This window comes from Littorina saxatilis, linkage group LG14 (genome assembly GCF_037325665.1).
Source record: "Littorina saxatilis isolate snail1 linkage group LG14, US_GU_Lsax_2.0, whole genome shotgun sequence".
Classification (NCBI taxonomy): domain Eukaryota; kingdom Metazoa; phylum Mollusca; class Gastropoda; order Littorinimorpha; family Littorinidae; genus Littorina; species Littorina saxatilis.
Window position 1 is genome coordinate 2,231,732 of NC_090258.1, and position 72,089 is coordinate 2,303,820.

The window sequence follows — 72,089 nt, forward strand, 5'->3', positions numbered from 1 at the left end:
AGTGAAGGAGAGAGACAGAGACACAGAGAGTGAAGGAGAGAGACACAGACACAGAGAGTGAAGGAGAGAGACACAGACACAGAGAGTGAAGGAGAGAGAGACAGAGACACAGAGAGTGAAGGAGAGAGAGAGAAACAGAGAGGGAGAGAGAGAGAGAGAGAAACAGAGAGGGAGGGAGAGAGAGAGAAACAGAGAGGGAGGGAGAGAGAGAGAAACAGAGAGGGAGGGTCGGAGAGAGAGAAACAGAGAGTGAGGGAGAGAGAGAGAAACAGAGAGTGAGCGAGAGAGAGAGAGAGAAACAGAGAGTGGGGGGCTGGAGAGATTGAAACTGAGAAGTGAGTGAGGGAGAGAGACAGTGAGAGACAGGGAGAGACGGAGAGGCAGACAGGCAGACAGATAGAGTAACTCACTAACTGAATCAACTTTAAAAGTTCCGTAATAGTTTTTTGTTTGTTAGGCAACCAATTTTACGAGAAAGGGAGAGTGAGAGTCAAAGACAGACAGACAAACAGAGAGAGTGAGAGACATACACACACACATAGACTAGATAGAGAGAGACACACAAAAAGACAGACAGGGACATACAAACAGACAGAAAGACAGGGACATACAGACAGACAGGGACAGACACAGAAAGACGAGGCGATGCTAGAAAATATTAACATTCCACCACAATAAATGTACCTTTACGTCAGGGACAATCAATGATATCAGCACTTAGAATCGAATATTGTCAACAGAAAAGCCTGATCACTTACCTTTATCCCCCGCAAAGGAGCGCACGTCAAGTTTGCCACCACCACACACCGGCAGCAGCTTGAGTCAATAGTATGGAAAGCCGTTTGGCTCAGAACCATTACACGTGTAAAAAATGATAAATACACGTGTAATAAATGATTAATACACGTGTATTTATTATTTATTGCACGTGTAAAAAAAAGATTAATACACGTGTAATAAATAATTCATACACGTGTAATAAATAATTCATCCACGCCTCATCATCCAGGGAGCTGTTCGCCATCATGTCCTCTCTCCTGGGCTCCTCCCCCGCTGCCCCCTTACCCACTGCTCACCCACCACAGGATATCCCGGAGTTATTCTCGGAGTTCTTCAAGGACAAAATTGACAAGCTTCGGAAAACACTCGATCAGCAGCCCTTCGTCCCGTCCCCACCCTCCCCTTCCTTCTCCGGCTTCCCCCTCACGTGCTTTCAGCCTGTCACTCAAAACCACGTCAAGCGACTCATCACCAAGACGGCCATCAAGACCTGCGAGCTAGATCCCCTGCCAGGCTTTCTCTTCACCAAGTGTCTGGACAAGCTCCTGCCGTCTATCACAGATATCATCAACATATCCCTGGCCACAGGCGTCGTTCCCGACTGCTTCAAGTCTGCCGTTGTCCGCCCACTCATCAAGAAGCCCGGCCTTGACGTCAACGAGTTGAAGAACTACCGTCCTGTGTCCAACCTGCCCTTCCTCTCCAAGCTTCTGGAGCGTATCATTCTGGAGCAGTTGAGCGCCCACCTGTCTCGGAACTCGCTGATGCCAGTGTACCAGTCAGCGTACCGCCCTCACCACAGCACCGAGACGGCGCTCCTGCGAATCACCACGGACCTCCTGAACGCAACAGATAGCGGTCTCGTCTCTGCCCTTGTGCTGCTGGACCTTTCCGCGGCCTTCGACACGATCGACCACCAGCTACTCGTCGATCGCCTCAGTTCCACGTTCGGCATTCACGACACCGCCCTCTCTTGGTTTAGGAACTACCTCCAGAACCGCTCTCAGACTGTCACCACTGATTCGTTCTCTTCTCAGCCTGTCCCTGTCCGCTTCGGCGTCCCACAAGGATCTGTCCTCGGCCCTGTCCTTTTCACCCTGTACACCCAACCCCTCTCCCTGGTCATCGAACGCCACGGCCTGAACTACAACTCCTTTGCCGATGACACGCAGCTCCAGAACAGCGCCAAGCCGGAGCACGTTGACGATCTCCTTGGATCCATCTCCAGTTGTTTCACTGACATCAAGAACTGGATGACTGAGAACAAGCTGAAGCTGAACAGTGAGAAGACGGAGGCCCTTCTCGTTGGAACACGACAGAAGATTGCTTCCCTCACTGTGACCGACCTCCAGCTGGATGACGCGACTGTTCCATTCTCCCCTGCTGTCAAGAGCCTTGGCGTCTTTCTCGACTCCACTCTCTCCATGCAGACACACATCTCCTTCATCATCAAGACCTGCTTTTTTCACCTACGACGCATCGCCTCCATCCGTCGCTACCTCACCCACGACGCCTGTGTCAAGCTGGTTGTCTCCCTCATCTTCAGTCGTCTGGACTACTGCAACTCCCTTCTGGCTGGCCTCCCCGCCTCATCCATTCATGGCCTACAACGAGTCCAGAACGCCGCTGCCAGGCTGACGTTGAGGAAGACGAAGCGAGACCACATCACCCCCCTACTTCGCTCCTTGCACTGGCTCCCTGTCAACACCCGAATCTCCTACAAACTGTCCACTCTGGTCTACAAGTGTCTCAACGACTCTGCTCCCGAGTACCTTCAATCCTCCCTGGACCTGTACACCCAGCCCTCCGACCGTCCCCTTCGTTCTGCTGCTGACCCTCTCCGCCTCCACATCCCTCGCTCGAAACTCGCATCTGCTGGTCAGCGTGCATTTCCCTCCGCGGGCCCCTCCGTCTGGAACTCCCTGCCGCTTGAGCTTCGCCAGAGCCCCTCTCTTGACGCGTTCAAGAGTAGGTTGAAGACTCAGTTCTTCCCGTAGCTGGCTGCGACTTTCATGCTCGACGTGATGTGTTGTGCCCCTAAAGACATTCTTGTGCTGTGCTCTATGAGAGGTGTTTTCTTTGTGCTTAATATTATTTTGTTTCGACCTAGCTATTGATGTGTACATTGTTGTTAAACAGTTGTTTGTTGTATGTTTATCAGGGTTTGCTAGTGTGTGATAGGGTTCGTGTCCGTCTGTAGATGTCAGTTTCTTTGTTAGTCCTGTGTTGACAACTCTTCGACAAGCGCTTAGAACTGTACCCACGGAATACGCGCTATATAAGCTTCATATTGATTGATTGAGTGTAAAAAAAAAGAAAAGATTAATACACGTGTAATACATGATTAATACACGTGTAATAAATAATTCATACACGTGTAAGAATACACGTGTATTTATTATTTATTACACGTGTAATGGTTATGAGCCAAACGGCTTTCCATACACGAGGAGAGATACGCGCGTGGAGGATTTTGAACAAAACGACGACAGAAGAAAACTACGCTCATTCACATCCCATGCACCGCCACCAAGAGAGAGGGATTCCGAGCCATTCGAATGTCCGCGACTCGCTAGCTATGGCTCTGTCAGCTTTCTATCTCTGGCTCCCCTTTTCTGCTCCGCGCTGTTGGAAGTCCGCTGTTTTATCGCCGAATCTGATCAGGCCAAAAATATAATGAAATGTTGGTTTCCGCTGACAAGGCCAAATTTTCAGTTGATGCAGGCGAATTTTTTGTTAATAGCCGAAAAGCGTGCGAGCTGCATGTGTCCTCTCGATGCCGCTTTTAGGGGATGATAAGCATGCTGGGTATTTTCGTGTTTCTATAACCCACTACACTCTGACATTGACTACAAGATCATTTCCGTGCGCACTTGGTCTTGTGCTCGCGTGTACACACGGAGGGGGATAAGCCATTAGCAGGTCTGCACATAAGTTGACCTGGGAGATCAGAAAAATCTCCACCCTTCTTCTGCGTTCGTGGGCTCAAACTCCCACGTTCACTTTTTACATTTAGTCAAGTTATGACCAAATGTTTTAACATAGAGGGGGAATCGAGACGAGGGTCGTGGTGTATGTGTGTGTGTGTGTGTGTGTGTGTGTGTGTGTGTGTGTGTGTGTGTGTGTGTGTGTGTGTGTGTGTGTGTGTGTGTGTGTGTGTGTGTGTGTGTGTGTGTGTGTGTGTGTGTGTGTGTGTAGAGCGATTCAGAGTAAACTACTGGACCGATCTTTATGAAATTTTACATGAGAGTTCCTGGGTATGATATCCCCAGACGTGTTTTTCATTTTTTCGATAAATGTCTTTTATGACGTCATATCCGGCTTTTTGTAAAAGTTGAGGCGGCACTGTCACACCTTCATTTTTCAATCAAATTGATTGAAATTTTGGCCAAGCAATCTTAGACGAAGGCCAGATTTCGGTATTGCATTTGAGCATGTAGGCTTAAAAATTAATTAATGACTTTGGTCATTAAAAATCTGAAAATTGTAATTAAAATTATTTTTTTATAAAACGATCCAAAATTACTTTTATTTTATTCTTCATCATGTTCTGATTCCAAAATCATATAAATATGTTATATTCGGATTAAAAACAAGCTCTGAAAATTAAAAATATAAAAATTATGATTAAAATTAAATTTCCGAAATCGTTTTAAAAACAATTTCATCTTATTCCTTGTCGGTTCCTGATTCCAAAAACATATACATATGATATGTTTGGATTAAAAACACACTCAGAAAGTTAAAACGAAGAGAGGTCCAGTAAAGCGTGCTATGCAGCACAGCGCAACCGCTACCGCGCTAAAACATGTACAGGCTCGTCACTTTCACTGCCTTTTGCACTTATAGCGGCGGACTACGGTCATTGTGAAAAAATGCAGTCCGTTCAGTTTCATTCTGTAAGTTCCACAGCTTGACTAAATGTAGTAATTTCGCCTTGGGCGACTTGGTTTTTTTGCACGAGTGAATTTTTACGTTTATGACCATTTTAACCTCGCTATTCAGGCAGCCATACGCCGCTTTCGGAGGAAGGATGCTGGGTATTTTCGTGTTTCTATAACCCATCGAACTCTGACAATAATTATAGGATCTTTTCAGTGCGCACTTGGTCTTGTGCTTGGGTGTACACACGAAGGGGGATAAAGCACTAGCAGGTCTGCACATAAGTTGACCTGGGAGATGGGAAAAATCTCCACCTTAACCCACCAGGCGCGGCCTTCCGCTTTGGAGACCGGCGTTTTACCACCAAGCCATTGCGCCCGTCATCTCCACCCTCAACCTACCAGGTGCGGATTCGAAACCACGACCTTTCGCTTGGGATGCTGGCGTCGTATCCACTAGACCATTGCGCCCGTCACCTCTACACAATTGGAGTGCAATATAGCTTTCATCGTAGGCATAAAATACTTCTGTTCCCGTGTGTGCAGGAACGCATTTGAAAAGAAAACAACACACCTAGTTCCTACCTTTACCAAGCAAGAGAGAAACAGGGATAGGAAGATCATTCCATCATCCACCAAAAGAAGGTATGGGAATTGGAATTTCGAGGCTTTGAATGAGAGCCTTTCTCTCTCACGCACACACACCCACACATATAAATACACACACACATACATACACACACACACATACATACACACACACATACATGCACACACACGCATACATGCACACACACGCATGCACGCACACACACACAAACACAAACACACACACACACTCAGACACACACACACACACACACACACACACACACACACACACACGCGCGCGCGCGCGCGTCTGAAGGACTTCTATCTCTCGCTTGCTTCCCTCATCCTCCCAGTTGGGAGTCGGGTGTTTTATCGCTATATATCTCATTCACCTCCCCCCCCCCCCCCTCCTTCAACCTAGCAGCGACCCCACAAAATAGATCTATCCCGAGGCTCTCGCGGCACGCAAAGCACGTGCGCCCGTCTGCGCACGCATCTCTTTCATTACTCTTCTTGGGGGTTGGGAGGGCTGTTCTTTGTATTAGTTGAAGTGAATAAAACACCTATCGAACTCAATCATTGAACGTGTGTGTGTGTGTGTGTGTGTGTGTGTGTGTGTGTGTGTGTGTGTGTGTGCGTGTGTGGATGTGTGTGTGTGTATGGTTGCTTAGCAACGACATGGTGATACATTAACGCCATAAAGACCTACCTACAAAAAACATTACTTCTGATGATTTAAAATCATGTTTAAGTGTTCAACTGTTTATATGCGCCACAAGCCAGAGGTTTTGCATATTCAAGGGGAATAAACCGGCTTGGGTAGGCTAAGTGTTTTCATAGTAAACTTATTTGATGTCTACCTACCTCCCTTGTGCTTTCTTTTGAAAACGGCCACATAACAGTAACATATTGACAGAGTCGGTGAGTGTCGCTGAGTACAGTAATCCTTTGTTTTTACATTTAGTCAAGTTATGACTAAATGTTTTAACATCGAGGGGGGAATCGAGACGAGGGTCGTGGTGTATGTGTGTGTGTATGTGTGTGTGTATGTGTGTGTGTGTGTGTGTGTGTGTGTGTGTGTGTGTGTGTGTGTGTGTGTGTGTGTGCGTGCGTGTAGAGCGATTCAGACCAAACTACTGGACCGATCTTTAAGAAATTTGACATGAAAGTTCCTGGGTATGATATCCCCATACGTTTTTTTCATTTTTTTGATAAATGTCTTTGATGACGTCATATCCGGCTTTTCGTGAAAGTTGAGGCGGCACTGTCACGCCCTCATTTTTCAACCAAATTGGTTGAAATTTTGGTCAAGTATTGTTCGACGAAGCCCGGACTTCGGTATTGCATTTCAGCGTGGTGGCTTAAAAATTAATTGATGACTTTGGTCATTAAAAATCTGAAAATTGTAAAAAAATATTTCTTTTATAAAACGATCCAAATTTACGTTCATCTTATTCTCCATCATTTGCTGATTCCAAAAACATATAAATATGTTATATTTGGATTAAAGGCAGAGTAAGCCTCCCGTAAACCATCACAGATACGGTCAGGCTTTTACACACAGTACAAACACCATTTCATTTAAACACTCACCAATTGAGAACATCCTAGGTGCCCTCCGTAAAGAGCGAACAATTTTCAAAGAATTTATTTTTGCGTGGTTTATCTTACCCCTGAGCCATCGTGAACCCGTGTGATCCAGTTTTCCCTTTTGACAATGCAGTCGTCATAGTTAGTCATTTGAATGCGACTCGACGTGAGCTTATCTACAATAGCACGTTTTTTGTATGCACGAAACAACGGCTGTGGTTCACAAGAACTCTAGCGATGGCTTTTGACTGTTGAGAGGAACGGCGATTTGCACTGATAAACCGGCCGTCGTCTGCTACGACCCTTGCGTGACCCTGCTTCCGGGCTTTTCTTTTTTTAAACTTTCACAACTTCGAATTGTTCTGATCTTGTCTTGATGAAAAACGAATTCTTTTATGATTAAAGAATGTTTGTGTAACAAGCTGTCAATTTATTATTTAGATTTTAAAAGTTAGGTCTAGCGCAAAAACGAGGCGCCGTTGTTGTTAACGGAACAAGTCTACGAAAATAAATTCTTTGAAAATGTCTCACGCTCGACAGAAAGCAGCCAGGATGTTCCCGTTCGGTGAGCGTTCAAATGGAAGTATGCTTGTACTGTATTTAGACGCTCGGGGAGCTCTGTGATGGTTTACGGGAGGCTTACTGTGCCTTTAAAAACAAGCTCTGAAAATTAAATATATAAAAATTATTATCAAAATTAAATTGTCGAAATCAATTTAAAAACACTTTCATCTTATTCCTTGTCAGTTCCTGATTCCAAAAACATATAGATATGATATGTTTGGATTAAAAACACGCTCAGAAAGTTAAAACGAAGAGAGGTACAGAAAAGCGTGCTATCGTTCTCAGCGCAACTACTACCCCGCTCTTCTTGTCAATTTCACTGCCTTTGCCGTGAGCGGTGGACTGACGATGTTACGAGTATACGGTCTTGCTGCGTTGCATTGCGTTTAGTTTCATTCTGTGAGTTCGACAGCTACTTGACAAAATGTTGTATTTTTGCCTTACGCGACTTGTTTAATATTGACCACAGGAGCTTGTATCAAATCGCCGGTCGATCATTATCTACAGTCCACTACTACGACATACTACTAAGTACTATATACTACAAGGAATATAACGCAGAGTGCTCCGCACTGCCGACTCGCTCCGTTTCAAGCTTTCTACATCACTTTCTGCACCCCCTTCCCGAACGCACGAACATCACACACAAACAAAAATGATTAAGCTTTCACTTCATGCAACAAACTCGAAATAACCATTCACCAACTTCGAGAAGTTTGTCAAGAACGGGGTCGGTGTCCACACCACTCCATGAGAGGAACCTGGAGCCTCGACGAATCGAAAGTGGAACTCGCGCTGATGTTTTCCGCTTTTCGTACGCTCTCAAGGGTGTACAACATTCTAGCGGCCTGTAATTAGTCCAATATAACTGATGAGGGACACAGGAGCCCCCAAACACGTGAAATGATAGACAAAACATTCTTTTTGCGCTTAATATTTTGACTCAGCCGTTTCCTTCGGACGAATACAGAAGGTCATTTCCGCCTGCAATCGGCAGTCAAAAAGCGCGTGACGTTTCGATTGGTTAAAACGAATAATAGAAAGCTTTTTTTTGATTGGTTGTAAATAAATCGAAAGGAAAAATTATTAACAAGTTATCATCGAAGCAAGGATGAAGTTATTAACATGGTAAGTACTTATGTTAATGATTATGATGTGAGTGTGTGTGTGATCGAGTGTGAGTGTGTGTGTGTGTGTGTGTGTGTGTGTGTGTGTGTGTGTGTGTGTGTGTGTGAATGTGTGTGTGACAGAGACAGCATAACAAATGTGCTGTTTTGGACCCCTCCCCTTTTTTTTGACCAGCAATGGGAAAAAATGCCATCTTCAGAAGGTGTAAATGTACAGTTATTGTAATATGTGAGTGTATGTTTAAGTGGGGTGGGCCGGGGGTCTTTTTCAGAATGGCTGTTCTGATTTATTATCAAAGTGTCGCGCCACGGAATAACTAGCTAATCAAATGCCCGTAAATTGCAAACCCAATCATCAAATACGAAGGGAGCGAGAGCGAAAAGATTGGTGTAGAGGAGACAGTGTCACCAAACGGAGCGTCGGAGATTGGGGTGGAAACATTTCTGCACTTTTTCCCTCCCGTTTGAGAACTGTTCGTGGAAATCGTGGGTTAGGTGAGCGAGACAAGTCATTCCTATCCCAGTTGGTAAGGAGGAAAGATGTCGGCAGCTTAGCACCAGCGACACGCGACAACTCTGCAATGTACTGCAGGTGAGGTTAAATTAGTGAGTTTAGTTTATCCCTACCCTCGTCAACCAATGATATTATAAAATGTTTTACTGGGAACAGGAGAAGAACAATATGGTTATTGAACGTTTTCCGTAAGTTTTTCAAGGTAAAATCATGTATCATTGAGGCCGGTAAATTTAACACTGTATGTCCCTCGGAACTGCAAAGTAAGTTGTACATTTTCTTTTCCTCTTAAATATGCTGCATGGAATGGGTGGAAAATGGCAGGCGGGTATTTGTTTTGCTGTCGTATGCATGGACGTCTTTTGTGTGTGTGAATGAACAAAAGAAAGAGTGGCTATCTAGTGAGTTCAGTGATCCGAAAGATTGCTGGTTCAACATATTCCGTGCTTCTGCACTGAGTTAATATTGCTGACAGCACGCGTTCGTAGCTGGGTATCATTGTTATGAAAGACCTTGCACTGCGGGTGTAGAATTCGTGCTGTGGTATTAAAGACTGTTGGTGTGACCACTGGTCAGTGAAAGAGTGCAGCCCTTAGCTGTTCTTTTGTTATTTTGTGCGGAAGGAAAAGCAAGTTTCCTACGATAGTGACATGCATTGTCCGTGGGTTGTTTAGTGCAAAAGTTCATGAACCAAGTTCTTTTATCAGAATGGATTTTAACAGTAATTGACGAGCGTTGATATGCTTAAATTGTGCAGTGGTTCAGTGGTTTGATAAGTCAGTTATATGTATTCTGATAATCAAATAATTCTAAATAATAATATGTTTAGAAAGGTCAACTTTTATGTTGTATAATGCATAACAATTACTGTGGTGGATATATTTTTGTCGACTTGTGTGTTGGCATTTATGATAATTTTTCCACCAACTTTCGAGTTGAAGCTGTGACAATTTATTGGTAGATTGTAGGGTCACTGTTGTGATGATCAGCGAGAGGAAAATTGTATAAAGTGTTTGAAACATTTAATTATTATAATATTTTTCTCTTTATATTTTATTGATAGAATTGACGCTGGAATTTATGCAATGGCATGGATAGGAATCCATAACTCAGGTTATAACTTGCCATTGTGGCGTTTGATGTTGTGATGATGTTGATGGTTTTCATGCTGATCTACGGTTTCCCCTCTGCCCGCATGGCACTCGGGAAATCGTAGGGTCGGAAAGTCTTGACACACTTTTCCGATATAGGTAATGGTCGCACCAGTATACGCTACCACTACTGCTGCTACTACTGCCATGGGGTCCATCACAAGAGGACAACTGTTGATCTCAACCCGTGGACATCTTAGGAGGAGTTACAGGCCGATGGATCCGGGTTTCTCCTGCTTTCGCCTTCTATAACTTTCCGCAGGATCGTCAGGCGGAGACCTCCACACTGGACGTCAGTGATCAACGTCTGTGGGGGCTGTTCTTCGTCAGCGAGGCGCTGCGAAACGTTCTTGGGAGGAGTTACAGGCCGATGGATCCGGGTTTCTCCTGCCTTCACCTTCTACAACTTTCCGCAGGATCGTCAGGCGGAGACCTCCACACTGGACGTCAGTGAGCAACGTCTGTGGGGGCTGTTCTTCGTCAGCGAGGCGCTGCGTAACGTCGTCTGCTTCCATTCGTCGCAGACAATAACGGGACTTTTCTCCGTCACACAGGCTAAGTCATTACTTACATATCTTGGGTGTTGTGTGGAAGGGGGGTCGCCGTTCTGCAGTGTAATGACACACTGAAACAGTTCTATTGATATGCGCGATTGTTTTTTTTTCTTTATATATTAACCGGTATTTCATGTGGCCAACGTACTGTATGTTCATCGAACAATTCTACATACTAAGTTTGTGTGGCTCTTCGTTTTTCAGAAACCACCAGGCCACTGGAGTGTGATTTGATTGATTGTTTTGTAAACTGTTTGTGTGTTACATGTTGAATTTAATCTTATAAATAGATGAACTGGTTTTTTGCTTCATTCTTTTATTTTCTCTCCCTTTTGCTCTCCTGTCTATCTGAACCCTAAAGCGTTTACGTTTGGAGATTTTATTGCAATTCATGAGTGAGGTGCGAATCATGTGAGAGCGTGTGGGTACTTGTGTGTGAAGCGCTGTACGAGTGAATTGTTTTATTTTCTCTAAGCCCGCGGTTTGCGCCCGCGACACAAAGTACAAGGAGTGTTTTTCTTCACATTCTGACTGAATGTGCAGTAGAGAGAATCATGAAGGACTGAAAGAATAGATATACAAACAAGTACACACAAAAAAATCAGGTATTTTTACATTTAGTAAAGTTTTGATTTTTATTGTCATGAGTTATCCTTTTAATATAAGTCTCCGTTTGGATTAAATAATCTTAATTTGTGATGTTTCATTTTTTAATTATATGAAAGAGGCTATTTCATTTTTCAAATAATGAAGATTTCTATGTCTAAGTGTTATATAATTACACATTAACATGCTTCCATTTGAAACTTAGAGGTCGTCATCGTGGATTGACGCCCGACCAAAGCTAATTGAAGCCTGACAGAGGGATTATGTTGTAATTCAATCTGACGACGATCTCTTTCCTGCTTTAATGCGATGGTAAACAGACAGAATTGGTTCTGTTCTGTTCACACACTACTTTCAGTCCACCTACCTGCAACTGCAAGGGTCAAGTCCCAAGAAATATGTCTCTGTATTCCTATCTTATCACTTTGCTCCTGTTTTGTTTTCTTTCACATACATTTTCCCTTATTTTTTGACGGGTTTCTGGACAGCTAACTCAAAACAAATTCTTTTCATCACAAAAGCGATGTTTGGAATTGACTGACGTAGTCAGGAAGAATTCATGCATCAACTTACATCACTTTGCATACCTTATGGTCTCGGTATTTCGCTGGCCTTCATATTTCCTTGTAAAATGACCCTCGATCAAAGCTAACCGAGACTATAGTTGAGACTGTATCAATGCGCCTTGCCAGCAGGTAGCTAATGGCTTTTTTAGCAAGTGGTTATCGACAATTAGTGACAGGTAATTTTGAATTAGTTGGAGCATTCTGACCAATCACAGTATCTGTTTCATTAAAATGCCAACTTGATTGAATTACAATATTTTTTAATACTTTACCACAAAGTTAATTATATTTGTTCCAATTAAAACACAAAACCAATTCATCCAACCATCTATTAAGACAAGACACATGTAATGTTGTTTCTGTAGCTGAATTTAATTTTTGCTTCAGCAAAGGAAATGAATTTAAGAATATTTTGAATAACAAACTAACAAAATAAAACATTTATTGTCAAAGCAAGGCAGATAATCCTTTCACACAATGTAACTTTACCACAAACGACTTGCATATTTCCTAACATTCTAGACGATTCATTACATTTTGCTGTTTGCACTGTCAATTACCATGAAGGCATAACAACATCCAGGTAACATTTAACATTCTTGAAATAAGCACATTACTTGTATGGTACTAATTAAATTCATGCTTGCAAAAGTAACCATCAGAAATCATAAGGACATTAATGAAATTACAGACCATAAAATAATGCAGCATAGTCCCCACACTGTAGAGACCTTATAATGTTATTTCAACATAACAATAACCATAACAACAAGAAGAGCAAACGCTCGATCGAGTCACTTTCGCAGTTCTGAATATTATATGAGGCATCAGATGGACAGGAAGAAATTGCTATTCACAACACAATGAGTCACGTTCACATAAAATTTGAGCCCGGTCACTTTTATAGTTTCCGAGAAAAGCCCAACGTTAAGTTGTGTGTTGCCGAACAGAAAAGGCTAGTGTCAGGAATGAATTATCTACAATACCGACTGTCAGTCAGAAGGCCACTATTTCATTTATACGCATTCGTTATTCTCCTCCGATTCATTCCAACAATAAAAGAAAATACGTGGAGCTCAATATGTTTATATAGCTCACTGGTAAAGCATGTACATATATCAACGTTCAGGATTCACACACACACATATACACAATGAATCAGGAATGAATTATCTACAATACCGACTGTCAGTCAGAAGGCCACTATTTCATTTATACGCATTCGTTATTCTCCTCCGATTCATTCCAACAATAAAAGAAAATACGTGGAGCTCAATATGTTTATATAGCTCACTGGTAAAGCATGTACATATATCAAACGTTCAGGATTCACACACACATATACACAATACGCCCAGGGTTCTAGATGAGTAAATTAATGTGTTACCCCATCACCAGAACAGCGTAGTGTAGTTCATCTCTGTTTCTCCATCACCCAGCCGGCGCGGCGACTCCTGGCGTGGTCCGTAAAGTCCGGTTAGTAGATCACGTCGCTCTGCTTCGTGCATCTTCATCTCTTCATGCGTCTGCTTGAATGGTCAAACAAGCTCTCGCGAATTCCGTCTTCTGTCTCTGGGAAGACTCCTGTGAAAGTAATTCTTGAGTCATTATTTCCATAGGCATAACACACACAGCAATTCACTCATCATTCACCCTGGGCTGTAATTACATTCTACATTCAACCACACGCACGAATTCTTAAATAACTACTGCCAATACTAATATCTATTCCATCCTTGTCCGAGTTATTTATCCACAACATAAACATATCCATAAACAACAACTATTCAGAATACCCAGATTAAGAACTAGTACAATGAACACTTAAGTTAACATAGCAGCGAATATTAAGAATGCTTATTCATAAACATACTAGTGTTCCTTAGCGAAAACATATCATGAAAAATAGTTTACCTGAGCACGCGAGCAAAGAATCTTCCCCGACTTGCCTCTTACATGTTCAATGGGCAAGTGAAGCTAACAGCTTAGGTGACTGGCGACAAGTCTAACAGCTCACCTTACAAAAAATGGACATTCAGGTTTTTCACCTGTTGCACGTGAGTGCGTGGAGACTCGGCTCTACAGGTAACAGTACAGGCCCCATAATCATGGTCCAACAGGCATGCGAATCAATAATAATGTTTTTCGCGATACGAGTCTACTTCTGTCAATTAATGCATACTAATAACAGCATCATTTCATCATTAATTAAGTACTCATATTACATACATGTTCATACATAAAACCCATAAATGTCATATCTGACAGCTAGTTATCTCCCTTGTTTTTCTGATAACGTTCGTAAAAGGCTACAGATGTAAATACTTTGATGTAAAGAATAATCCTACAAAGTTTCAATCACATCCGATGAACTTTGTCAAAGATATAAAATGTCTAATTTTTCCTTTGACGCTGACCTGTGACCTTGAAAAAGGTCAAAGGTCAACGAAACCATCGTTAAAGTGTAGAGGTCATTGGAGGTCACGACTAAACAAAATATGAACCCGATCGCTTTGATAGTTTCCGAGAAAAGTCCAACGTTAAGGCTGGAGCACACTTTGGAAAGTACGTTGGAGTAGCCTCCCTTCTACGTTGGAGTAGCCTCCCTTCCCGGATTTAGAACGCGTTTCGTGTCGTAACAGATTATCCACTTACTAGCCATATCCGTATGCAAAATAATGAAATAAACATTAGGAAATGGCAGACGTTTACAAATATCGACATTCTCTATCAGTGCAATAAAAAACAATCGTTAGAACTTGCATTTACGACATGTCGTGCGTGAGAACGTGTCAGTAAACAAGCACTTTTTGCCTTGCTGAAGAACCCCACGAGTCAAGCTAAAACAGACGACAAGTAATGGAAAGCAGTCTGCGGATAAACATAACAAACTACTGATGAAAAAGTGTGTTCATCCCTGCTCTGGATAAAAGACATCGGACTGATGACAACGTGGCAGCGTTCACGCGAAAGGATTTTTTTCCAGATTATCGCTTCTACATTTTATTGCACGTACTTGGGGCAGATCTGAATTTCTGAAAGATGACAAATCGGTCTTGTGTGCTGAGAACCACATGTTCTTTGCCGACAGAAATCACGATGGGACAAGATGTAGATTGTGTTGAAGAGATGTTTGCAGATTATCGCATCTACATTTTATTGCTCAGATCAATGCACGTAGTTGGGGTAGATCTGAATTTCGCAATGGAAGACGACAAATCCGTCTTGTGAGTTAAGAACCACACGTTCTTTGGCAGCAGAAATCACTATGGGACAAGATGAGGATTGTGTTGAGGGGCTAATACTGACTGACTTTAGATGAAGAGTTCCTAGACTGCCTGGTTTTTGTAGAGAGGCATCATGATGATATCCTGGGTTTTTTTTTACGTTCTTGGTGACAACGCGCCAGAATCGCACGAAGATCGAACTCTCGAAGAAAACAAGTTTATCGCTGAACATCGGAAATGTGAAATGCTCTTCCTGTCTGACCAGTCTCCCCGTTAAATCCACAGGCTACATTATTTATCAGGTAACTTACCAAACCGGAGTGTGTGTGTGTGTGTGTGTGTGTGTGTGTGTGTGTGTGTGTGTGTGTGTGTACACCGGATTACCACCATCAACGCACCCTTTTGGACTTTTCTACTATGCCTGCTGTGACATTCACGAGGATTATTGTGATTCTTGGACAATCGTGTGCCTATGCTGGACTTGCAGGAAGACAAACGGTGCCGGAACGGTATACGTGCTGCCAAGTGTGCACGTCCAGAGCTCAGTGTGAACCGAGAGTGAGTGTGTCATTGTGTGGAAGTTTTGCTTGATTGATTTATTCATGATTTAATTTGCTTTTTGGTTCAATAGTAAAATCTGTGTACGTTATACTTTGTATTTTGTGGTGTGATTCGCCCGAGTGCGAGACCCCCATCCCCGAACGCCTCTGTGGGTGGAATTGTATATATATATACTTGTGTAACGTGAGTGTGTAGATGAGAATGTGAAAGTTGCTTTGGACCCAGATACACACAGCAGACACCAACGCAACAGCTAAGTTTCAGCCTGACAAAGAAATTCGAGTGACACAGCTAATGGCTGTACTTGTTATTTCTCTATTAAAACAAATGTTTCAAGATCTTTAGGCCAAAACAAATAAATTGTCTGTTTCTATTAACATGGCTAAAAAAAATAGGGTAGGTAGGTAGGTGTTTTTGTTGTTGTTGTTGCCAGGATAGAATTCTTGAAAATAACTAAATGACACAAAGAGACAAGACTCGCTATAGATAGATTTATATAAAAAAAAATGTGACAAAGGATATAAAATGATTGTTTTACCTGGTCTGGAATCTTCAGTAGTAATTGCATAAAAAAAGTCTGATAATTATATCAATTATCATGTTAACTTTTTCTTAAAATGGGTGCGTTAAATCCTAGTCTGTTTGTTTTTAATGGACTAAGCAATCCTTGGACTGACAGAAAAGATGTATTTTAAAAATGTCCAGTTGCTTTTACTTATTTTTCTAATTGGAAGAGAATACAAATAATTAAATTATGCACTCTTTTCTGTTCAAATGGGTAGAGGGCGGGGGTAGTAAAAGGATCACAGTTCAAGATTTTGCGCGACAAGAGGTGTGTTTCTTTTATAAAGAGCAAAAACTCAACTTGGTATCTAACACTATTTCTGAACACTGTAACCACTTTAGCACTTTTTTTCTTTTTTTTTCTGTCTTCCAAACTTCTAATTCAGCTTCAAAAATGATAAAAAAAAGAGGGTTTTTTTCTTCTGAAATCTACAGTTAAATCACTATTTTGGATATTCTATTTTGCTTCCCTATTTATCTTCTTAAGTTTTTGATCATCTGATTACCTTGCTTTTCTATTTGGAAGATAATATGCACTCTTTTCTGAAAAATGGGAAGGGGGTGGGGGTAGTAAAAGCATCACAGTATAAAATTTTGTGCGACAAGAGGTGTGTTTCTTTTAACTTTGATGAAGAGGGATAACTCAACTTGGTATCTAACACTAGTTCTGAACACTGTAACCACTTTAGCACTTTTAATTTATTTGTTCTGTCTTCCAAGCTTTAAATTCAGCTAATAAAATGAGTAAAACAGTGTGTGTTTTCTGAATTCACCAGTTAAATCACTCTGTTGGATGTTATTGTTTGCTTCCCTATTTCTGTTCTGAAGTTTTTGATCACCTGACTACCTTGCTTTTCTATTTGGAAGATAATATGCACTCTTTTCTGAAAAATGGGTAGGGGGTGGGGGTAGTAAAAGCATCACAGTTCAAGATTTTGCGCAACAAGATGTGTGTTTCTTTTAACTGTGATGAAGAGGGATAACTCAACTTGGTACCAAACACTATTTCTGAACACTGTAACCACTTTAGCACTTTCATTTTTTTTCTCTCTGTCTTCCAAGCTTTAAAATTTAGCTAATAAAATGAGTAAAAAAGTGGGGTTTTTTCAGAATTCACCAGTTAAATCACTATGTTGAATGTTCTATTTTGCTTCCCTATTTCTGTTCTTCAGTTTTTGATCATCTGACTACCCTGCTTTTCTATTTGGTAGATAATATGCACTCTTTTCTGAAAAAATGGGTAGGGGGTGGGGGAAATAAAAGTATCACAGTTCAAGATTTTGGCCGACAAGAGGTGTATTTCTTTTAACAGTAGTAAAGAGGGATAACTCAACTTGGTATCTAACACTATTTCTGAACACTGTAATCACTTTAACACTTTTAATTTATGTTTGTTTGTGTTCCAAGTTTTAAATTAAGCTTCAAAAATGGGTAAAAAAATAGTTTTCTCATAATTCACAAGTTAAATCATTATGTTGGATGTTCTATTTTGCTTCCCTCTTTCTCTTCTTAAGTTTTTGATCATCTGACTACCCTGCTTTTCTATTTGGAAGATAATATGCACTCTTTTCTGAAAAATGGTAAGGGGGTGGGGGTAGTAAAAGCAACACAGTTCAAAATTTTGCGCGTTAAGAGGTTGTTTTTTTTTTAAATTGGTAAAGAGGGATAACTCAACTTGGTATCTAACACTATTTCTGAACACTGTAATCACTTTAACACTTTTAATTTATGTTTGTCTGTGTTCCAAGTTTCAAATTAAGCTTCAAAAATGGGTTAAAAAAATGTTTTTTTAATAATTCACAAGTTAAATCATTATGTTGGATGTTCTATTTTGCTTCCCTCTTTCTCTTCTTTAAGTTTTTGATCATCTGACTACCCTGCTTTTCTATTTGAAAGATAATATGCACTCTTTTCTGAAAAATGGGTAGGGGGTGGGGGTAGTAAAAGCATCACAGTTCAAGATTTTGCGCGACAAGAGGTGTGTTTCTTTTTACTGTGATGAAGAGGGATAACTCAACTTGGTACCAAATACTATTTCTGAACACTGTAACCACTTTAGCACTTTCATTTTTTTTCTCTCTGTCTTCCAAGCTTTAAAATTCAGCTAATAAAATGAGTAAAAAAGTGGGTTTTTTCAGAATTCACCAGTTAAATCACTATGTTGGATGTTCTATTTTGCTTCCCTATTTCTGTTCTTCAGTTTTTGATCATCTGACTACCCTGCTTTTCTATTTGGTAGATAATATGCACTCTTTTCTGAAAAAATGGGTAGGGGGTGGGGGAAGTAAAAGTATCACAGTTCAAGATTTTGGCCGACAAGAGGTGTATTTCTTTTAACAGTGGTAAAGAGGGATAACTCAACTTGGTATCTAACACTATTTCTGAACACTGTAATCACTTTAACACTTTTAATTTATGTTTGTTTGTGTTCCAAGTTTTAAATTAAGCTTCAAAAATGGGTAAAAAAAAATAGTTTTCTCATAATTCACAAGTTAAATCATTATGTTGGATGTTCTATTTTGCTTCCCTCTTTCTCTTCTTAAGTTTTTGATCATCTGACTACCCTGCTTTTCTTTTTGGAAGATAATATGCACTCTTTTCTGACAAATGGGAAGGGGGTGGGGGTAGTAAAAGCATCACAGTTCAAAATTGTGCACGTTAAGAGGTGTATTTTGTTTTAATTGGTAAAGAGGGATAACTCAACTTGGTATCTAACACTATTTCTGAACACTGTTATCACTTTAACACTTTTGATTTATGTTTGTCTGTGTTCCAAGTTTCAAATTAAGCTTCAAAAATGGGTAAAAAAAATGTTTTTTTAATAATTCACAAGTTAAATCATTATGTTGGATGTTCTATTTTGCTTCCCTCTTTCTCTTCTTTAAGTTTTTGATCATCTGACTACCCTGCTTTTCTATTTGAAAGATAATATGCACTCTTTTCTGAAAAATGGGTAGGGGGTGGGGGTAGTAAAAGCATCACAGTTCAAGATTTTGCGCGACAAGAGGTGTTTTTTTTATAACTGTGATGAAGAGGGATAACTCAACTTGGTATCAAACACTATTTCTGAACACTGTAACCACTTTAGCACTTTTAATTTTTTTTTTCTGTCTTCAGTTCCAAGCTTTAAATTAAGCTAATAAAATGAGTAAAAAAGTGGGTTTTTTTTAGAATTCACCAGTTAAATCACTATGTTGGATGTTCTATTTTGCTTCCCTATTTCTGTTCTGAATTTTTTGATCATCTGACTACCCTGCTTTTCTATTTGGTAGATAATAATTATGCACTCTTTTCTGAAAAAATGGGTAGGGGGTGGGGGAAGTAAAAGTATCACAATTCAAGATTTTGCGCGACAAGAGGTGTATTTCTTTTAACAGTGGTAAAGAGGGATAACTCAACTTGGTATCTAACACTATTTCTGAACACTGTAATCACTTTAACTCTTTTAATATATGTTTGTCTGTGTTCCAAGTTTCAAATTAAGCTTCACAAATGGGTAAAAAAAATAGTTTTCTCATAATTCACAAGTTAAATCATTATGTTGGATGTTCTATTTTGCTTCCCTCTTTCTCTTCTTAAGTTTTTGATCATCTGACTACCCTGCTTTTCTATTTGGAAGATAATATGCACTCTTTTCTGACAAATGGGAAGGGGGTGGGGGTAGTAAAAGCATCACAGTTCAAAATTTTGCGCGTTAAGAGGTGTATTTTTTTTTAAATTGGTAAAGAGGGATAACTCAACTTGGTATCTAACACTATTTCTGAACACTGTAATCACTTTAACACTTTTAATCAATGTTTGTTGGTGTTCCATGCTTCAAATTGAGCTTCAAAATGGATACAAAAGGATTTTTTTCCGAATTCACAAGTAAAATCACTACGTTTAATGTTCTATTTTGCTTCCCTATTTCTCTTCTTCAGTTTGTGATCATCTGATTGTTATTTTGTTTACATTTTCACAATACAATATTGCAACTTATTCAGTAGTGTTTGCGTGAAAAAATCTGATACCTATGCTTAAACTTCAGTCGTTATCTTAAAATTTTGCGCGTTAAGCCCTTTATATTTTGTATTTTCCTGATAAAGCAAACATTGAACTAACATAAAAAGTAACTTTTAAAACTACCTAATCACTTTGAAATTGGGCCTCCAAAGTGTTCTCCAGCCTTAAGGTGGTGTCTACGGACGGCCGGACGGACGGCCGGCCGGACAGACTAACACTGACCGATTACATAGAGTCACTTTTTCTCAAGTGACTCAATAAAAACACTTTATTGTCCATAGAGGCTCAAATGTCTGATTCACATTGCCGCATGGCGGTCACATGTCCTATCGTTTTGAACTGAGCGTTGACATTGTCCATAAGAACTCAATTCCTTCGGACAGCGCGATATTCGTTAATGTTCCTTTCAAGATACACATTTTCAAAAAGCGACCAAGCACTCTTTCTTTCTTTATTTGGTGTTTAACGTCATTTTCAACCATTCAAGGTTATATCGCGACAGGGAAAGAGGGGAGATGGGATAGAGCCACTTGTCAATTGTTTCTTGTTCACAAAAGCACTAATCAAAAATTTGCTCCAGGGGCTTGCAACGTAGTACAATATATTACCTTACTGGGAGAATGCAAGTTTCCAGTACAAAGGACTTAACATTTCTTACATACTGCTTGACTAAAATCTTTACAAACATTGACTATATTCTATACAAGAAACACTTAACAAGGGTAAAAGGAGAAACAGAATCCCTTAGTCGCCTCTTACGACATCGGGTAAATTCTTCCTCGTCCCAACCAATATGGGACTCCCCCTAACCCGCGGGGGGGGGGGGGGGGGGGGGGGCGGCCCAAGCACTCTTGCATAAGGTGCACTAAAGTTGTGCAATGCAGATCTTGCGTTTGGGTGACACTTTTCTGCAGCACATTAAAGTTAGGAGTATGGGAGACAACTCCAACTGACTTAGTCTTGCGTCTGCTTTTGCTTTCAGTTCAAGACATTTTGACGAAGCGCACTTAGTTATGCCACCAAATAATAAAACTAAAGCCTGCCAAAGTTCAACAAAAGCTGAACACGTTTGGCTATTCTACGTTTGGTTGGCTATTCAACGGCATCTTGTGCGTGCTACATTAGTGTCAAATTAAAACAGGGGGTAACACGACGAGCGTCATTCTTGAAAATGAAACAATTCTGATGTCCTATTGAAATGTCTGAAAGCGGTCAAATGTCCTATTGATGCTGAAGAGCTAGGACATTTGTATCCTTAGCGGATTATGACTTTATTCAGTTATTCTGAATGTTTGTTTCTGCTGCATTTCTGCATAATGTCATCTTTTACGAGAGCAACGTAAAATTGAAATCAAGAATGCTGCAGTAAAACAGTGCTGTTGTTTTACTGCAGAAAACCTGTTTACACTTTTTCTGCAGCATTGTGTACTGCAAGAACTGCCTTGAACTCCAGTGGAGTGCAGTCCAGATCAACATCTGGGTCGTCGTCTAGGGGTTCCTGATCAGACTCCATCCTTTCCAGTGGAAGTCTTCTTCACATAGCTCATTGGTTGTGTCCTCAGCATATGTAGTTTGGAACCTGAAAGACACGAGAAAAATATATACTCGACCTGATAAAGCCTTTTTGAAAACTCAGATTTAATATCCACTTCAATAAACCCTTCATTTTGCCAAAGTTACATGCTTTTCCTATGACATTTCACATGCCTTTTTTGCCTTTTCCAATGTTAAAAGTTAAGTTTTCTGGGGCAAATTAGTGTATGAAACCGCTTTATGTTCTTTAAATTGATGGAATGTGTGCATTTGGTTGCGTGTGATCTGTTTATAAAATGAAATATTGTTAAAAACTGACCATGGGATTGCAGTTTTTGTCGAAGAAACTGAGTGAAAAGAAATTTGAAAGGGGAACGACTCTTGTCGCTAGACAAAGTATGAGAGTTATAGTTGCGTTGGGAATTAGCTTGTGTTGAACGTTTGTGCACGGCAGATTTAGATTCAGAAAACAACCGCACTCATGGATTTTATACGATTCATGTGTTCAAGCCTGCAGTTGTTAATTTAAATGCGGTATGTTTGTATTGTTTGCTACAATCGCAAAAGTAGATCCCACAAAGTCTAGCTCCTAAACCTGTGTGCTGTCGAGGATTCAGGCATGTTGGGTAAGTGATTTTGGTTGCTGGGTAAGTTACCTATAAATAGAGAATAATACATGGCTTGCTGTGTTGTACCAGATTTACAGGAGTTGTTTTTTAAAATATTGAACTGCAAGCGAAAGCACAAATTTGTTGTTGACCATGCCGTTAAAAAAAGCAATTGCAGAAAATAACCTAGTCATGTGTTTGTTGAGATCATGGGAGTTTGGGAAACATAGGTGCTCAGTTTTAACTGGTCGACCACATATTATTCTTGTTTGGCTCTCTGGAACCGGACATCACTAAAGCAGGGCGCAACTCTCAAACACTTGCAAATCCTGGTAGAGTTATTTTCAAACATTGTCAATTGCAAGCTACCTTTCAAGTGTCAGTCCTTGAGCTTTGTGGATGGTCAGTGCGAAGCTAGGAAGTACTGGAAACTGATGCCTCACAGCAATGTCCTTTTGTCGAGGATCAGGCATGGACTACAAACAAAATGAAAGTCACAATCTTATTTATACATCAGGGATGGCCAAATCTTGAAATCTTAACTCGCCAACAAGAAAGTTACTAGCCCGCCAGAAATGCATGTAGTACAGAAAGCTATAAGGCTATTTTCTCAGATTCTTTTTCTCATAACCTCTCACAATTCACATCTATTTTAAGACTCCCTCCTGTTCCAATACCTGGTTTTCTGAGAATGTTGAAGATCTTAGAAGTCAGGTTCCACTTTGAAGATAAAATCAGAGTACATTGTGTAATAATTGACGATATCAAATATTCCATCCATATAAACAATGCGAGATGAATGGTGGTTTCTTGTCCGACCAGCCTGTTTGAGGGAAGCATATTGTTGTTTGTTTCATCTTTATGAACCAAGATGTTTATTTTTTTAATTGTACCCAGTTTATTTTACAGTGGAACCCCCCTTTTTAGACCCCTCAATTTAAAACTTATTCCTCCCTTTTAAGACCAAGATTTCTCTGTTAGTTCATAATCTGTCTATATTTACCCTCCCTTTTAAGACCATGATTTCTCTGTTAGTTCATAATCTGTCTATATTTACCCTCCCTTTCAAGACCAAGATTTCTCTGTTAGTTCATAATCTCTCTATATTTACCCTCCCTCTTTTTTTAAGAGCTTAATGTGTCAGATTTTGAATTGTCTCAAAAAAGCGGGGTGGGGGTGCCCACTGTAAATCTTTCTTTACTTTCTTTATTTGGTGTTTAACGTCGTTTTCAACCATTCAAGGTTATATCGCGACGGCCCACTGTAAATGAAAACTCATGAAAATGATGCCTTTTGATGACAAAATAAAATGTCAACTCAGTAAAAATTGAGGTAAACAAAAAAACACAGGCATACCTGAGAAAGCAGTACGGCTCAACTCCACTGTCATGTTGGTCTTCTCAAAGTGGACAACCACTTTGTCATGGTGGAGGTCCACAACATGGCCAAGACTGCCGTTGACTAACCGGTCGCTTATGTTGCGGATCAGCATAACTGGACAATCTTTTTTGAGCCACAGGATCTTTGGGGCACGGGTGTTCTTCAAAGAACTTACATCTCCTTCATCAGTCGCGTGGAATTCCTGCAGCTGGCCAGACATACCCAGAGGCTTCTGCCTGTTGTATCTAAAAACACAATTATATAACAAAACTCAGATTTTTTAAAAGTAAATAAAAAAAAAACACTGCCTAGCAGACAACTATCATTACTTTATATAGCTATTCTGATGGACACGTGGGGGAATATGGGGGCTGTGATTGGATGGTCTCACACATCCCTTTTCCGATCATCAAAGCATAACGCTAAGGAAGTTGGCCATTTTTGCCAATATCCAAAAGCATATCGGCAATAACAAAGACGCATAGTTCCGGTTTCCTCCACGTGTATAAAGTACACGCATACCTCGCCAGGTTTGTTTCTGTGACTAGTTGACAGACGATGCCATTTGCTTTGTGTGTGTTTTTGTTGTTGCTTACTGTACATGATACATACTACGTGTAAAATCCAGTTCTTTAACAGGCAACAAACCTTGCAAATTTCCAGAAGCTGCAATCTGAAGCGACCTATCTCTGATTCTAGCAGACGATCTCTCCAATGAACACAAAATCAGCAAACTCTCCTGTCACATTTAACGTCCATTGTATAGTGCTATGTTGAAATGAAGTTACCGGTCTGAAACATTTAGGCGTTTCTTCTGAGACTATCCTTGTTCTCTTATCATCTACAGATTTACCGCAGTAACAGAAGTCAGACTTTCGAAAACACATAAGCAAGCATGATACGTCATGACGTCATACGATTCCTAGCATATTGACGAAATGCTAAACATCCGGTTATCTTGAGTTGTCTCGAGCTCCGTAATACATGTCCGCGGGTTTTTCAATGTTCGGTTATTTCCGTGACTTCATGCATTCTGGTAATTGTTGCTGACAAAAACATGATTTTAACACAGAATTTAATGTCAGAATAGCTATATAAACGCTATTGTGTTTTCATCGTAGCAATAGGGTCCGATATTTAGACGAGACAAGTATAATGCTGACGAGTTATAATCAAAATTGATATACATGTTAAAACTGTGATACATACATGTATGTAATAAATATGTTTAAAAACAAAGAATTTACTCTTTCCTGAGTGTGTGATTTTTGTCGCGTGTTTCTTTCAGGCGAGATATTCTTTCGGCTAGCCACTCGTGAAAATAGGAGGCGAGATTGTCTATGAAACGGTTTGGTGGCTAGCTACACAAGAATTAAACTGCACTGGTCGGTAAAAAAACAAGTCGTGGACAGCTAGTTGGATGGGCAGCTGAGTGGCCGCCATGTTTTCTCGCCAAGCGAGCAAGCCTAAAGCTACCCAGCGTTTGAGGCGAGAATTCTAGCGTCACTCGCGGCGAGATGTGCCCAAGAAATGGTACTTCCTCGCCCTACTCGCCAATCTCGCCTTTCCTCGCCTGTAAGAAACAGACGACTGGTGAGGTCAGTCTAAATTTGAAGTTAATTCATGACTGTTTGAATGTTTTAGAGAAAAAATCACTTGTACTTGAACTCAACCACAGAAATAAACTTTTTTTCTCTGGGCAAATTAATTTTGCATTTACATTGCACACATAATTTAGTTGACTTAAAAAGCTACAACTTTCAGCTTCCAGCACAGCTAGTTTATAAAAACAAGCAAACAACAATAAAACGCATTAAAACAAATTCTTCCATGTAACAGTCTTCAATATAATTTAAAAAATTAAATAACAAGCAAACAAACAAACAAAAACAAGTGACTGCAGATGTAACCCCAAAACTAGCCATTACTAGCTGACATGTCTTGATTCTGGAACTAACCACCACTGCAACCCTCCAGTCAGAATCGTATGCTTGTCCATGAAAGTAGGTCAACTAAGCAGGGGGCTGCTAGTGCTAGCCATCTTGAATCTTGATTCTCAAAGAGACGGAGAGGCGGGGCTAACAGTGGGAGGAGCCATAATCATAACGACCGCGTTTTACAAAGTGAAACGATCACTGCAGACGAACAATACGCACGTTTGGAAACCTATTGTGGTACTTGCGTTTACCTGGGGGCATTATAAACCAGGAATGAACTTTATTTTAAGTTAAAGCTTGCTGTTTCTTCAACAACAACAGCCAACATTTCTTTTAGACTAGAGTCATGTTACGAACACTGGTAAATCGTCTAAGTTCTCTTTTAATCTAAACTTCGGGTAAGTTTAAAGCCTGTTCATCAACAAAAGTAAAGTTAAGAAGTGTACATACCTGCTTGTCTAAGAATAATGACGTTGTGTCCAAGCTCGACTAATTCCCGTGCTTCTTCCATCGGACAAGTCGAACGGGCGGTCAAAGAACGCCCATTGCCGGAGCAGACGGTTTTCTGAGCATGCGCTGTAAAACTTTTACTGCGGAACGCTCCGGATGTAACCTTTTGTGGCCTTTGAACCTGGTTAACTGCCGGTAGGTTTCGATCTTCGCAATGTTAAGCTCAAAGAGAATGTTTTGTGTATCATTTCACGGGGTTTGAGGCTGCTGTGTCCCTCATCAGTTATATTGGACTAATTGCAGGCCGCTAGAATGCTGTACACCCTTGAGAGCGTACGAAAAGCGGAAAACATCAGCGCGAGTTCCACTTTCGATTCGTCGAGGCTCCAAGTTCCTCTCATGGAGTGTGGACACCGACCCCGTTCTTGACAAACTTCTCGAAGTTGGTGAATGGTTATTTCGAGTTTGTTGCATGAAGTGAAAGCTTAATCATTTTTGTTTGTGTGTGATGTTCGTGCGTTCGGGAAGGGGGTGCAGAAAGTGATGTAGAAAGCTTGAAACGGAGCGAGTCGGCAGTGCGGAGCACTCTGCGTTATATTCCTTGTAGTATATAGTACTTAGTAGTATGTCGTAGTAGTGGACTGTAGATAATGATCGACCGGCGACTTGATACAAGCTCCTGTGATATTGACAGACAAGCCGCAGCTACTGCATAGGTGAACACACACACACACACACACACACACATACACACACACACACACACGCACGCAAACAGAGGCACATACACACACACACACACACACACACACACACACACACACACACACACACACACGCACGCACGCACGCACGCACGCGGATATGACGTATATAATATAAATAGTAGAAATCAAACCCGCACCCCTCAGCCCCCTTGGATAAACAACATACACTACATAACAAAACTAACAATCGAACAAACAAACAAAAACAATGATTTCAATCATGTTAGCAAAAACGAACATAGAAATTGGGCAGAGCGCTATTTTATGATGCGTTCAATAGACGACAAAAAAAACATACACACAAAATATACTCTATTAAACATGTCGTGTGCACGTACATGACTTTTTCCCCTTTGTTTCTCATATTTCAAAACAGAAAAATACTCCATAACACTACAGTAAATCGAATGAGCCATCGCAGTTCCAGCGAAGCATGTTCACATTTTCGCGGGAATGTAGGTCTAGCATTAAAAATGCGAGCATGCGCACAAGATCTAGGTTAGCCATGCGCATGCGCTAAGACGTTGGTCGTCTGCAACTTCTGCTGTGGGGAAGCAAAGGCGACATGAGTTCTTGCTGACCGAAACAAGAAGTAAGGGTAAGTTTGTGTCTTTTGTACATTCTGTTTGATTGAAATAGTTTTATGAAAACGGTTGACGCCTGATCTAGCAATGGATGGCATCTGGCACGGCGCCGTTTGAATAGAAATTGATAAGATCGCTGCGTTTTTCAGCGGATAACTTCATCAACATCGTTTATGAAGACACATTTTGATGATCGGTTCTGTGTTGCAAAATCTCAAGAATAGATAAATGCATAAACTTTGATGTTTAATACCGTTGACGAGAAGGATGTGATTTGACTGCAGTAGCCTATTCTTTTGACAAAAACAAGTTTGCAAGCGAACTGCTCTGCCCTGATCTGTATGTTGCTTGAAAGTGAAACGTCGACTTCGCAGCTGAGTAGATCTACAGTCTCTGGTCTAACGACACGGAAATTTCGCGAAGTTTTTGTTGGCAATGAATGAAAGGGTAGACAGAGACGGGAAACACGCAGGAACAAGTCACAATTAAAGGCATATGTACGCGCTCCCGTGTTTACAAAGTGTAGTTTGCCCATAATCGATGTCAAACGCACCATAAGACCATATAATGACGATATGTCACCATGCGCGGACCATAATACATGCATTACAGCTTGTTCTAGCCTCTGAAAAAGTGAGGATGTCAACAAAGCCGCGGTGTTAGCTCCCTTGCATCAACGTTACATGTGTTGCCAAATCTATAAATAGGACGATCCAGATCAAAATGAAAATTAACATATCTCAACATTGAAGGGGTCCTAGACCACAATATTTTGCAGGGAACTTAATTTAGCATGTCTCCAGCTGTTGGTAAACCAATACATAGCGTGTATAGTCATCGAGTACATATGCCTTTAAGTTTAAGGGGTCATTGTCTCGAATGAGACTTATTTCAATGTTCATTTGGAATCGTTATTGGCTCACGTAAGTGTAGCCTATGCGATCGTAACTTTGTCTGTCTGTGCGTGCGTGTGTATGTGCGTATGTGCGTGCGTGTGTATGTCTGTGGTAGAAACTCTAACATTTGAAGACGTCACATTACATTGACGTCACATTATGACGTGAGAGGGGTAGACGTCACCCGAAGGAAGTACTGAAAGTCTCGGTCATTATTATTTTGAGCGGGCCGAGACTAGTTGGCAGTCGTGTCCCTGTAAGTAGGCTACATGCAGACAGACAGATCTAGATCTAGTGTCTCGCTTTCTTGCACAGTTTCACCTATATGCTCTTTCTCTCTGTGTGTGTGTATGTGTGTGTGTGTGTGTGTGTGTGTGTGTGTGTGTGTGTGTGTGTATGTGTGTATGTGTGACGGAGTGATTGAGTTTGTGTTACTGTTTGTCGATTTCTTACGTGAGCCTTGATGGCTTCGCCTCTTGTTATTATTTAATATTTATAGTAACCCTTGGCCTGGGTCTACTTTTCAAGATTGTCCCGTAAACTAGAATTCCTTCTCCACTCGGATCAAATTGAACGGGCGTATTGTTTTATTTCATTTAGGAACTCAAACATAAACCACATTCCAGTTTGAGGAAACAGGACACCATAAACATAATTTACAATGAATCCACTACAGTTTGTGAGTATCAAAATCATTTTATTTGTGGTGTGTGTGGCTGTGTGTGTGTGTGTGTGTGTGTGTGTGTGTGTGTGTGTGTGTGTGTTCTTTTTACATTTAGTCAAGTTTTGACTAAATGTGACCAAGGCGAAGTGTCCATTTCAGCTTAACTTTTTGTACAGTTTAAAATTGTAGGTTTTTATGAGATTTTAGGCAAGAGTGTGTGTGTATGTCTTATGTCTGTCTGCTTCACTTATCCTCTTACCTGTCTGTCATCCTGTCCAATCTTATGGGAGTAGGGGTGTCTTGTATTTTAGTGACTTTTGACTATTGTAGGGTGGAAGTTCAAAAAGAATCTATTATTTGCATTATTACTAAAGAGTATACATTATAAATGATACCACCACCATCATTACCCCCCTCTCTCTCTCTCTCTCTCTCTCTCTCTCTCTCTCTCTCTCTCTCTCTCTCTCTCTCTCTCTCTCTCTCTCTCTCTCTCTCTCTTTTTTTTTTATCAGTATTGGAATCTGCATGTGATGTTATGCTCCGGCCATACTTAAGTGAACGGTATGTTATATGTCCGTCTGTCGGTTAGGTCCTAATGTTGTATGTCTTGTATACTTGCCATTTACATATTCATTATACATGTTGAAGGATGAATGAAGATACATTGTAGACGGATGCATGTTATGGATTAAAAGCCCCACGATGATGTGCTTGGCAAATACAAAACAAAAAAAATGTTTTAACATAGAGGGGGAATCGAAACGAGGGTCGTGGTGTATGTGTGTGTGTGCGTGCGTGCGTGCGTGTAGAGCGATTCAGACCAAACTACTGGACCGATCTTTATGAAATTTTCCATGAGAGTTCCTGGGATTGATATCCCCGAACGTGTCATATCCGGTTTTTCGTGAAAGTTGAGGCGGCACTGTCAAATTGGTTGAAATTTTCGTCAAGTAGTCTTCGACGAAGCCCGGACTTCGGTATTGCATTTCAGCTTGGTGGCTTAAAAATTAATTAATGACTTTGGTCATTAAAAATCGGAAAATTGTAAAAAAAATATTTTTTTTATAAAACGATTCAAATTTACGATCATCTTATTCTCCATCATTTTCTGATTCCAAAAACATATAAATATGTTATATTTAGATTAAAAACAAGCTCTGAAAATTAAAAATATAAAAATTATTATCAAAATTAAATTGTCGAAAGCAATTTAAAAACACTTTCATCTTATTCCTTGTCGGTTCCTGATTCCAAAAACAGGAAGGTAAAACGAAGAGAGGTACAGAAAAGCGTGCTAACCTTCTCAGCGCAACTACTAAACCGCTCTTCTTGTCAATTTCACTGCCTTTGCCATGAGCGGTGGACTGACGATGCTACGAGTATACGGTCTTGCTGAAAAATTGCATTGCGTTCAGTTTCATTCTGTGAGTTCGACAGCTACTTGACTAATTGTTGTATTTTCGCCTTACGCGACTTGGTTTTTACTGTGGTAAACCTAACTTAAAATTGTTTTGAACCCTGACAGTGACACGACCATGAGGAAGCCGTAGAAAAGAAACTTGCATCAGGCCTGCATATTCTAACAGGTTGAGGGTCGTTAAAACCAACAACCAATGCAACCATTGTATTCAAAACACGAATTGGAATAGAAATGTACAGTGACGTGAATGTGTCTCTATCTTTGTTTTATGAAGAAAAAAGAAGATTACGACAAGCTCAATCTACCAGAGTCTATTGAAGAGTTCTTCTCAAAGGAGCAGTATGAGACCATGTGTGATTTGGAGAAACTACGCTTCAAAAACATGAGGCTCAATTACCAGATGATGCTACGCTATGGTGAGTTAGTTCTTGTGCAGCGATCTATTTTTCATTGTTCTGAAGCAGCGATCTATTTTTCATTGATCTGAAGCAGCGATCTATTTTTCATTGATCTGAAGAAGTGATCTGTTTTTCCATGGTCTGAAACAGCGATCTATTTTTCATTGACCTGAAGCAGCGATCTATTTATCATTGATGTGAAGCAGCGATCTATTTTTCATTGGTCTGAAGCAGCGATCTAATTTTCATTGATCTGAAGCAGCGATCTACTTTTTATTGATCTGAAGCAGCGATCTATTTTTCATTGGTCTGAAGCAGCGATCTATTTTTCATTGATCTGAAGCAGCGATCTATTTTTCATTGATCTGAAGCAGCGATCTATTTTTCATTGATCTGAAGCAGCCAGTTACTGATAGCTAGTTGATATTCAAATGAAAATAACTGATAAATTATCAGCTCAATTGAAGAATTGTGGCAGTTTACAATTACCAGCTATCTATGACTTAAAGTTACTGGACCAGGTGCGCGGAGCCCCTAGGGCTTTCAGTCATGCGTCAGGCAGCTATCTGTTTGAACAAATACAAGTTTCATTGACTTTTGCAAGGAGTCAAAAACTGCAATTTTGTTACGAATTAATTGTGGACTGCCTCCGAGCAGGTAAGAGTCGCCCTCGGCCAGGTTCACATCAGGTCCCGCACGTGAAGCTGATTACGTCAAAAGCCGAAATGGAAGTCTATTAGTCTCGGCGAGAGGGAGATTTCTTTCTGTTTAGGGTACTTTAGGTCAAGACATTGTGTGTGATTACGTAAGCAATTTGTAAAATATGGTATGTGGGTCCATTTTGGCATACCGCACACAGCCTTGAGCCCCAGAACGTCTTCACGGGAAACGTTAAAAAGTTACATTTTGGCGAGAGATCTATGCGAACTGGCAAACCGCATACAGTTTCGTTTGGCTGACAACACTAAAGGTATGTGATGGTATCTGTGAGAAAGTTGTGACAACCTTTTGAATTTTTATGTCGTAAACTGTGACAGAATGACAAATCGTTGCTTCAGCAATGATGTGACCCCTGTGACCCCTGCACTGTCCCTTTAAGAGTTATAAATACGGTATTTTATTTGTACTACACACACTAATATCCATGTTTGTGCTTCAGGCTTGCCAGCCCAGAAACCTGACTTCATGAAACCTAACTGGGGAATAAGCAAAAGAGCGGTGAAGTCATCTGATTCTGAGTCTGACGACGATTGGCGTCCACGAGCTAAACGTAAGCCTGCTCACTGAATTTGCCATTGAGTTGTCCGAATTGTCACTCTTTGTTTAGTGATAGTTACAAGTAGTATCACTTTATCAGTTTCAAAGGGATGAAGGGTAAAGGTGGTTTAAAAGCTTTCCATGGCTTGGGAGCGACACTGTGTTAGAGTACACAACTTCTCACTGGGACGGCCGTGTGAGAGCAATGCCCACCTTTATGTTTCTATCGTCCCCATCACACTGTCCCCTGCATGTTTCTATCGTCCCCATCACACTGTCCACCAGCATGTTTCTAGCGTCCCCATCACACTGTCCACCTGCATGTTTCTATCGTCCCCATCACACTGTCCACCAGCATGTTTCTAGCGTCCCCATCACACTGTCCACCTGCATGTTTCTATCGTCCCCATCACACTGTCCACCTGTATGTTTCTATCGTCCCCATCACACTGTCCACCTGCATGTTTCTATCGTCCCTATCACACTGTCCACCTGCATGTTTCTATCGTCCCCATCACACTGTCCACCTGTATGTTTCTATCGTCCCCATCACACTGTCCACCTGCATGTTTCTATCGTCCCCATCACACTGTCCACCTTCATGTTTCTATCGTCCCCATCACACTGTCCACCTGCATGTTTCTATCGTCCCCATCACACTGTCCACCTGCATGTTTCTATCGTCCCTATCACACTGTCCACCTGCATGTTTCTATCGTCCCCATCACACTGTCCACCTGTATGTTTCTATCGTCCCCATCACACTGTCCACCTGTATGTTTCTATCGTCCCCATCACACTGTCCACATGTATGTTTCTATCGTCCCCATCACACTGTCCACCTTCATGTTTCTATCGTCCCCATCACACTGTCCACCTTTATGTTTCTATCGTCCCCATCACACTGTCCACATGTATGTTTCTATCGTCCCCATCACACTGTCCACCTGCATGTTTCTATCGTCCCCATCACACTGTCCACCTTTATGTTTCTATCGTCCCCATCGCACTGTCCACCTGCATGTTTCTATCGTCCCCATCACACTGTCCACCTGCATGTTTCTATCGTCCCCATCACACTGTCCACCTGCATGTTTCTATCGTCCCCATCACACTGTCCACCTGCATGTTTCTATCGTCCCCATCACACTGTCCACCTGCATGTTTCTATCGTCCCCATCACACTGTCCACCTGCATGTTTCTATCGTCCCCATCACACTGTCCACCTGCATGTTTCTATCGTCCCCATCACACTGTCCACCTGCATGTTTCTATCGTCCCCATCACACTGTCCACCTGCATGTTTCTATCGTCCCCATCACACTGTCCACCTGCATGTTTCTATCGTCCCCATCACACTGTCCACCTGCATGTTTCTATCGTCCCCATCACACTGTCCACCTGTATGTTTCTATCGTCCCCATCACACTGTCCACCTGCATGTTTCTATCGTCCCCATCACACTGTCCACCTGCATGTTTCTATCGTCCCTATCACACTGTCCACCTGCATGTTTCTATCGTCCCCATCACACTGTCCACCTTTATGTTTCTATCGTCCCCATCACACTGTCCACATGCATGTTTCTATCGTCCCCATCACACTGGCCACCTGCATGTTTCTATCGTCCCCATCACACTGTCCACCTGCATGTTTCTATCGTCCCCATCACACTGTCCACCTTTATGTTTCTATCGTCCTCATCACACTGTCCACCTGTATGTTTCTATCATCCCCATCACACTGTCCACATGTATGTTTCTATCGTCCCCATCACACTGTCCACCTTTATGTTTCCATCGTCCCCATCACACTGTCCACCTGTATGTTTCTATCGTCCCCATCACACTGTCCACCTGTATGTTTCTATCGTCCCCATCACACTGTCCACCTGTATGTTTCTATCGTCCCCATCACACTGTCCACCTGTATGTTTCTATCGTCCCCATCACACTGTCCACCTGCTTGTTTCTATCGTCCCCATCACACTGTCCACCTGTATGTTTCTATCGTCCCCATCACACTGTCCACCTGTATGTTTCTATCGTCCCCATCACACTGTCCACCTGTATGTTTCTATCGTCCCCATCACACTGGCCACCTGTATGTTTCTATCGTCCCCATCACACTGGCCACCTGCATGTTTCTATCGTCCCCATCACACTGTCCACCTGTATGTTTCTATCGTCCCCATCACACTGTCCACCAGTATGTTTCTATCGTCCCCATCACACTGTTTTAAACCGCCTGACACTGCGAGGCAAGTTTCCTTGTTGATATAAGGACATTAACATCTTTGAGTCTTTGTTTTACTTTTAGTATGGTAAGATACTCAGGTGCAGGTGAGTGGACAAAGGAATGCTGTTGAAAATCTGGTATTTGAAAAGGTGGAGGGTCTTATTGGGGGTCTTAACAGGGGTGTCATCTTCTATCGGGTAGGGTCGTCCAGGGGGGGGGGGGGGGGGGGCAAGAGGGGGAAGTCTTCTACTGGGGGGGGGGGGGGGGGTCATAAAAGGGAGGGTTCCATTGTAATGGAACATGACGAAGGTGAGTCGTGTAAGCATATTTGCTTTTCTTGTAATGTTTGACTCACATGCGAAGCAAAAGTGAGTCTATGTACTCACCCGAGTCGTCCGTCCGTCCGTCCGGAAAACTTTAACGTTGGATATTTCTTGGACACTATTCAGTCTATCAGTACCAAATTTGGCAAGATGGTGTATGATGACAAGGCCCAAAAAACATACATAGCATTTTGACCTTGCGTCAAGGTCGCAGGGGCCATAAATTCGCAGCTGAACTCTCGGCGGAGACGGTCGCAAGTGTCGATGCTCTGCTTTGCCGTGAGCTGTGTTCAATGACTGTTGTGTTTTGTGGCTAAGCCTTACCTGTGTTATAGGCCTCGTCGCAGGTGTTTGAATTTTGACAAGGGCTTTGGCCTTTGGCCTACCACAGCAGATTTTCTGGACAGGATATTTCGTTTTCTTTCTTTGATTGTGGACTCCTGTGTGGTGCAACCATGGCATCGCAAGTACTGCCAGTTTTTATAAAAAACAGTGCTATTCCAAATGGTGACAGTGATCGACCTAAATGCATCGATATTTGTGTCGCGGCAGAAAGGGTCTCTGGGCGCGAGACGGTCCTCGGTGCTCAAAACATCAAAGGTCTATGGAGAATCTACCCTGCCTCCACTGAGGCTCGTAACACTCTTTTGGTCAAGGGACTTTCCCTCAGAGGGGTCTCTCTGCAAGTCGCAGGCACTTATAACCCCTTCATCTTGCGCAACGAAACTGGAGAAGAGAAACCTTCGACGAAAGTTTGGGTGGACGACATTCCTATATCTGTGGCCGATTCTGAAATCGAAACTGCCCTCATCAGGGTTGGAGTAGAACTCCGATCAGCCATCAAACAAGAAAGGGCCAGAGACGTTGATGGAAAACTAACCCGGTTTCTCACGGGGAGAAGATTTGTGTTCATTTCCACACCAAACACCCCACTAGAGAAAACACTCAAAGTCAGTTTCTTCACTGCCAAAGTGTATCACCGCGAACAAAACCAGAAAAAGACCGTGATCTGTTCAAAGTGTCTGGAGACGGGTCACCATGTCTCCATGTGTCAGGGGGACGTGGTGTGTAGATCATGCAAAAAAACGGGCCACAAGAGTGGCGACCCATGTTGTGATCTTGACGTCAACTCTGGTTCCGCCTCAGGAGACCAGCAGAAGCCAGAACAGCTGTCCGCGGCTGCGGGTAACAACAGCGAACAAAGCAGAAACTCAATATCTCACACAACTGACCGCGGGCGTCTTGGAAACCGCGCTCGCACCCAGAGCAGAAGTCGCTCCTTCACTCCCAAGCGGGACCGTTCTGGTAGCCCGCTAGGAACACCGACGAAGATGGCGAAGGTGGCCTCTCACAATGAAGAAGGCCAGGAGAAAGGCTGACCGACCGACTAACTGACCGACTGACCCAACGACGACGGCCCGGCTTTGGCTTACGGACTTACGTACTACGGCTCGGCGATTTCACCAGTTGTTTTATTAGTATTTACACTATCTCACTCCAGCGATGGCAGATGGTGTCAAAGCGTTCTCCTTAAATGTTAGAGGACTCCGGAATACATTAAAACGCAAAAAGATATTCAGAATGTTAAAGGAAAAGAAATATGACATTGTATGTGTGCAAGAGTCGTACATAATGCCCGAAGATGCAGAGCAGTGGAAGAAAGAATGGGGTGGTGAGGTTGTGTACTGTGCTGGTACTCGTCATAGTAGAGGCCAGGTAATACTGGTGAGAAAAAACTTTCCCCATGCATGGTCCACAGAAATAATTTCTGATAGAATTCTGATGGTAAAAGTTAACATTGGCACTAAAGAAATGGCTATCTTCAATGTGTACGCCCCGTGTAACTTAGCTGACACTAAACATTTTCTGACTTCTCTTTCAGAAACAATTAGTGATTGTGGTTGTGATCTTAAAGTAGTCTGCGGTGACTTTAACGCAGTGATGGACAATAAATTAGACATCATCGCAGGCGAAAATCACTCGCCAGCACTCGTTAAACTTTTCAACGACTTTGTTACTGAGTGCGATCTATGTGACGCGTGGCGGGTGCTAAACCCTCTATGCAAGGAATTCTCCTGGTCAAGAATCAGCAACGGCAAACTAACTGCAAGAAGACTCGACTACGTGTTTTTGAACGATGCTGCAATGGACAGTGTGTTGGAAACGGAGATTTACTCTGTTCCCTCCTCTGATCACAGGGGGGTGCTTGTGTCTTTAAAATGTTCCGAAGTGACCAGAGGTCCCGGCTTCTGGAAGTTCAACAACGCCTTGTTAAAGGACAGTGTATTTGTAGAAAGAATGAATAACCTTATTGACTCTTCCCTTCGCACAGACACACCAGAGAGTGCTGAGAACCGGTGGGAATTACTTAAGTTAGAGATAAGGGACGAAACTATTCAGTACAGCAAAAACCTGGCAGTTTTAAAGAAAAACAAGTATTTGCACTTACAAGATAAACTGGCACAGTGTGAATCATCACTTGCCAAACAACCGCTTGATGAAAATCTGCTTCGTAATCGCGAGGCACTGAAGTTTCAACTGGAAGTCTTTGAGCATGAACGCTTAAAAAGTGCCCAAACACGATCTAGAATGAAATGGATTGATGAAGGGGAAAAAAATACAAAGTACTTTTTAAACCTTGAAAAATCTCGAGCCAGTGCAAAATTGTTTCCCAGCATCAAGCTTGATAATGGCGATGTATTAGTCGATCAGTTTGACATACTGCAGGCTCAAAAACACTACTTTGAAAACAAATATGCGTACAGTGACAATAGCATCAACATTGATAACGATACAAATTCTTTTTTGCAAAATTGTGAAACCCCTCGTCTGACAGAGGAGGAGAAGAAAGTTTGTGAAGGTGAAATAAGTGTTGAAGAGGCCTCTAGGGCGCTAAGTAAGTTAAATAACGGCTCATCTCCTGGCACTGACGGTCTTACAACTGAATTTCTGAAATTTTTCTGGGTCAAGCTAAAGGGCCTTGTTGTTCACTCCTATAATGCGTCGTTTCAAAACGGTCACTTGTCGCACTCACAAACGGCGGCTGTGTTAACCCTTATTCATAAAGGGAAAAACCTCCCGAAAGACAAACTCTCAAACTGGAGGCCAATTTCACTGACAAATGCAGATTACAAAGTGTTAGCAAAATGTTTAGCGAATCGACTATGTACTGTTATAGATAGCGTTGTACACGAGGACCAGTCGGGTTATATAAAAGGTCGGAACGTTAGTACTCATATAAGAACAATTGATGATGTAATTGAATATTTCAGACTTAAAGAAAAACCTGGTGTACTATTAGCACTCGATTTTCAGGCTGCTTTTGACTCTATTTCCAAAAAATACATGCTTAGTGCCTTTAGAAGGCTAGGCTTCGGTCTAGACTTTGTTCAGTGGGTCCAAGTTCTTTTTGCTAATACAAGAAGTTGTATTGGCTATAACGGGTGGCTTTCCGAAGACTTTGAAGTGAATTCCGGGATTCGTCAGGGGTGTCCTTTCTCACCTCTGGCCTTCGTGATCGGTGTAGAACTTCTAGCGATTCGTTTTAGACAGAGTGTAGAGCTAAAAGGGCTAAACGTAGCAGACAACATATTAAAAGTATTGTTATATGCTGATGACATCACCATGTTTCTAAGAGACGAAGAAGACATTAACTGTGTTTTGGAAATACTGGAGCAATTTACTTTAATATCATGTCTTAAGTTAAACATGCACAAGTCCGAAATGATGTTGATTGGTTCCAAAAGAAATGAAAACATGGATGATTTTGGCTTTAAACGTGTAAACCAGATAAAAATCTTAGGAATTTACTTCTCAAACGCTAAAAGCGCACCCGAAATTGAGATGAACTGGCAAGAAAAAATCGCTAAAGTTAAAAGAATAATTCTAAACTGGGAAAAACGAAATCTGGGTATTCTCGGAAAAATCTGCGTAATTAAGAGTTTTTTGTTATCACAGTTTGTGTATGTGTTACAGTCCATCTGCTTGCCAGATAAGGTGCTGAAAGAAATCAACACTCTACTGTATAGGTTTTTGTGGAGGAAACGGGACTGTAATAAGAAAGCATTTGAAAAGGTGAAAAGGGTAGTAGTCAACAGTAACACAGACCAGGGCGGGGTAAATATGATAGATATCAAGGTGATGCAAGACTCATTCCTGTGTCAATGGTTTATTAAACTGTCGAGTAAGGATGTGAATGGCACGTGGACATGGATACCAAGAAGAACTTTTCAATCTTTTGGAAGGAACTTAGCTTGTTTTAGTACTACTATAGGAACAAAAAAATTCAAAGGCTTTCATCAGATTAAGTCTGTTTTTTGGCAACGTGTTGCCTCGACATGGCTAGATTATAGTAAAACTCCATGGCATGGATCGTTAAAAATAACGTGTCTTTGGAATAATAGTGGTATAGTCTACCAGAATCAGGCTATTTATTATCAGAAATGGGCTCAGAAAGGGTTTACATATGTGAATGATGTGTTGCACAACAATGCTATTATGCCATTTGAAATGGTAAATGAAATTTTAGGGCCCTCGCCAAATCTCTATCTGGAATACTTGGTCGTTAGAGCCGCTGTCTCCAGATACTTGAGAAACAACCCAGAGTTTGTGACATCTGATATTAACGAACAACACTATTTAACCTTTAACGGTACGAACCATATGACTGCAAACCTGATTAGGCAATTTATTGTAAAGACGAAGTATTCCACTCCCTGTTCTGTTTTATTTTGGAAAAATACATTTAATTTTGACGTCAATGAAACATGCTGGTCTATAGCAAAAAACGCAACAAAAGAATCAAGACTACGAGAATTGCACTGGAAAATTGTTCACAACATCTATCCCACAAACATTCTTCTACAAAAAATGGGACTGTCTGACAGTGAATATTGTCCATACTGCACACACGAAAGAGACTACATCGAACATTTTTTCTATGATTGTAGTAAAGTTAAGCCTTTATGGAAACACGTCGAAAACACTATACTAGATAAAACTGGTGTACGTGTTAAACTTAACGCAAAATCTGTACTACTTGGGGTTGTTTGTGTTGAAAATGCAGGCAACGTATGTCTAGATATCATTAACCATTTAGTTCTTATTGCTAAAATGTGCATTAGCAAATTTAGATACGGTACTCCCGTAAATTTAACACTCATGTTTGAAAATGAAATGAAACTTCGTGTTTCATAATAATAAAAAAAATAAATAAAAAAGGAAAAAAACAAAAAAATTAAAATAAAAAAATCTGTGGTGGTTTACATGCTTATTTACACAGGTTGGAAGATTTTTTTTTTACTTCTGTAGACTTTGTATCTTCTTGTTGTGGCGATAAACCTCCATCTCCACATTGAAGCTGAATCTTGGTTTTTGAGCAGAGATGTTATTACTGAACTCTTCTCATCCTTAAAAAAAAAAAAAAAAAAAAAAAAAAGGGGGCCATAAATGTTGTCTAAAAAACAGCTATTTTTCCCATTTTCTCTGAAGTTTTTGAGATTGAATACCTCACCTGTATATGATATATAGGGCAAAGTAAGCCCCATCTTTTGATACCAGTTTGGTTGACCTTGCTTCAAGGTCAAGGTCACAGGAGCTCTTCAAAGTTGGATTGTATACATATTTTGAAGTGACCTTGACCCTGAACTATGGAAGATAACTGTTTCAAACTTAAAAATTATGTGGGGCACATGTTATGCTTTCATCATGAGACACATTTGGTCACATATGGTCAAGGTCACTTTGACCCTTATGAAATGTGACCAAAATAAGGTAGTGAACCACTAAAAGTGACCATATCTCATGGTAGAAAGAGCCAATAAGCACCATTGTACTTCCTATGTCTTGAATTAACAGCTTTGTGTTGCATGACCTTGGATGACCTTGACCATGGGTCAAGGTCACATGTATTTTGGTAGGAAAATGTGTAAAGCAGTTCTTAGTGTATGTCATTGCTAGGTTTAGTTATTTGACCTTGACCCTGAAGGTCAAGGTCATGTCAAGGTCAAGCATGTGAGTCGTATGGGCTTTGCCCTTCTTGGTTTTTTTTTATCATTAACAGGAACAAAACCGCAGTGTCCTCCATTTCGTCCGCCAAAACTAGCAGTGCAGACACCAGTGCCCAACGGAGACCCACTGCTAGGCAACACCCAGAAGGTACTGAATACAGATTCACGCATCAACATTCATTGGTTATGTTCCCAGCCTGATAGGAAAAAAGGTCAGTTGGACCTGGATTAAAAATGTATTTGAGTCCAAAATGAATACTCTGGCTTTATCTGCTTGGTAAGAAATCTGATAGTCAGAAGATGCCCTACATGTCAAACCCATGTAATGGTCAAAGACCCAGTGGTGAGACCAATGCGTCAGATCAACATTGAAAGCGGCAATGACCGAAGAACGAGCCCTGGAAACAACACTGCTGTTGATGTGTGTAACATCATAGTCCTTTTAGAAAATAATCGGTGTATTCTAAGTCAGTTTCCTGAATCATCTTTTGCACACGATTTTGGCTGAAGGAGACACCAAACCTACCAGGCCCCCCCCCCCCCCCCCCCCCTCCACTGTGGAGCCTCCGTGTGTGGGTGGGGGGGGGGGGGCGTAAGAAAGAGAGTTTAGGCTACTAAAGAAAGGCCCGTTATAAGTTATACGCATTTGGAACCCAGATAGTTATACCTGTCTTATGATGCGTTTCTATTTGTCAGTCTTCAGTGTGATTGTTGTTTTAGGACACGGCCAGCCAGGAGAAGAAAACCAAACGACAGAAACATGAAAAAACAAAAGAGGAGCCACATTGCTACAGCTTGAGGACAAGGAAAGAGACCAACTACATGAAGTTGGAAGTGCCGAACGACGATGAGTTCCTCTGTGAGTATGTCTGCGTCATTACTACTTTTATAGTGTGGTATTTACTGCACATGGTTTTGAAAGGAAACGTTGCAAGGGCATATTTGAAATAGTTCATTCATATGTTAAGCACACTAGATGTCAAACACAGACTTGGTATTCACGCCAACAATTTACTGATATATGAAGTCTTATATCGCGCGCGTATCTCCAGACTCGGACTCAAGGCGCAGGGATCTATTTATGCCGTGTGAGATGGAATGGATTTGTTTTACACAATACATCACGCATTCACATCGACCAGCAGATCGCAGCCATTTCGGCGCATATCCTACTTTTCACGGCCTATTATTCCAAGTCACACGGGTATTTTGACTGATGTTGTTGTTATTGTGACTCTTATTTCGCTAGACATTTGTCATTAAAGTTTGAACTACTAATAATAGCTGGGCATTTGTTTGGATAGGAAACCGATAGAGAAAACAATAGAATGACTTTGTGATACTGTGTACATTTATAGTGCTTGAAACGAATTGTACATGAAAGTGCATTTTCTCTTCAGCTGTGATTTTTTTTATCCAGAACTAAAGAGGTCAGAAATTGTGTTTAGAACAGCAGCTCAGAAAGTCCCAAATACTCTTGTCATGAAATAATGTCCTAATCATTTTTCGTGCAGACTGTGAGGAATGCAACCAGGAACACGAAGGAGACTGTCCAGTACATGGACCTCTTCTCCACGTGGAAGACGCACAAGTCAGTGTTCAATTTATCGCTGAATAAATGCTATTTCTTTATACTCAGTCTCACACAGATGAAAATCGTGTCATCATCCGACATGCACGCAACACTACAACATGAACAGGACATGGTAACCTTGCTCATTGAATGCTCATTATCGCCGAATGCAGACTATGCTTTGATCTACTTGCTGAGATAAAATAATACCATCATCACAAATACATACGAAAACAACACAAAATGAACAAATCCAGGTAATTTCTGTTTTCAGTCAACCAACAGAAAACAGATCTAGACACAACGATATTTCTGTCAAAATAAAATAACCAGTCGTTATTCAATATTTCTGACATGTATGAGTGATGGTTTAGGACAGCTGCAAGTGACATCCTTGTCAAATGTTTGGATCACAGCACAGACAAGAATTGACTAAACAGTAATGGTGTGTCAGTTACAGAAGAGAGCCGGTTCACACACTAGTTTGGAAGATGTGAGGAATTCACTGGAGTATGCCAGTAAGGCTTCCTCGTACTTTCCCAACTAGGCGACCAGTGTTGGACGAGTGGAGATTTTCATGTGCAGGTACCCGTCAAGAAACGGAGAGATCCTAATCGAGCCTTGAAGACCCTCCCCCCAGGCCTGGAGGTGAAAGAGTCAGGGATCCCTAACGCGGGACTGGGTGTGTTCGCCACCAAGTTCTTCCCTCTGCGATCCAGGTTCGGTCCGTACGAAGGTCGCAGTGTCTCCGACCCGGACATAGCGCATACCTCGGGGTACTGCTGGCAGGTAAAACTTACACTGACTCGTCACTTCGTCATTATCTAGAATTTGAACAGATTTAATTTAATACGAGTTGGGTTTCCAACATTTATCTTTCAACGATCATTTTTTTAGCTCATTTGTTTTAAGTAGTCTTTGGTATGATGTCACAGGTTCAAAACCTCTGAATAGAAACAATCTACCAGCACACATTTCACCCTGCGTCTATATCTAGCTAGTTCCACAAACTGAGAATGAGATACAACGCTTTGGGTGAGTAGTTAATTCCGATATTTGTTGGCATGAATGTTATACGAAAGATCATCTTGTGTTATTTATTCTTTGTTTTGTAAACAATCTCAAATATCTATCAGAGGTGTAACCGTTTTGACGTTTCTAAAAGAATCATTACGTGAAAAACATGATTGTTTAGGGTAAGTGTGGTCTCGGAACTGTGATGTTACACTCACATTTTGCTCAAAACAAATGAATTCACTTTTGAGTAGACGAAAAACTAATCTTTGAATTCACCTCTCATTGACAAAAACATTGCTGTAGTCCATACCCCTGTTACATGGGAGTTGTTCTTTGCTACTGGTCACAAGTGGGGGTCAGCTCACACGGACGCATTTTTCAATACAGTCTAGGGGAGAAACTGGTCACAAAGCACCCAGTACATGCCAGAGAGATAGGAGAATCGGCACAATCAAAGAAAATACCAAAATCATTCAATAAATATGGAAATATTAAGATTTACTGTGAAAATGCCAGCAAAAATGGCGTCCAAAAACGGGAACGCACACTTGGTGCGTCTTTGAAGACTTACCTCCCGTTCTGTGTTGTTGATAATAGTCGTGTTTGTGCTGTTGTTGTTGAAATAGTATCTAATAAAACTGATGCAGTTCTTGAAATGTTGCAAATTATTGTTGTCTTTGTGAAATGCGAGAGTGTTCTGAGGCGTAATCTGCATACGGCTGATGTCCCACATAGGGTACCCCACTTCGATCAGCGTATCACTCCAAATGAGCTTCATAGCAGAAAAGCAGATACACTACCAACACACTGCATAACAGATCTACAAGTCTGAGCCAGAATCATTGAAATTTACTTTCTGTATAAAATATTGCAATCAAATTTGTTCACGATGTCCCACAAATAACGCAGGTTACCCTCGCCTTCGATTCAAAGTAACTCCAATCTGACTTAATTACAATCGAAACGCAGATGACGAACTGATTCACCACAAATTTGTGGTATTTTACACACAAATTTCAACTGTGTTGTTTCGCGATAAACAGCCATAAACAAACAAATGTGGCGCCGTCACGTCGCCTTGGAAGGAATAACGCAGGTGACCAAGGCTTGTTTCCGATACCTGTCTGATTAAAATCATCGTTTTTTTCACGAATGACGGCTCTTTGGCAGATCTGGTGAGTTGGAAACTGTCTATGAATGTTTCATTTAATGTCAAATGCGTACATTCTTGTCGATATTGTTACCTTTGGGCTCATAAATTAAGTCAATCGTCGTGTTGTCCGAAAGTGACTTTTGTCAGCATAGAACTTACTGTGCTTTATCATTGACTGAGAAGAATCTTCCGATGACACTAGTTCATTTCACTACGCGACTGCAGATCTGCAAGGAAACTTATGGCAGGGGAAATAAGCTTAACTGAAGACGAATAAGCGGAGTAACTGTTCTTCAACGGATTGCTCTTACACTGATCTAAATATTTAGATCTTGTCGTCTGCTAGTCTGCTAGTAAGTAGTCTTCGGTCGTGTGAAAGTCACATCTATTTCGACTGTGTGCATCGATCCGTGTAGTGAAATGTTGATCGTAGATGATTTGGCAACATAACTTCGCTAAATGTGCTTCGAGTGTATCTCCCCGTTAACCGCATTTGAAAACGTCTTTTAACAAGACCATGTTTCGACAGCCCAGACGGGGAGGATCCTCGATAGCTCACAGGGTATATAATGTTTTCCGCCGTTTTTTGAAGAATCCTTTCAAATTTGCTATTCCAAAAGTACCTTATGACACGACTCGAGTGGCAAAGAACATTCTCTGCAATTCCTGTCTCAGTCCGTGCAGCCGTTTTGGGTCCTATCGTCATCATACAAACATACACACAGACACACAAGAACCAGCTTTAAAAGTTAGATTATGTAGGAACCATGTGAACCAGTGAATTTTTCTTATGTACAACAGATACTACAGTATTTCTGCTTTATGAAAAGCAATATTTCAAAATCAAAACAAGAGGCGAAGCCTTCAAGGCTCACGTAAGAAATAGACAAACAGTAACACAAACTCAATCACTCCGTCACACATACACACCCACACACACAGTAAGCTTAGGTGACACTGTGCAAGAAAGAGAGACACTAGATCTAGATCTGTCTGTCTGCATGTAGCCTACTTTCAGGGACACGACTGCCAAATAGTCTCGGCCCGCTCAAAATAACAATGACCGAGACCACACACACCACGCGAGAGAGAAAGACTACAGGGAGGAATGCCGTCATGATGCATTAATTGACGTCAAACACTTTTGACCGTGACGTAATCTTATGCGAGCTTTATCCATAGTCTTGGATAACCACTCACACATAGACTCGGAAATGTTAAAGTTTCTACCACAGACATACACACGCACAAACACACACACACACGCACACACACACGCACAAACGCACAGACAGACAAAGTTACGATCGCATAGGCTACACTTCGTGAGCCAACTAGAGATTTGAATTTTGACCACTTTTCCCCCTTTCTGTCACCAGTACTGAAGAACAACTCATGTATAAGAATGCGTTTACCATCCCCATCTGCTGGCCTCCCTCCCCTTGCACTCTCCAACCGTAGAGCGGATCGAGAGTTTGCTCCTCTTGTCGTGCGAAAGGCGGTGTACTTAATGCTTCATTTTCTGTTGGAACCATAATGAGGTGCTGTCCATTAGTATTCGTCACTTCAGTATGTTGTAATGATAGTAGTATCGAGTGCTGGCTTTTCAATGAAAACAATACTGTCTACAGTTCTCCAGTGACGACAGGTCGAGTCACTTCAGTATGTTCTAATGATGGTAGTATCGAGTGCTGGCTTTTCAATGAAAACAATACTGTCTACAGCTTTCCAGTGACGACAGGTCGAGTCACTTCAGTATGTTGTAATGATGGTAGTATCGAGTGCTGGCTTTTCAATAAAAACAATACTGTCTACAGCTCTCCAGTGACGACATGTCGAGTCACTTCAGTATGTTGTAATGATGGTAGTATCGAGTGCTGGCTTTTCAATGAAAACAATACTGTCTACAGCTCTCCAGTGATAACAGGTCGAGTCACTTCAGTATGTTATAATGATAGTAGTATCGAGTGCTGGCTTTTCAATGAAAACAATACTGTCTACAGCTTTCCAGTGACGACAGGTCGAGTCACTTCAGTATGACTGTGTTGTAATGATGGTAGTATCGAGTGCTGGCTTTTCAATGGAAACAATACTGTCTACAGCTCTCCAGTGACGACAGGTCGAGTCACTTTGTGGACGCCAAAGACTGCAAGACAGCCAACTGGATGAGATACGTCAACTGTGCTTGTAGCACACCCGAACAGAACGTGACGGCTTACCAACATTGTGGGGAAATCTACTACAGGGCTCATACTCTAATACCGGTACGCGTGTTTATGTGTGTGTGTGGGGGGGTGAGGTGTGTGTGTGTGTACGTGCGCGTGCGCGAACGTTCAGTAGCATGGGCATTTCGAATATATCTGCTGATGGAGGCTTGTAAAAAACAAAACCCGCTGTTCTTCGAGTATGAGGTAAAATGTGTGATACTGTAACGATCGGCTGCTTCCTGGATCCACTTTCCAGACAGCTTTCTGACACACCATGTCCGCGGTTTCTCCTCCTTGTCGTTGGTCAGATGAACACTCCAGTCTCTAGGGTGAAGGTGGCAGTGTGCTGCAGGTCCTCTAGACTGTCGTGGAGCTTGGCGGTCCCTGGGATGGGGTCTGGACAGCTCTTCTCCCTGGGTTTGTCGTAGTTGTCTGGTTGCCAGTCCCGCAGGGGCACTGCTTCGTTTTGCCGATGTGGAGTGTTTTGTACAGGTGATGTTTCAAGCGGTTGTGTCCTGAGCCTGAATATCGAGACTTGCTCGCGTCAGGTCAGCAGATAGTAAGGGTCGATTATGTGGTAGTGTTGATGTAGTTGTTTCTATTGCGTCGGTATTGCGTCGTAGATCTAAACGATGTCTGATGTAAATGACGCTGTGTCCACAGCCTGGTACAGAGATCCTGGTGTGGTACGGCAGAGAGTACGCCAAGGAACTGGGCATCATACGAGAGGACGAGGACAAGCCTAAAGGGCAACCACCTGTCGCTCCATCCGGTTAGTAATAAGTATCGTGGATTATAGTCTCGCGCCAAGACCACTGTGGAACTGATAAGGGGGCCGTCACGGTTACAGTTTAAACGGTCCTGTGCTGTGTCCACAATGGCGGCTACTTTATTGTTAAGTCTCTGAGCTTCTTGACGTCGGCTGCGGTGAGAGATGATGGTTATAAGTTGTGACAATGACGATTATAACAAACGACAGAAAATTGGAAAAACAAAAACATTCACTTTTATATATTCAGCTCACAAATCTAACAACCAACTCACCATTCAACCTTCTGACACTAAACGGGTTTGTCACACCAGCTGCAAGCTCTAGATGTTCTTGGCCGCATCACATTGTCTGTTCTGATAGCAGTTTGTAAAGACAAACTCCGGTACTAACCACAACTCGTTCTCAGACAGTACCCGCTTCAGTTCTGAAGAAGTAGCCTAAAGAAGGATCAAGACTGCCCATTTAATTTCATTTGAAATTGAACTGTCTCTTTCAGGGGTCTACTTCATTTATGACGTATTATTTATTCATATCTGTTACTTTGCAGCAGAGCCCAAGCAAGAACAGTCCGCATTCGACAGTCTGACGTTCTCCGACATTGCTACCAGCGACATCGGATTTACTGACTCCGATGACAAGAAGAGCAGTGGGAAGAAGCGGAAGAAAGTGAAAAAGGTATTACATGACTACCAGATTTGTCATGGTATGCCGGTTTTTTGACTCACATGCGAAGCAAAAGTGAGTCTATGTACTCACCCGAGTCGTCCGTCCGTCCGTCCGTCCGAAAACTTTAACGTTGGATATTTCTTGGACACTATTCAGTATATCAGTACCAAATTTGGCAAGATGGTGAATGATGACAAGGCCCCAAAAACATACATAGCATCTTGACCTTGCTTCAAGGTCAAGGTCGCAGGGGCCATAAATGTTGTCTAAAAAACAGCTATTTTTCACATTTTTCCCATTTTCTCTGAAGTTTTTGAGATGCAATACCTCACCTATATATGATATATAGGGCAAAGTAAGCCCCATCTTTTGATACCAGTTTGGTTTACCTTGCGTCAAGGTCACTGGAGCTCTTCAAAGTTGGATTGTATACATATTTTGAAGTGACCTTGACCCTGAACTATGGAAGATAACTGTTTCAAACTTAAAAATTATGTGGGGCACATGTTATGCTTTCATCATGAGACACATTTGGTCACATATGATCAAGGTCAAGGTCACTTTGACCCTTATGAAATGTGACCAAAATAAGGTAGTGAACCACTAAAAGTGACCATATCTCATGGTAGAAAGAGCCAATAAGCACCATTGTACTTCCTATGTCTTGAATTAACAGCTTTGTGTTGCATGACCTTGGATGACCTTGACCTTGGGTCAAGGTCACATGTATTTTGGTAGGAAAAATGTGTAAAGCAGTTCTTAGTGTATGATGTCATTGCTAGGTTTAGTTATTTGACCTTGACCCTGAAGGTCAAGGTCAAGCATGTGAGTCGTATGGGCTTTGCCCTTCTTGTTTTTACATAATACGGATTGTGTTATTGCTCAGCGCACTGGGCCTTAAAAATTAAAAAGGCTCACGCTCATTTCAACAGAAAAGCTAAAAACTGAAAGTCAATCGGACACTTTATGTGTTCTGACTGAAATCAAACCTCAACGGGTAAGTTTGATTTGGCAATAGGCGAGAATGCAACAGAAAGGCGTCTTGGCGTCTTATTTGATATAGAAAACACGGTAATCATTTACATTTCTTTGAAACTCGCAGGCTGTAGGTATGCATGCATTTTGTGAACCTGTGTTTTTCACACATACAAATCTTGGCGTTTGGTATGAATGGTCGATCTCCAACGGAAACTAGTCAAACTAAGATTTGATAAAGAAAAGGAAGTACGCGGTCTTAATGCATTGGTCATGTGCAACAAGAGTAAGTTGGAGCTACGCTAAATCCCTGGTACCTGATAGATATGCCATACATCCCATGATCTTCTTTCTGTGTCTCTGTTATTTTAGAGAGCAAATTCAGCACAATATTGCCAAGTAGTCTAATAACTTTGACCTTTGCCCTGATGAGCAATATTCTGTGCAGCTGCGAAAATAGGGGAAAAGAAAAAAACTTGAAGGAATCGATGACATATGACCCAGCGTTGACAACAAAAGTGAAACGAAGAAACAAGGAACAACGCCAACATGAGTGCGGATTGTGCCTTGTTGCTGGTCAATGAAGGGGCGATTGAAAGCTTCTACATCCCGTTTGTTTCAGGCTCCAGAGCTAAATCCGTAGCAGACGACTTACAAAGTATATAGTACCTGTCTTGGGATGACTATTTTGTCGTCATGAATTTACTGTACAGTACGTTGTGAAAACATTTCAAAAAGAAGATTACCTTTAAAGAATGCAGTGCAGCTCAAAGTATTGCTGAAGCAACCATTTGTCTTTTCGTCGCAGATAAGAATAAACCCTCAACCCTAACTAGAACCCCAAAATATTTACACAACTATCCCACAGATGACTACACATACCTTTAGTGTTGCCAGCCAAACGAAACGTTATGCGATGTATCAGTTCACACATCTCCCACCAAAATGCAATTAACATGCCCCATGATCACGTTCTGGGGCTAAAAGCTATGTGCAGAATGCCAAACTTGAATCAAATACCATGTTTTACAATTGCCTTTCTGTAAATTGCCCAAGATGTAAAGATTTAATTATCCTTCTCGTCGAGACTAATAGACTTCAATGTAGGCTTTTGACGTAATTAATTCAGGTGCGGGACCTGATGTGAGTCAGATCAAAGCTAACGTTATCCTGCCCGAGCAATGATAAAAATTGATTCGTAAAGAAATTGCAGTTTTCGACTCCTTACAAGAAGGTTAATGAAACTGTTATCATTTCATAAAGATAAATGTCTGAGGCTTGTTGAAAGCCCGGGGGGTTTCGTGCACCTGGAAGTGAGAAGCACTTTACCTTTAATGGTTCATGGGATCATACGTTACACCTCCGATTCATCCATGGGATCGCGTGGTATCTCGTCGAGACTTGTCAATAAATTAATATGATGATATATAGCTATTCTGATGGACACGTGGGGGAATTCGGGGGCTGTGATTGGATGGTCTCTTCCGATCATCAAAGCATAATGCTACGGAAGTCGGCCATTTTTGCCAATACAGTAAAACCTGTCTCTAACGGACACCCTTGGGGAATGGTAATAGTGTCCCTATTAGACAGGTGTCCCTTCTTCACAGGTGGAGGGGCCGGGGCAATATTTTACAAAGAGCACGTAAAATGAACAAGACACTTTTTGTCAGTCCTGTAGTATGTATTTATTGGATTGAACATGAGACTCACTGAAAATGTGAGTAAACAAATGATACATGTAGCAAACAACAACAACAACAACAACAACATCCCCCCACCTACCCCGTTCCCTACACACACTGTGCATCAAACTTACGCAAGTCGGACGTCACAAAGCTAAAAATAGCTGACTCTTCATCAGTCATTCAACGGGAAATTCCGCAGTGTGTCTCGACCAAATTGGGTCAGCTCTTGTTTCATTCAGTTTTTCTAGTCTCAGCATAAATGCATGGAACAAAAATTTAGCTGTGTTAACTATTGTTTCCTTCGAACGATTGCTTACAAAGAGAGAGAGATCATCACGTCTTCTTTTTCCGATTTGATCCTCGCGATCTGTGTTTTACCACATCCCATCTCCTTCGCCACATCTTGGCATGATTGGCCGCTATCTAGTTTTTTCAAGGCAGCGACACGCTGCTCTAAAGTCAACGCTTTTCTTTTTCCTGCTGGAGATTCCATTTTCAAACACAGTAGTCTACTGTTGCTTTTGATTGTGACTGTATCCACAATGCGGAAAAGCGAAAGTGAGTGAGCGAAAGTGGGTCTCCATCTAAACAAGCCACTGATTGGTCAGAAAAGGGACAGGACAACCAATCAACAACCATTTGTGCTACGGCTACGGCTGCCGAGCACTGTCTGCATAACAGTCGAGTTTTCGAAGTTGCGTTTTTATGTACGTTGTGTCCGTTTGTGACAGTGTTTACACTTCCTACGGTCCGAAAAATCGTGTCCGCGTCCGTAAGTGGCAGGTGTCCGCCCGTTAAAGGTTAGTTATTGTTGAAATCGTGTTCGTGCCATGATAAACTGTCCGTATGTAGCAGGTGGCCGTTACAACAAGGGTCCGCTAGACTCAGGTTTTACTGTATTTGCAAAAATGGCCGACTTTCTTATCTCGTAACTCCACACTAAATACCCCACTTCCCCTATGACGTATTGATGTACAACCCATGGCACTAACATCCATGTAGTCGTTTATAACTGAGGTTGAACAATTCGCTTCATGACGAGACAAGTATAAATGCCATTCACCCAAACTGAAATCTTCGCTGCCGTCTGCTCGCATTGTACGGATTAGCTGTTCTCTTCTCCTCCCCTGGTTGCATCCTAGTTCTTCAGTTGTTTCTAGTTTTCCGTTGATGTTGTGTTTTGGTCTTCTTCATAAGTAGTCTTGTTCAAAATTTAAAAAACTGAAACTTCTTTTTGTTGTATACGAATGAACTAATAAAAAGCTGTTTTAGAGCTGTGTTGTCAAATCGAGTTTTTTTCCAAAGTCAGTGTGGCGCCTGCGCAAAACTAATGCGCATAAGAAACGGCGTCTGCTATCAAAACCTGAGATCAAGTTCAACGCATCGACGCAAAAACTGTCATTTTGTAAGTTTGGAACAACAAATCAAGGTCAGAACAGCTATATAATTGCTATTGTATTTTCAGCGTAGCAATAGGGTCCGACATTTAGACTCGCATGGGTATAATGCGACTCGTCTTCGACTCGTCGGCATTATACTTGTCTCGTCTAAATATCGGACCCTATTGCTACGCTGAAAACACAATGGCTGTTAGTAACGTAGCCTCATCATATTCATTGACCCTGTTTTGGCGTGATACCAAGGAAGAACGAAGGTGTAACTTTTACTTATTCATAGGCCTAATAAAAGCAATCAATATATGTCCCTTAGTTCATTCAGAGCTTAAAATAGCGCTCTGCCTCATTTAGTAGTCAAACTAAGTCGAAAAATTGTGTGCTTCCGTTATATTTCTTATTTAAAAATTTCCGGTACGCCGCTGGCCGTTTGCCGGTTTTGTTTGCGGTATTTCGTATTACAGGGTTCCCACAGGTCATGGAAAACCTGGAAAGTCATGGAATTTGATTTTTAATTTTCCAGGCCTGGAAAGTCATGGAATTCCAATTCAAGTCATGGAAAGTCATGGAATTTAACAAAAATAAGAAAGAAAAAAAATCAACCTTTGAAATGACAGGACCAGCAAACATTACCGATAATCTGACTGCATAGCAAATGCTTGCCTTGCTTGTCGAAGAGACACTGCGTATAAACTGACTCAAATTCAGTGCAAAGCAAGCCAGTGTCAAAACTGGCAGTGACAAGACGTAAAATCTTTGCGTGTTCGGAAATGGCGACCTGTGGATCTAGTCATGGAAAATGTTATTGAGGCTCATGGAAAGTCATGGAAAAGTCATGGAATTTTGTTTCTAAAAACCAGTGGGGACCCTGGTATTAGATCGGTAAACTAGCGGACAATTCCAGTAAACGCATCCCTGCACGCGTGAAGGCACATTGTTATAGGGTAAGGGCTCCTAATATGGACCACATTTTGTTTCATGCTGATAAATAGCTTGTTTTCTTGCAAAGAAGTTTCATTTTGTGTTTGGTAGTCCTTCTTTCTTATGTTAACCGTTAGGCCTAATTTGAGTAAAATAGCTTTGATACACATTCAGCAAAAATTAAATACAGAAAAAATCACAAAGGGTCCATATTAGGAGCCTGGGCGCCTAATATGGACCAGTGAAGCGGCCTTCACGAATCACTGTAAAAAGCCCCCTATATTTCAAAATAACATGATACAACTTAGTGCACAAGTCAGCCTAATTAAAATATGCTCTAGATTTATCTGTTTTGGGTTGATGAGAGCATTATTTGAAACACAGCAGGAAACTAAAGAAGCTTATCAAAAACAGAGTGAAAATAAGTGAAATTATCAACTTCCACGGAAAGAAGACTTTTCGTTGCATTTTTTTTAAATCTCGAGGGCTAGTTATAGGTTATTACCAGCAAGCTTCTTAATGAATTAATGAAAATAGCCTTTAGCTTTTATTTTCTTCGATTTGTTGAAGGTGGTCCATATTAGGGGACTCGCACATACTTTGAGATGTTGCTATTATTTTTTGTTTGCAGTAGAAACTCGGGGTCAACACTGCTAAAATGTAACAAATACGGTTTTAGCTGTCATATATAGCCATTTTTGTTTGATAAAAGCTTTGGCTGTAGACAGAAACGAGTCCGTTTTAGGCGGCAAATTTAGAGTGAACGCTGCCAAAAGTGAAAAAAGAGAAAAAGCCTAACGGTTTTGAGATTTCTGTTTCTGCAACTGTTTTGACATGTGCAAGTTATCCAGAGAGGGTGAATACAGCGAATAAAACTTTTTTGAGCGCTCTAGCGCCGTTAGTTTGTGGTGGTCCATATTAGGAGCCGGTCCATATTAGGAGCCCTTCCCCTACATTGTAGGTTAGAAAATACAAACACTTATATTTGTTTCAGACGCCTGCCCTAACCAAGAAAGAACCACCGGGACATCAGGCGACTCCAAGCAGTTCGTCAGATAGACAGAAAGCTGCTGCATCGTCCTCGCTGTTATCACAGGACAGACCCAATGTGTGTCAGCGCTGCAATGCTGCCTTTGTTCAGTTCATTAGTCTGAGAATTCACATGGCTTCTGCACACGGCGAGAAACTGCTGTCTGTACCTCGCGAGTCCTGCAGGCCTAACGGTATTGTTGGTAACCATGGTGACAGGAAAGGCGGACACAACAAAGACACGGGCAGGCGGCATGTGTGTGACGTGTGCAATAAGGCTTTTACTCAGGCTGGTAGCTTGAAGAAACACAAGATGATCCACACCGGTGAGAAGCCTTTTGTGTGTGACGTGTGCAGGAAGGCTTTTACTCGGGCTGGTAACTTGGAGACACACAAGAGGATCCACACCGGTGAGAAACCTTTTGTGTGTGACGTGTGCAGGAAGGCTTTCAATCAGACTAGTGACTTGAAGAAACACAAGGTGATCCACACTGGTGAGAAACCTTACAAGTGTCCACACTGTGACGCTGCGTTTGATCAGTCAAGTAACTTACAGTCACACATCAGGTCAGTCCATGCACGTGACAAGCCCCACGTCTGTGATGTCTGTGGCGCTGCTTTCTCTGTGACTTTTACCTTACAAAGACACAAGAGGATCCACACCGGTGAAAAACCCTACGTGTGTAGCGACTGTGGGAAATCTTTTGCCCTGTCCGGCACCTTGATACAGCATCGTCGGACCCACACAGGAGAGAAACCGTACAAGTGTCCGCACTGTCCCTCTGCTTTCACTTGGTCAGGCCATTTGAAGAGACACGTACAGAGACTGCACCAGTAACACCGTCACACTGCGTGATACTCGCCCATCTTTCACATACACGTTTAGTGTAGGCATCGTAGTCTGGGAAGGATATTTTAGGAGTGTTTGTGTGTGTCTGTGTGCGGATGGGGGGGGTTGCGTGTGCGTGAAAATACCTCTCGTGATAACGTGAAGTGCAAATACATTTTATTCTTTCGAGAGAAAAACACGGTAAGCTCAAAGCACTGGGTATTTTTTACGTCTGCTTCGTCGAGTTTAGCGTATGACGTCATTTAACTGACGTCATCGTTACATTTACGTCATTTCAGATGTGTAAAGCACGAGGGAATAGCTATGACTCGTTTATGAAACAAACATGTGTCTGTTTTGTGCTGTGATGGAGAGGAATTTTGTTTGTTTTCCAAGTCCCGAACAGAGAGAAAGACAGAACTACAGAATGTTTTTTCATGTCCCTGATAAAACAAAAGAGAGCGAGCGAGATTCAGAATTGTTTTCCATGTCCCCGAGAGAGAGAGAGAGAGAGAGAGATGGTTGTCCATGTCCCTGAGAGAAAGAGAGAGAGCTTAAAATTGGTTTTCCATGGTGTCAATGAGAGAGAAAGAGAGAGGGGGGCTTCAGAATGGGGTTTCATGTTTCATGAATAGAGAGAGAGAGATTCAGATTGATTCTAGATCTGAATGGAATATTCTGTTATCCCGAGCATTTTTAGGTTTCAATGAAAGAAACACGTTCCTTGTGTTATGGTTTTGCGTTCAGTGTTTCAAATGTTTTGACCAGTTTTGTCGATAGTTTGATCTTGTTGAAGTTCTCTGTTCACTTTTGTATTGACTGTATATTTTGACTTGCCTGAGTAATCGGCGAGTCTTAGTAGGGGAAGGGCCCCTAATATGGACCACTTTTTGTTTCATGCTGATAACTAGCTTGTTTTCTTGCGAAGAAGTTTCATTTTGTGTTTGGCAGTCCTTCTCTCTTAGATTAACCATTGGGCCTAATTAGAGTGAAATAGCTTTCATAGACATTCAGCAAAAATTGAATACAGAAAAATTCACAAATGGTCCATATTAGGAGCCTGGGCGCCTCATATGGACCAGTGAAGCGGCCTTCATGAATCACTGTAAAAAGCCCCCTATACTTCAACATAACATGATACAACTTAGTGTACAAGTCAGCCTAATATGGACCAGTGAAGCGGCCTTCACGAATCACTGTAAAAAGCCCCCTGTACTTCAACATAACATGATACAACTTAGTGTACAAGTCAGCCTAATATGGACCAGTGAAGCGGCCTTCACGAATCACTGTAAAAAGCCCCCTGTACTTCAACATAACATGATACAACTTAGTGTACAAGTCAGCCTAATATGGACCAGTGAAGCGGCCTTCACGAATCACTGTAAAAAGCCCCCTGTACTTCAACATAACATGATACAACTTAGTGTACAAGTCAGCCTAATATGGACCAGTGAAGCGGCCTTCACGAATCACTGTAAAAAGCCCCCTATACTTCAAAATAACATGATACAACTTAGTTTGCTTTTCTTTCTTTATTTGGTGTTTAACGTCGTTTTCAACCACGAAGGTTATATCGCGACGAGGGAAAGGGGGGAGATGGGATAGGGGAAAGGGGGGAGATGGGATAGAGCCACTTGTTAAGTGTTTCTTGTTCACAAAAGCACTAATCAAAAAATTGCTCCAGGGGCCTGCAACGTAGTACAATACATGACCCTACTGGGAGAATGCAAGTTTCCAGTACAAAGGACCAAACACTTCTTACATACTGCTTGACCAAAATCTTTACAAACATTGACCACATTCTATACAAGAACCACTCAACAAGGGTAAAAGGAGAAACAGAATCCGTTAGTCGCCTCTTACGACATGCGGGGGGCAGAGAAATAAGGATGTGGAAAAGAAGACTTTTGGTAAGTGAAATAAAGGTGATGGATCCAGTCAGGTAGAAATAAGACAACAAGAAAAGAATTGGAAAACTGCAGGGAATAGTAGGGAGAGTTTTCTTGGAAGGAAATATAGGTGAAAGGACTGGTAAAGCAGAAATAAAAGAAGAGAAGTAAAGGGGTGGGGTAGCTCTGTGGAAACACTCCCGCCGCGTGAAGGCGACCCCATGGGAGCCTTAGTTTGCTAGTCAGACTAATTAAAATATGCTTTAGATTTATCTGTTTCGGGTTGATGAGAGCATTATTTGAAGCACACCAGGAAAATAAAGAAGCTTATCAAAAACAGTGTGGAAAAAAAGTGAAATTATCAACTTCCACGAAAAGAAGACTATTTGTTATATTTTTTTAAATCTCGAGGGCTATTTATAGGTTGTTTTCAGCAAGCTTCTTAATGAATTTATGAAAATAGCCTTTAGCTTTTATTTGCTTCGATATGTTGAAGGTGGTCCATATTAGGGGACTCGCACATACTTTGCGATTTTGCTATTATTTTTTGTTTGCAGTAGAAACTCAGGGTCAACGCTGCTAAAATGTACCAAATACGGTCTAAGCTGTCATATATATAGCAATGTTTGTGTGATAAAAGCTTTGGCTGTGGACAGAAACAAGTCCGTTTTAGACGGCAAATTTAGAGTGAACGCTGCCAAAAGTGAAAAAAATATAAAAAGGTTTCGAGGTTTGTGTTTCTGCAACTGTTTTGACATGTGCAAGTTATCCAGAGGGTGAATACAGCGAATGAAATTGTTTTGAGCGCTCTAGCGCCGTTAGTTTGTCAGAGCAGGAGGTGGTCCATATTAGAAGCCGGTCCATATTTAAAAGGCCTGGGAATGATACACCTTTCGTCGTAAATACGACGAAGTCTTTTTACATTTAGTCAAGTTTTGACTAAATGTTTTAACGTAGAGGGGGAATCGAGACGAGGTCGTGGTGTATGTGTGTGTGTGTGTCTGTGTGTGTGTGTAGAGCGATTCAGACTAAACTACTGGACTGATCTTTATGACATTTTACATGAGAGTTCCTGGGTATGATATCCCCAGACGTTTGTTTCATTTTTGCGATAAATGTCTTTGATGACGTCATATCCGGCTTTTTGTAAAAGTTGAGGCGGCACTGTCACGCCCTCATTTTTCAACCAAATTGGTTGAAATTTTGGTCAAGTAATCTTCGACGAAGCCCGGACTTCGGTATTGCATTTCAGCTTGGTGGCTTAAAAATTAATTAATGACTTTGGTCATTAAAAATCTGAAAATTGTAAAAAAAAAAAATATATATATAAAACGATCCAAATTTACGTTCATCTTATTCTCCATCATTTTCTGATTCCAAAAACATATAAATATGTTATATTTGGATTAAAAACAAGCTCTGAAAATTTAAACTATAAAAATTATTATCAAAATTAAATTTTCCAAATCAATTTAAAAACACTTTCATCTTATTCCTTGTCGGTTCCTGATTCCAAAAACATAGATATGATATGTTTGGATTAAAAACACGCTCAGAAAGTTAAAACGAAGAGAGGTACAGAAAAGCGTGCTATCCTTCTCAGCGCAAGTACTACCCCGCTCTTCTTGTCAATTTCACTGCCTTTGCCATGAGCGGTGGACTGACGATGCTACGAGTGTACGGTCTTGCTGAAAAATTGCATTGCGTTCAGTTTCATTCTGTGAGTTCGACAGCTACTTGACTAAATGTTGTATTTTCGCCTTACGCGACTTGTTCTAATTCAATCAATGACGCTTATATCGCGCATATTCCGTGGATACAGTTCTAGGCGCTCTGCAGCGATGCCGTGTGAGATGAAATTTTATACGGCCAGTAGATTGCAGCCATTTCGGCGCATATTTACCTTTCACGGCCTATTATTCCAAGTCACACGGGTATAGGTAGACAATTATTAACTGTGCCTAAGCAATTTTGCCAGGAAAGACCCTTTTGTCAATCGTGGGATCTTTAACGTGCACACCCAATGTAGTGTACACGGGGGGAGGGTTCGGACACCGAAGAGAGTCTGCACACAAAGTTGACTCTGAAATAAATTTCCGCCGAACCTGGGATCGAACTCACGCTGACAGCGGCCAACTGAATACAAATCCAGCGCGCTACCAACTGAGCTATATCCCCGCCCTTGTGTAAGAAAAGATTGTGTGCGCCCTTAAAAATGCTTAAAACGCAACATTTTCCCGTCAGTACGACCACTTTTACTCTTTCCCAGGCCTGAAATTAGGAGCCTTTCCACCAATTAGCAGTGTCCGTCCGTCCATTTGATGAAAAAGGGAGGTCTTCTATTTGGGGGTCTTAACCTTTGCCGGATGCCGCTTTTGACTACACACGCCCGACGATGCGGGTTTGTCTGAACCCATACATTTGAAAGAGGGTTTTTACCGTTTATTTCTCTAACGACGATGCGGGTTTGTCTGAACCCATACATTTGAAAGAGGGTTTTTACCGTTTATTTCTCTAACGACGGGGTGGGTTCAGGGAAACCCACAGCGCTACTTCAGTGGGTGCATCGAGTTTCTCCCTTCACCGACTTCTTGCAGGGGAGGGAGAGGGGGAGGGAGAGGGGGAGGGAGAGACTGAGAGAGACTGAGAGACTAAGAAAGAGAGAGAGAGAGACTAAGAAAGAGAGAGAGACTAAGAAAGAGAGAGAGAGAGACTAAGAAAAAGAGAGAGACTAAGAAAGAGAGAGAGACAATGAAAGAGAGAGAGAGAGAGACTAAGAAAGAGAGAGAGAGAGAGAGAGAGAGAGAGAGAGACTAAGAGAGAGAGACAGAGAGAGAGAATAAGAGAGAGAGACAGAGAGAGAGACAGAGAGAGAGACAGACAGTCAGATAGACAGACAGAGAGATACGGACAGACAGACAGAGAGACAGACAGTCTCTTGGAGACAAACAGGCAGACAGACACTGTTCCGCCGCTTTGATAATTATGGGTGTAGCAGAACCCGCGCCGTCGGCAGAGGGATAGTTACAATCACTACTACTCTTTAAAAGTATGGGTTTGTGTGAACCCGCGCCATCGGTAGTGTTTATGTAAATTATCATAATCAATTAATTTTAATGTTTTGTCATGTACACACTAAAAATTTGCAGACAGAGAGCAAATTAGGTGTGTGAGAGATACTTAAAATTTCAAAACGATACCTTTAATGGTTCCAGAGTTACAATGATTTTAGTGTGTCTCTGGGTACAGGTGAACCCAGGAAGCACGGCAAAGGTTAAAAGGGGCGGGGGGGGGGGGGGGGGGGTCGAAAGCGAGTCTTGTAAGCATTTGTTTTTCTTGTTTGTGCGAGTTGAGTTCAAGGTTTAAGTGCTGTTTTGTTATTTGATAACTGACATTGAATTGCTCATGTGTTGTCGATGATGCGTTTTACACCACTTTTGCGTAAATTCAATAAAACTCGTTGAAAAAAAAACCTCGTACTTTCTTTCAAGCTTCTTTCTAAACTTAACAAATGCACGACAACTGGTAGCCAGTAAACTTTTGTTGTAATATTTGGCTGTAAATCGAAATATATTCCGACGTTATCATTTGATAGGGTAAGAAAAAATCGGGCATAAGTTGCACTTTACACTTTTTAGTTGCACACTGAAAACCGTCGGCTTGTGAACATTTACTGATTTTCACAGTCTCTGATTTTTCGACACTGGGGTGTGTCCAAGCACACACGACTCTGTTGTTGTTTTGCGAAACTGAGAAAACTGAAAAGGTCATTTTGCTTTCAGTCCTGTGAGCCCAGTTTCTGTCAATTCCGTACCGTTTGGGTTGAAGTCCGACAAATGTGACCCTCCACCACGGAATGAGTCGCATGTCACCGTTGCATGATTTTCATATTTGAGGTTTTTTATGCTCTATCCAGTGGTGAAACCCGTTTTAGAAAAGAGCGAAAACTGTTTGAGTTATAAGCCTGTGACTAAGGTGACCCTCACACTTTTACCAGACACTCCCCGGACTTATTTATTAAGCCTAGCGCAGAACCGCGCGAGGTGACATGCGACTCATTTCGTGGTGGAGGGTCACAAATCTGGGGACTGGACTGGACCCCTTTGAACTCGGAAGACCACAACTTCCAATAGCAAGATAAAATACTTTTTGTCGAGACAACTGACTGTGTTATGCAGTTAGTAAAAGAAAGTCTTGCAATATCACAAAATGAACACTCGTGTCCTTTGATGTAACTTGCCGTATTGTTAGGGTCTGTCAGTCTAGATGGGAACGACAACAGAAGGACAAGATTCAAATATATGTCCTTCATGCGTTCACAATGCTGTTAGTTCATACACAAACACACAATGCTGTTAGTTCATACACAAACACACAATGCTGTTAGTTCATACACAAACACACAATGCTGTTAGTTCATACACAAACACACACATACAGGCGCACGCACGTTCGCTCGTTCACTCGCACGCATTTTAATACATACAAACACGCACATACATACACACATAAAACACACACACACACGCATGGGTACTGAAAAGAAATGTGTTACCAGGAAGACAAAAAAGCCAATTGTGCAAAATAAATACAAGAGGTCACCAATGCATGTAGATAGTATAACATATACACACGGCACACTGTAGCAACAACAAACAAACAAAATCCTTCAAATTAATGTTTTCGTAGTTTTCCTGGTGAAACTATAACCGGCGAATGATAGAATATATTGTGTGTGTGCGTGTGTTTAAGTGTGTGTATATGCGTGTGTAGTGTGTGTGTGTGCGTGTGTTTATGTATGTGTGTGTGTGTGTGTGCGTGCGTGTGTGTGTACGTACGTGCGCGTTTATGCGTGCGTGTGTTCAAGTCGGTCCCAGTGACCGTGGGAATGACATGCTGTCAACACAACAATTTCAGCGCAACATCCGTGCAGGTATATAATCTTAAACAACATTAGTAAGAATACCTCCACAAGACATTGTTATGAACAACGATATTAGTCCATGTCACTCAGGGGCGGACCTAGTTGTGAATAAGGGGGGGGTTCCAAATTGGAGCAGAGGTCCAGGGGCCGCTCAGGCCCCGGTGGGGTCCAGGGGCAAAGCCCTGGTGGGGGGTCTGGGGGGTGAAGCCCCCCAGATGCTGAAGGAATTTTATTTTTTTAGGTCAATCGGAGGCCTCTCCTGGAAGATAACAAGGTATCTATTCAGTAAATATGCGTGTACAAATATGTGCACCTTTGACTTTGAGAAGGCAATGTGCTATTATATATGAACTACTATTTCAGTATAACTAATCATTTCAAAAATAATTCGGAGGGGGGGTTAGCCTTTGAGTTTCTCGTCAGTTTCAAGCATGTTGCATTTGGAAGGAAGGAAAGCACAAGCGCTTTATTTTTTTTACAAAACAAAACAACCCAAAAAAAACGGATGGGGGGGGGGGGGGTTCCGGGCACCCAGGAACCCCCCCCTAGGTCCGCCCCTGTCACTAATTAACAACGCGCATGTGACCGGGTTGTTTACTCAATAACCGGCCATTATAGTCTTCATGATAAGCTACAGGCTTTAAACACGGGCCAATGAGCTACGAGTCCTGTGCTTGTTACTGCTCTGTGACGTAAGATATCCATTACCTAGCGAGACCACAGGCACACTTTACAGTCAGAAGAAAACACGTATGTGAGTGCGGTGTAGTTAAAGCTTTGATATTATACTTCTCGTAACTTTTGATTTGGATGACATTTCGGGAGGCTGTGGTTTTCACATAGAATAAAAGGTGTGAACAAGGTCTGCCAGACTACAGCTTCTCCCCAGAAAGGTAAGACCCGTGTTTTTCTGTTCTCTTCCTTTCCCTTCTTTCTTCTGTTTGTTAACTAGCTTGCTTGCTTGTTTGCTTTCTTTCTTTCATTCTATCTTTCTGTCATTCTTTCTTTCTTTCTTTCTTCCTTTCTTGTTATTGCTTTGTGTGTGTATATGTGTGTTTATTTCATTTTTGTTTGACTTCAAATGATTTCTCCCTAACTTTTCTTTTTCTTGTGTCTCGAAGTCACCTGATGTTTTGTTTGTTCTTTGTTCACCAGGTTTATTTTCCTGTGTATTTTATTGTGCGTGTTATATGTCATCATGGATGACATCTCACTCGAATTCTCTATCTGTATTTGTACCGAATTATGTTGATTGTTCGGCTGGTTGGTCGGTTGGTAAGATGTTTGGGTTTGGGTTTTGTTTTGTTTTGAGTCGTATTGTGTTTAACGGCTTGCTTGCTCGGTTGGTTTTTGTGTGTTTGACTGCTTGTTTGTTTTGTGTGTTTGATTGCTTGTTTGTTTTGTGTGTTTGATTGCTTGTTTGTTTTGTGTGTTTGATTGCTTGTTTGTTTTGTGTGTTTGATTGCTTGTTTGTTTTGTGTGGGGTTGGTTTTTATTTTTTTTATTTATTTATTTTTTTTTTTATTGCTCGTCTGTTTTAGAATAACACTAACAGACGTGCACTTCATTACCCATAACAAACTTCTACTTTTGTGTCATTTCTCAACAGCTTTCCCGCTCAAGCCAATCAAGATGGGAGGTTGGAAACTAATCAGCCTCGCTCTCGCGCTTATCGTCTCCCTGGCAACATCAACCAACGCGGCCACAGATATAGCAGTGGAAGACGCCCCGGCAGCAGCCAACTGCACAGCTGACGATGGTTCCGTGATCCCGCATGGCAAGGACAAGCTGTACCCAGCAGAGACGAGCTGCACCATCCTGAGGTGCACTGACCACGGCCTGGACAGGCTGGTGGCGGAGTGCGAGGCGCCCAGGTGTGTTCAGCCCAGGAGGAAGCCCGGTGCTTGCTGCCTTACCTGTCCGGATGGTGAGTAATGGACTAGGCTGGGATAAAACAGATCGAAAGTTTTTTTTTTCTTTTTTGTTCTTCTTCTTTTTTCAATTCAAAGTAATCGAGTTTGTTCAGTCCAAAGAGACCGAGGTTTTTCAATCTAAAGAGATCAAGATTGTTCATTCAAAAACGATCAAGATTATGCAGTCAATGAAATTGAATTTGTTCAGTCCAAAGAGATCGAGGTTGTTCAGTCCAAGAGATCGAGATTTTTCCGTCAAAGAATTCGAATTTGTTCAATCCAAAGGGATCGACATTTGTTTTAGTCAAAGTAGATCGAGATTGTTCAGGCCAAAGAGATCGAGATTGTTCAGGCCAAAGAGATCGAGATTGTTCAGGCCAAAGAGATCGAGATTGTTCAGGCCAAAGAGATCGAGATTGTTCAGGCCAAAGGGATCGAGATTGTTCAGGCCAAAGAGATCGAGATTGTTCTGGCCAAAGAGATCGAGATTGTTCAGGCCAAAGAGATCGAGATTGTTCAGGCCAAAGAGATCGAGATTGTTCAGGCCAAAGATATCGAGATTGTTTAGTCTTAAAACAGATAGATATTTTTTCTAATCCAAAGAGATCGAGATATGTTATGCTCAAACGAGATTGGGATTCCGTGCGTGTTTAGTGTCAAGAGGTAAAAACTATATGGGCTCATTCAGAAGAGATCGAATTTGTTCAGTCCAAAAAGATCAAGTTTTTTCAGTCAAAGGAATGGTGATTGTCAAGTTTAGTTCAAAGAGGTCGAGATTGTTCAGTCCAAAGATCGAGATCGAGATTTAACGGTCAAACGAGATCGGGATTCAGAGAGTTTTTAAGTTTAACGAGGTAGATACTGGGCTCAGTCAGAAGAAATCGAGATTGTTTAGTCCGAGAGTATCGAGTTTGTTCAGTCCAAGGAGATCTAGATTTTACTGTCAAACGAGATCGAATTGCGTGTTTAGTTCAAAGAAATAGGAACTGCCCCGTTAGAAGAGATCGAGATTGTTCGTCAGTTCAAAAGAAATCGATATTGATCAGGCAAAAGGTCTCTCTGGCAAAGCCTGATCTTTTTAAGCCTGCCCGACGACAGCTGTTTAAGTATCGTATTCATAACTTCATAACTTCCTCGTGGTTTTCAGTTTCTTCTAGATTTCAGTTCTGCATCGTGGGCCTTCCTTTATCAACAATGAACCTCGGGTCATGTGACACAATTTCTCAATCCTCAATCACCAGGGTTCAACTGCCTTTTCCCCCCTCCGGATGTGCACGAAGATCGTGGATTCAAACAGCATGTTCATCAACCACACACACACACACACACACACACACACACACACACACACACACACACACACACACAGATAATTATATCACACGATTCCTCTATCTTCCAGGCTTCAACTGCCTCCTGCCCACCGGCGAGATCCTGGACGCTAGCAGCGCGTTCACCATCGACACGACCCGCTGCGTCTGTCCCACCATCACCACCGGCCTGGGATGGGACCAAGACCTCGCCCTCGCCGTCTGTCAACCCGTCACCACCACCCCCGCCCCCACTACTCCGCCGCCCCCCTCCTGCCTTCTGTCTGACGGGACGGAGATTGGGGAGGGCGAGGTGAGTGTGGTGGGGAGGGAGGACGGGGGGTGCACGCGACAGGAGTGTGAGGAGGGGGGTCGGCTAGTGGTCAAGTACGGGGACTGTCCGGCTGTGGAGTGTCCCGAGCCTGTCAGACGTCCCGGGGCCTGCTGTAGGACCTGTCCTGACGGTCAGTCGTGTCTTATTGTGTGTGTCTACTTTTTGTTTTGCGCTATGTCTTCTGGTTTCTCTTTCTTTCATGGTACAGGACCTGCTTATCTCTCTGAGATGTTATCAAAATATTCAAACCTCTCCTCTCTTCGCTCTGCAACAGATACCAATGTACTTAGTAAACCAAAAAGAAACAGAAAATCAACTAACTATGGATTTGAGAGATCCTTCAAGTACCAGGGACCTCTTGTCTGGGAGAAAATCCCCCGGAGCATTAGGGATTCCCAGTCACCATCTGCCTTTAGAACAGCCCTCAAAACACACATGTTTAAGTTAGACCTCTGAAGGAGATCCCATGATCGGTGAGTCATTGGCGCTGCCACGTGTATTATCTACTAAAGTGTGGCGTTCGTGAAGATGTGTATGTGCCTGTGTGTGTTGTACTAGTATAACGTATGCGTACATGGAATGACATTGCGGGTTACCTGAACATTGACAATGACGAAAGAAAGATTGTGTGTGTGTGTGTGTGTGTGTGTGCTCGCGCGCGTGTGTGTGTGTGTGTGTGCGTGTGTGTGTGCGTGCGTGTGGTGTGTGTGACCATGTTTGAATTTATTCGGATTTAGTTCTCTTTCCTTGTTTGTATTATGATTATGTAAGTGTAAAGCGCTCTGGGCTTGTCACCACGAGGTTTACGCGCTATATAAGTAATCGTTATTATTATTATTATTCTGGTTTGTTTTTTCTTTTTTTGGGGGAGGGGGCTTTCTTTTTTTTTTCTTTCTTTCTCTTTTTCTTTCTTTTTTTGTTTGTTTCTTTGTTCATTTTGCTGAATACATTTCGTAACTAACGCTTATACCAATCTGCAAAGTTGATTCAACAAGGAAACCCAATTTTGCACAGGTATACATTATTGAGGCTGTTGGTTGTTTGGGTGCGTGTCCAGGTAAATATCTTACTCCTGTAGTACAAGACTGAACAGATCCTTGGTGATTTGCTTGGAAAGGAATGCATCCTTACAGATTTACCAACAGTAGCCTGAACACAGCTATCCAGTGTCCATTTGCCATTGCGGGCAGATTTACCAACAGTAGCCTGAACACAGCTATCCAGTGTCCATTTGCCATTGCGGGAAGATTTATCACCAGTAGCCTGAACACAGCTATCCAGTGTCCATTTGCCATTGCGGGCAGATTTATCACCAGTAGCCTGAACACAGCTATCCAGTGTCCATTTGCCATTGCGGGAAGATTTATCCCCAGTAGCCTGAACACAGCTATCCAGTGTCCATTTGCCATTGCGGGCAGATTTATCACCAGTAGCCTGAACACAGCTATCCAGTGTCCATTTGCCATTGCGGGCAGATTTATCACCAGTAGCCTGAACACAGCTATCCAGTGTCCATTTGCCATTGCGGGCAGATTTATCACCAGTAGCCTGAACACAGCTATCCAGTGTCCATTTGCCATTGCGGGCAGATTTATCACCAGTAGCCTGAACACAGCTATCCAGTGTCCATTTGCCATTGCCATGCCTTTTGCGACATGAATAGGGTTCCGGGCATTTCGTTCCACGAATTTCAGATTGTCCGGCTGTTTCGCGAAATTATTCCTACATTAAGCCGAAGTTTACGAGTCTTGAAACAATTTGAAACCCTTTCTTGGCAAGGAAAGACACTTCAAGGAAAGACACTTCAAGGCAACACGACGTACGGCGTGTATATTTTATGTTCAAATGTCATTTTCACGGTCCTGCGCACTGCGCGTGTATTTGACTCCTTTGCGACGCGGAATGTTCCGCCTGAGAGTGACAGAAACGTCTGTTTAGATGAGACACACTGGTGGTTTTTTTATGACTATAAAAACAATAAATGTTTGATTTACTCAAGACCAAAAACCGTCATTTAAATTTTTGTAATTAGAATTAATTAAAAACTAATTCATTAATTATTGTTGTGCTATTGATACTTTCCTTCCCATGTCAATGATCTCGTAAACCTTTACAGCACCATCCGGGCATTTTATGTGGAATCAGCGCGTCCATCAATTTAAAAGACACGCCAGAAATGCACCGCCTGGCTGTAATTTGTGTGGAGCGGGGAGTTTTGGGGGAATGTGGTTTTTATTTTTTATTTTGGGGGGGGGGGGGGGGTGGATTGACATGGGCGTCAGCTACAGCAGTAATTCAACAACAGAAGAAGAAAACAAGTCGCGTAAGGCGAAAATACAACATTTAGTCAAGCTCAGTCGAACTCACAGAATGAAACTGAACGCACTGCATTTTTTCATCAAGACCGCATACTCGTAGTTTCGTCAATCCACCGCTCGTGGCAAAGGCAGTGAAATTGACAAGCCAGAATAGTGCGGTAATGGTCGCGCTGAGCGCGAGAGCAAGCTTTTCTGTACCTCTCTTCGTTTTAACTTTCTGAGCGTGTTTTTAATCCAAACATATCATATCTATATGTTTTTGGAATCAGGAACCGACAATGAATAAGATGAAATTGTTTTTAAATCGATTTCGGACATTTTATTGCAATCATAATTTTTATATTTTTAATTTTCAGGGCTTGTTTTTAATCCAAATATAACATATTAATATGTTTTTGGAATCAGAAAATGATGAACAATAAGATGAACGTAATTGTGGATCGTTTTGTAAAAAATAATTTTAATTACAATTTTCAGATTTTTAATGACCAAAGTCATTAATTAATTTTTAAGCCTCCAAGCTGAAATGCAATACCAAAGTCCGGCCTTCGTCGAAAATTGCTTGGTCAAAATTTCAATCAATTTCATTGAAAAATGAGTGTGTGACAGTGCCGCCTCAACTTTTACAAAATGCTGGATATGACGTCATCAAAGACATTTATCAAAAAAATGAAAAAAAGTCTGGGGATATCATACCCAGGAACTCTCATGAAAAATGTCATAAAGATCGGTCCAGTAGTTTACTCTGAATCGCTCTACACACACACACACAGACACACACACACACACACACACACACACATACACATACACCACGACCCTCGTCTCCATTCCCCCCTCTATGCTAAAACATTTAGTCAAAACTTGACTAAATATAAAAAGAGAAATAATTTAACAACAGAAAATCTCACACTGAAGGCAGCCAGGCTGTGCTTCTTTTTTTCAACATGGTTTTATTTCTTTTTGGTACATATATAACACTAGAATGAATACCCGCTTCGCCGGGTAGCCGGCTTCGCCGGGAAGAAGTACTTAGAGCCGTACGCCGGCTTCGCCGGGTCCGAACAATGGACCCGCCAAGCTTAGGTCCCTCCCAGATTCGTGGAATGGGAACAGCACGAAAATGATTCAGTGGCCATAATGCCATTCCTGACCATATCGAGTCCCATCCGTGTCGACGAATGTAACCGTGTTAATCACCTTTGGAGGCGAACTCCACTCAAACAGGATTGAGCAATTTAGAGCTTATCTCTAAGCCCTTTTGAACTGTTATGGCTTCTGAAAGGAAGGCCAGTACATAAAATTACGTTAAAATTAATATTAAAAGTCCTACGGTTTTGAGCCATTAAGGACTTGAGTGTTTGTCCGCTTTCAAAAAGAGGAAAGAAAGAAACAAAAAATAAGGAGAGGAGGGCAGGGGGTGGGGTTGAGTTGATAATGCTCTGTGGAATTTGTTAAAATGAAAAGTAGTTAAGATGTTTCTTGGTAAGAATTATAAGTCTGTATTCTATATCTTGAATAACGGGCTTGTAATATTATTTTTTTTTTTATTTCAAATCGAGTTAAAAAGTGGAACCTTTCAGGATCACCAATAAAACCAAATAGATGAGCAAGTAAGAGGAACACGAACAATAAATCTCAAAACTTTTTACAAATAAAAGGATTAAGATGTAAGCCACGAAGGCCGTGGTAATAAAAACAATATGTACAGTTTGGCGACTAGTGGGCCTTGGGTGAGGATATGTTGTCTAGAAGGTAGTCGCTGGAATCAGGAGGGATGGCGGGAGCCACTCGACCTCAAACTGAAACACGCTGATGTGATAATCTGGGCTTAGTTATACCCACAGCCCCATGTCCGAGTCCCTGACCAGTCGGCACAGCAGCAAGCTGTGTGACCAGCCTAGAGAACTGCTACTGCGCAGATAATCCTGGGGACTCAGACCATGGAGCTGCATATGGTCATATAAGGTTTTAAAGGTAATTCTATTTGTAGCGCATGGAGCGAAAATGTGTTGAAATGAATAGGGTTCTCCACAATGGCAGGACTTGTTAAAGATATGGAAGCGGCAGCCGCCGGCACGGAGGCGTCTGAAGATAGTGAGGAGGTTTGTTGGGAGATCGGGGTGTAGATCGTTCATATCAATGGGTTGATAGGACAGAGATGTTACGTACTGACTTCGAATGAGTTTACGGATTTTACTGTAGAACTCGGTTACTGAGTAGCCGATGTTAGTGTTAGCTGGGCTAGATTCTGCCGCTTCTTTGGCAGCGACATCCGCCAGTTCATTTCCCCGGACCCCTACGTGAGAGGGGACCCAGAGAAATGATACGGATGTGCCGGATGAGATTAACTGGTGACATATAAAGAGGATTTCTCTTTGTAGCTCTGCCCGATTTGATGTGTTTCGATGCAGAGCTTGTAATGAAGAGCGCGAGTCAGAGCAGAAAACTACCGCACGCGGTGTGACTGGGAGGTCATTTATAAAAGTGCATGCCATGAGCAAGGCAAATAGCTCGGCTGAGAATATGGAGATGTCTTTATTAAGAGTATATTTCCTTGAGATTTTGAGATCTGGGATCACAAAGGCGCAGCCAACGCTGCCGTCTGCAAATTTGGATCCGTCAGTAAAGACTTTTAAATGCTCCGAGAATTTGTAGTTTAGGGTTTCTTTTGTAACAGTAGCTAGGTAGACGGGGTTATCTTTTTTGGTAGTATTATCTTCACTGTCGTATATGATAGTAGGGGTTTCCTCAAGCCAAGGCGGGTAGGAGGGCGGGGGGACCCTGGCCAGCTCACTGACCTTCACCCCGCTATCGGCTAGAATGCGGTTTACTGTGTCGGATAAGGGTAGCGTTTTGGCCAAGAGTTGAGTGCTATGTTTGGTGTTGGCCTCATAATTTTGGTGCTGAGGAAAAAAGTCAGTCAGGACCTCGCAGGCAGAGTTCTCTACCGCGTGGGCTCTGACAGCATACTGAGCTGAACGGAGTTTTATCTCATCCACAAGGGGCAGCCACCCACACTCGCTGTAGACTCGACTCTTACTCGCTTGTTGGGAGAGTCCCAGAGCTATTTTGAGCGCCCTGCACTCTATAATAGCCAGTTTTTTCATGAGCGCCGGGCGCGTCGCGAAATAAGCTTCGCACCCGTAAAGGAGGCGGGAGCGAATTAATGCCCGCACTACCTCTGTGACACACTTACGCCCTCTGGCCCAGGATTGGGACGCCAGGTAGCGTATGATATAAAGATCCTTGTTGGCCTTATTGATCAGATGTTCGATATGACTGGTCCAGTTAAGTCGGGTATCGATGATAACGCCGAGGAACTTAACTTCTGAGCTCGGTTTGATAATATCACAACCTATCTTTATACTGCAGTTCCTGTACAGTTGTCTACGGGAGACAACAAGAAAGACTGTTTTATTTGAGGCTAGTTGGAAGCCGTTGGTGTACATATATTGACAGAGGTTGTCGATTTTAGTTTGGTAAGAAGATAAGTCAACAGTGTTGGTAACTCTGTTATGGCGTGGTCTATTAGTGTCTATTAAGGCGAGGTCGTCCGCATACAGAAGTACACTGGCACCGTCAACCTTAACAGAAGTAATGTCATAGAGCATGATGCTGAATAAGTTTGGCGCGATGATACTGCCCTGGGGAACCCCCATGTCCAGCGCATGGGTTTCGGACACCGAAGAGCCCACCCGGACAGACATCTTGCGATTGCTGATGAAGTTTTTGATGAATTGGTACATGTGGCCAGAGACACCGATTCTGCCGAGTTTTAGGAGTAGACGAGCATGCCAGACGCTGTCGTACGCAGATTTAATATCAAAGAAGGTTCCAAGAAGAGAATTATTACTATGTGCCAAGGTCTTTTTGATTTTTTCAGTGACGTGCACAATGTGGTCCGCACACGAACGACCTTGCCTAAAACCTGCCTGGCATGTAGGAATGATATTGTGTTTATTGAGGTGGAACTCCAGCCTCTGGTTCACCACACGCTCAAAGATCTTGCTGAGGTGGGGGGTTAGTGATATGGGGCGGTAACTGCCAGGTAGATTGCCCGGTTTTCCGCTCTTCAATACTGCTACTACTTGTGAGTCTGACCACGCTGCGGGGATAGTATCCTTTAACCAGCATAGGTTGAAAAACTGAGTGAGCAACTTAACAAAGTTAGGTGGTAGATGTTTTATCATGTGATATGATATTGGGTCTAAACCTGTGGATTTTTTTGGGTCTTTCACAGAAGAGATGGCGTTTTGGACTTCTTTTGCCTTAAACATGCAGTTTATAGGCAACTGGTTGTCATCTGGGGGGTATGTGAAACCCTTCTCCTGATCTAACCTATAATTGAGTCGTTCAGTATCTAGGGATTTTGATTGACTATTTTTGGCAAAGGTATCTGCTAATAGGTTTGCCTTTTCAGAGTCAGTTG

At 41.9% G+C, this 72,089-nt stretch overlaps 2 protein-coding genes and 2 long non-coding RNA genes across 5 annotated transcripts in view; 2 read left to right on the forward strand and 2 right to left on the reverse strand.

The window, feature by feature from the left end:
- Positions 1–13,190: 13,190 nt before the first annotated feature.
- LOC138946882 (uncharacterized) lies at positions 13,191–14,193 on the reverse strand. Its single transcript, XR_011449457.1, has 2 exons — positions 13,839–14,193; positions 13,191–13,508 (listed from the first exon to the last, which is right to left on the reverse strand). It is a non-coding gene; the product is annotated as an uncharacterized lncRNA (long non-coding RNA).
- A 7,389-nt stretch (positions 14,194–21,582) lies between these two features.
- On the reverse strand, positions 21,583–26,537 carry LOC138946883 (uncharacterized). Of its 2 annotated transcripts, XR_011449459.1 has the most exons (4): positions 26,187–26,537; positions 23,776–24,044; positions 22,789–22,895; positions 21,583–21,857 (listed from the first exon to the last, which is right to left on the reverse strand). It is a non-coding gene; the product is annotated as an uncharacterized lncRNA (long non-coding RNA). The 2 variants fall into 2 exon arrangements; XR_011449458.1 differs by lacking the exon at positions 26,187–26,537 and having other exon boundaries at positions 23,776–24,708.
- Positions 26,538–30,785: 4,248 nt separating this feature from the next.
- LOC138946800 (histone-lysine N-methyltransferase PRDM9-like) lies at positions 30,786–55,473 on the forward strand. The gene is made up of 11 exons (XM_070318202.1): positions 30,786–30,933; positions 32,075–32,185; positions 40,796–40,890; positions 41,463–41,601; positions 42,257–42,333; positions 42,901–43,104; positions 45,473–45,480; positions 46,596–46,749; positions 47,356–47,441; positions 47,911–48,139; positions 54,103–55,473. The coding sequence occupies exons 1-11, from the start codon at positions 30,786–30,788 to the stop codon at positions 54,973–54,975; spliced, it is 2,124 nt and encodes a 707-aa protein (XP_070174303.1). The 3' UTR covers positions 54,976–55,473.
- Positions 55,474–63,370: 7,897 nt separating this feature from the next.
- Positions 63,371–72,089, forward strand: part of LOC138946884 (uncharacterized) — a 23,837-nt gene continuing 15,118 nt past the window's right edge. Inside the window, exons 1-2 of the mRNA XM_070318276.1 lie at positions 63,371–63,709; positions 65,098–65,469. Coding sequence (XP_070174377.1) covers positions 63,415–63,709; positions 65,098–65,469 — 667 coding nt within the window. The 5' untranslated portion in view covers positions 63,371–63,414. The remainder of the gene's footprint in view (positions 63,710–65,097; positions 65,470–72,089) is intronic.

Excerpts from the sequence above, each read along its gene's own strand:
- LOC138946800 (XM_070318202.1), top strand. The coding sequence starts at position 30,786 with ATGAAGAAAAAAGAAGATTACGACAAGCTCAATCTACCAGAGTCTATT. Across the intron at positions 40,891-41,462 it reads TGCTAGGCAACACCCAGAAG|GACACGGCCAGCCAGGAGAA; the intron begins GTACTGAATACA and ends TTGTTGTTTTAG. Across the intron at positions 46,750-47,355 it reads GGGCTCATACTCTAATACCG|CCTGGTACAGAGATCCTGGT; the intron begins GTACGCGTGTTT and ends CTGTGTCCACAG.